The 72,089-nt window shown below is 38.2% G+C and overlaps 2 protein-coding genes and 1 pseudogene across 2 annotated transcripts; 2 read left to right on the top strand and 1 right to left on the bottom strand.

The window, feature by feature from the left end:
* The first annotated feature begins 22,657 nt into the window (after positions 1–22,657).
* On the top strand, positions 22,658–62,045 carry LOC141812583 ((S)-beta-bisabolene synthase-like; annotated as a pseudogene).
* LOC141812581 (protein PHOX1-like) lies at positions 32,276–36,277 on the bottom strand. Its single transcript, XM_074700591.1, has 2 exons — positions 34,429–36,277; positions 32,276–32,424 (listed from the first exon to the last, which is right to left on the bottom strand). Exons 1-2 carry the CDS (start codon positions 36,275–36,277, stop codon positions 32,276–32,278), a joined length of 1,998 nt encoding a protein of 665 aa, XP_074556692.1.
* A 7,785-nt stretch (positions 62,046–69,830) lies between the features above and the next one.
* LOC141812774 (ethylene-responsive transcription factor ERF003-like) lies at positions 69,831–70,417 on the top strand. Its single transcript, XM_074700764.1, has 2 exons — positions 69,831–69,913; positions 69,985–70,417. The coding sequence occupies exons 1-2, from the start codon at positions 69,831–69,833 to the stop codon at positions 70,415–70,417; spliced, it is 516 nt and encodes a 171-aa protein (XP_074556865.1).
* The last annotated feature ends 1,672 nt before the right edge of the window (positions 70,418–72,089 follow it).

The following is a 72,089-nucleotide window of genomic DNA, read 5'->3' as shown; positions in this document are numbered from 1 at the left end:
CAGATAAATCTCTAAAAAATAGACTCAGTTTTGTAAGTGCTTGCCAAACATTATTACGCAGAAGATCATGAAAAGCTATTGACATAAGTCTTTGCATGAACACATGACAGTCATGACTCTTTATTCCAAACATTTTTAACCTATTCATATCCTCGCATCATGCCATGTTGGAAGCATACCCATCAGGGAATTTTATCTGTTTCAACCAACTACATAAAGCTTGTTTACCTTCTCTGTCTAATGTATAACAAACCTTTGGATATTGATTTGTTGTTTCATTCTGATGTAATTCAGGTCTGTTAACCAATCCTTTCAATTCCTCTCGTGATTTTGCAGTATTTTTAGTTCTTCCAGGAACATTCATCACTGTATTAAATATATTATCAAAAAAAATTTTCTCGACATGCATCACATCTAAATTATGTTGATGAATTAGGGTTTTATTAATTTTAAATCGATTTATTTTTGGGCTTTTACATGAAAATATCATTTAAAATGAATCGATTTATTCATATTTGTCCCATATTGCATAATTTGAGGTTTGATATAATTTTTGTGATTTAATGGTGATTTTTTGGCATTAATTTGATTTTTATTGATTTTAGGGCTAAATCGGATCCGACTCGAGCTCAACCGCGGTCAAATCAAATCAAGTCAAATTTGTCAAATTGATCAAGCCAACATGAAGGACATGACTCGGATCGAGCCTGATCAAAATTTCAGAATTTTTTGGAAACCCTAAGACTGCCCTAGAGCTCAGATCAAGTTTGCACCGTTGGATTCAAAATCAACGGCTAGATTAATGGATTAATCAGCCGTATATAAGCCAAACTTTTAATCGATGAACAGTGGCTGCGCACTGTTCATCGTCCCGAAACGCGCCCGACGCCGACCCTGCTGTTCACCGACGTACGTCAACGGCGCCAGCCCCGTCGTCCTCCCAAACTTATCCCATTGCGATCCTTGATCAACTGAAGAGTCCAACGCCGGTTGATTGGGTATAATCCGGCGACTGGAGGAGGCGCGCGACGGCGAGGGTTTCTCCGGCGGCCGTTCCAACCTTGTTTTCTTCGTTTTCCGGCGATCCACTGCACAATCCGAGCCGCGATTCCTTGGAGGGGTTCTCCTAGGATCGTGGAGCACGCTCCTGTATCACCAGCAACACCATCGGAGCAAGAGAAGCAAGGAATTCCAGTTTTGCCAGCTCCAAACAGCTACTGCACAGCGCTGATTTTCACGGCCGGAGAGGGTTTTTCCGGGCGTTTTTCTGGTTTGGGCAGCTAGCAAACACACAAGAGACCGACGTGAAGATTCCAATTGGATCAGTAAGCTGGTTTGACACCCAGCTGAGGAGAATCAAAGGAGAAGGGAAGGAGGGATGTTTTCTGATTTTGTTTCTGAAATTCTGTTTCTGCATTTCTTTTTCTGAATTTGTTTTGTTTGAATTCCATTTGCTTTTTTTAGTTAAATTTTTGAATTCCATTGTTAATTTGATTTAGTTGTCTTTAATTTGATTTTGTTTATTTGGTTAGTTTTTGAATTTTGTTTGGATTGCTTTCAAAATTTGTTGTATTGTGCCAATTTTCGAAATTTTCATTTCCTTCAAATTCAACTGAAAACTGAAACTCTGTACTTTCCGTGCCAAATGCATTACTGTTCCGTGCCAATTTTAGAACTATTGCCAATTAGAAGTTCAATTGTTCGGTTTAATTAGGGTTAGTTATAGGTTATTGATTTTTTGTTGAGTGTTAGCTAATTTGGTTTTGCATTTGTTTTTAATTTTTTTAATTTCATTTTTTTGATGCTTGATTCATTAGGTTTAGTTTTTTCATAGTTTTAGTTTCATCTTTAGGTTAGTGATTGCATTTTTCATTTATTTGTTGATTTTCATTTACATTTCATTTTAAAACACCAAAACCCCCATTTTTATTAGAAAACCCAAAAAAAACGACACACCCAAGCTCAATTTAAACAATTTTCTACTAGTCCTTGGAAAAACACGACTCGAGGCCCCTATACTTCATTTATTTGTATTTATCGTGGGTTTTCGATAAAATCTATAAATTCTAATTTGAAGCCCTATCGTGACACCTAGTTTAGGGCTTTTCAAATTTTGGCGCCGTTGCCGGGGAATAACTAGTAGGAATTGTTTGTTTTGAGCTTATGAATAATTTGTTTTATTGTTACTTGGATAATTGTTGGTTTCTAAAATGTATGGAAATTCTTTTTATCAACAACCATCTTATCAACAGTCTGAACAACAAAATTTTTATTTGCAGGGCCAATATCAAGGTTTTCAGGAACAATTTCAAGGTGGACAACCTCAAAATCAAATCCAACAGCTTTATCATGGTTTTCAACAAGTTGATCCACAATTTCAGCCCCAATTTCAGAATTTTCAGCATCATGATCAAAATTTTCAGCCTCCGTATCAACATCAACAAAATTTTCAGCTACCCTACAACAATTTTCAGCCTCAAGAAACCAAGATTTTTCACAGCCCTATGGTGGTTTCCAACAGCCCCTAAATCAAGGTTTTCAAGGCACAAATTTTCAGCAACATTCATGGAATTGTCAAGGGAATTTTCAGCATCAAAATCCTTCATTTCAAGCCCAAAATCAATGTCAATCGTCATTTTCTCAAAGTGGACAGATTTCAAACAATTTTCAGCAGCCAACCTATTTTCAAGATCAACAAAACTCATACCCAATCCAAGAAGACTATGAAAATTCTATTGAGTTTATTCAACAACAACAAAGGCTAGAGGAGATGATGCAATCTCAACAAAAAACTTGAGAGGCAACCTTGAACAACTTGTAAATAGCATGAACCAAATACAAGCTCAAAGATCAAGCACTCAAGAATCAGAATTTCATGAAGAAATTTCAGCAACTCCTTCTCCCACACAAATCAGCCCCGAAATGGATTTTACAGTGTCACGGGTTGAGTTTAGTTTGGAGGATGCATTGGTTACTGAGGAAGATGACATAGAGCCTATTTCTGATGCAATTGCAGTGGAAGATGTTCAAATGGGTGTAGGGGATTGCACTGAGCCCCAGGGACCACCATTAGTGATTGAGGATTCAGAGGAGAGATATTTAAGTGTAGGGGATTGCATGGAGGCAATACCCCAAGAATCACTTCCAGTTAGGATACATTCACTTGAGTTAGAGCAGGAATCCTCATCTGAGGAGGATGAAGTTGTGGAGCCACATAATCAGGAATTAGGGCTTATTTGTGATCACTCCAGTATTTGCCATGCTTCAGGTACCTCCTATTCATCCATGGATATTATTCATGCCCATCATTCAGAAAATGTCATAGAGGTACCAATTTTTGATTTTGTTGGATGTGATTCATTTCTTTATGCATGCCCTAAACATTTTGATATTGTTATTCCTGCTCTTTCTTACTCCACATGCGTGTGGAAGATTGGTTCTATTTTTGGCCTTGCAGATTTATTTGAAAAATCAGATTGCACACTTCCACGGTTGATAGAGTCTCCATTAATGCTGAAAAAGGCAACAACAATTCAAGCAACAATCGAGCTTCCCAAGTGGATGCTCCATCTGAATCACCTTCGACCACCTGAGACATCATTCAAGGAGGTGAAGAATTTTAAGAAAGCAAATCAGGACACTCATGACCATATTCTGAAGATGCTTACCTCTCCCCGATCCATTCCATTACCGGCGTGGATTTTATTGCTAAATCTTCTACAACCGCCAGGATGAAGGGGAGTTTGTTCCAACTTTCACTTCTTTTTCATTGTTAATACCATATGTTGCTTTTACTTTGCATTTTCAGTTTAAATCAGTAATAAAATTCATTTTCATGAGCATTTTGGATTTTGCATGCATGGTTTAGGGTAGGGAATAAGAACCTTGAAAGTGTACCCCCTAGGACCTCTTTATATCATGTTAGAAGCTTTTGAAGGAAAATTACATTTGATTGATTATTCTAGGATTTAAATCCATGGATGAACACTTTGGAATGCTTGCATGACCCTTAGTAATGGAACCTAGATTGATGAACTTGAGAAAATGCGATTTTTATACCTAGTGAGGTTAGCCATTTTGTGTGATGCACTTAGGTGATTGCCATGCTAGAACTTGCTTGTTTTCTTTCAAGGCTACAATATCTATGATGGGTCCACATTTATTTAGGTTTAAAAAAAAAAAAAAAAATTCCCCCCATAAACCATCCACCTTCATGCTTTATCATTCCTGTTTAGCCATTTTCTCTTTGAAATTTTTCTTCCCCATTTTCGATTCACTTTTCATGCTTTCTTGGACATGGGTATTTTTAAATGTTATTGATGTTCCTTTGCCCGAGACGGTCAATGGTTTAAGTGTGGGGGAGGAGGTTTGAAATTTTGAAGTTTGAAGAAAAAAATTTTTTTTTTAGATCAAGTGCCAAGCAAGATGCAAAAATGAGTGTTTTTACTTCTCATGAGTTCCTTTGCCTTGAAATGCTGAATTGAGATGGAATGATATGATATCAGAATGAAATAAATATGTTTCACAAATTAGAGGAGTGGAAAAGTTATATGAATGCTTTTACTTGCAAGAAGATGATGCCTTATGCATTTGGATGAAGTAAAAAGGGATGAAGTGATTCATGGCCGGATTTGGGAACAAAAAGAATGTCACAAAATGTTCAGAAATGATAGTGAAAAAGGAGGATGCAAACTGTAAGAATTGAGCTTGTAAACCAAATGGAAGTCAAGTGCAAGTCATTTGTGCCAAAACAATGAAGTTGTGTGCCAATTGTTGATTTTTGAAGCTTCTTATGGATGGGTTTCAAGGGAAATTGATTGAGCCAAATTTGTAGAAATGCATTGAGTTGAGAAAGCAAAGAATGCAGCATACCAAGTGATCAGTTTGAAACCAAACAGAGCAAAGAAAAGAAAAGAAGGAAGGAAAAAGAAAGAAAAGAGGAAGAGATGTTGAAGTTGAATAAGTCTTGCCTAGATTGCTTTCAACAAATCAATGGAGATTCATTTGAAGAAGTGTATTGAAGTGTAGCAAACTAAGGTTCCAATTCAGATTCGAAATACATCAGAGAAAAAGAAAAAAAAAAAAAAGAGAAAACAGAAAAAAAAAAGAAATAAGAAGAATGAAGGAATGTATCAAAGAAAGTTTCAAGAATCTGATCGGTTGATGAACCACAGTAAAACCTACTCCATTTCAGTTGCTTTCTAAACAACAAATCTCAGATGTCAAGTTGCTCAAATAGTTGATGGCAGCAAGTAAGAAAAAAGAAAAAACAGAAAAAAAAAAAAAAACAGAAAAACAGAAAATGCAGTTTGGTTTTTCAGCTGACTTTGAGCAATTTTTACGGCACTGATCCGAATCGAATTTCATGGAAATTTGCATGGCTATTAGCCTCATCAATCAAGCTTCATTGTGCAAAAAGAATGGAGGCAAAAGAGCAAGAAACAAGATAGAAAAGCAAGTTTTCGTTTTGAGAAAATCAGTTTTTCAGCTCCATTTTTTCAGCCATGTTCCCTAATTTGCTGCTATTAATCCGAATCTGGATTTCATGAAAATTTTGCATGGATATTAGCCTCATCAATCAAGCTTCATGATGCAAAAAGAATGGAAGAAAAAGAGCAAGAAACAAGGGAGAACAAGCCAAATTTCAAATGCAATTTCAATAATTTTCAGAATTAAGCATGCATTGATACATTGAAATTGTGGTTTCATGTGAGGTGAATTTTGACTCCTGAGGATTGGATGCTATTTCTTATGTCTTTTGAAACCTAAATGTGAAAGAATGGGGCTAGATTCGAAGAAGAAATGAAAAATGGCACGTTTGGGTGATGAAAAGAAAAGAAGAAGAAGAAAAGAGGAGTTTTGTATCAAGAAATGGAACCTCAAGTGAATTTTGATGTTTGATGATTGGTTGTCATTTGTTAACTCTTGCAAAACCTAAATGTGAAAGGATTTGAGCTTGATTCGAAAGAAAAAATGAAAATGGCACATTTGGGTGAGTTTGAAGTTAAATGAAGAAAGAAGTGGAGTTTGTATCAAGGAGGAGGAACTTAGAGAGTTTTGATCAGAATTGCTCATGGATTTGAAGAACACACTTAAACAAATGGATACAAGAGAAAGCCATCAGAAAAGGGCAAGGGTTCATTGATTTAGCATTTAACTATACCCATGTCTACCACTTTCACTCACTCTTCTTTCTTGAATTTCTTTTCTCTTGAATTTTCATTTCTAAATTCCTATTTCATCCATTTCAGTTCATGATTCCTTTGTGTTTTCAATAAACCTTAATATTTGTGGATTCCAAATTATGAATGGTAGTGGAGAGTAGAAAACAAGCAAGCCTATGGAAATGCATGAAACCTAAGTTGCTTGAGTGAGCTCCACTCTACATTGATCATGACTTAGCATTTAGGATGAGAGCCACTGATTTATCTATTGAAAACAACCTCGTGAGATTCAGTGTGATGCATTTTTCTCAATTAGTCAAGAAGGGTGAAACTTACTATGCGGTTAACCAAATACAAGTCTAATCCATGGATTTAAGCTTTTGAGACTTTACAAGCTTAGATAATTTTCTTTTAATTGTTTCTAATCATGATTGAGGATGATCTAGGGGGGTACAATCCTAGTTTATTTTGTTGACTTGAGCGGGACGCTCAAGGGTAAGTGTGGGGGAATTTGATGAGTTAGGGTTTTATTAATTTTAAATCGATTCAATTTTGGGCTTTTACATGAAAATAAATTATTTAATGAATCGATTTGATCATAATTGTCCTATATTGCATAATCTGAGGTTTGATATAATTTTTGTGATTTAATGGTGATTTTTGGCATTAATTTGATTTTTATTGATTTTAGGGCTAAATCGGATCCGACTCGAGCTCAACCGCGGTCAAATCAAGTCAAATTTGTCAAATTGATCAAGCCAACATGGAGGACATGACTCGGATCGAGCCTGATCAAAATTTCAGAATTTTTTGGAAACCCTAAGAAGCCCTAGAGCTCAGATCAAGTTCACCGTTGGATTCAAAATCAACGGCTGAGATTAAATGATTAATCAGCCGGTATATAAGCCAAAACTTAATCGATGAACAGTGGCTGCGCCGACACTGTTCATCGTCGTCCCGAAACCGCGCCCGACGCCACCTCCCCTGCTCACCGACGTACGCAAACGGCCAGCCCCGTCCTCCCAAACTTATCCCATTGCGATCCTTGATCCTCTGAAGAGTCTAACGCCGGCCGATTGGGTATATTTCCGGCGGCTGGAAGGCGCGCGACGGCGAGGGTTTCTCCGGCGATTCCAACCTTTGTTTCCGGCGTTTTCCGGCGAGCCTGCTGCACATCCGCGCCCGCGGTCTGAGGAGGGGTTCTCCTAGGATCGTTGAGCACGCTTGTATCACCAGCAACACCATCGGAGCAAGAAGAAGCTGAGGAATTCCAGTTTTGCCATCCTCAAACAGCTACTGCACAAGCTGATTTTCACGGCGGAGAGGGTTTTTCCGGCGTTTTTCTTGGTTTGGGCAGCTAGCAAACACACAAGAGACCGACGTGAAGATTCCAAGGATCAGTAAGGCTGGATTGACACCCAGCTGAGGAGAACAAGGGAGAAGGGAAGGGATGTTTCTGATGTTTCTGAAATTTCTGTTTTGCATTTTTCTGCAGCTTTCTGAATTTTCGGTTTGTTAGGGTAGGGTAAGTTGAGTAGGGATTGTATTGCTAGCTAATTGTTTTGTTTGTGTTTCATGTTTTAAATTGCATGTGTCATGATCGTGATGATAGGTTGAGATTGCTTATTGATTTCATCTTTAAACTAGTGATTGCATTTTTCATTTATTTGTTGATTTTCATTTACATTGCATTTTAAAACACCAAAAACCCCATTTTATTCGAAAACCCCAAAAAAACGACACGATAAGCTCGAATTAAACGATTTTCTACTAGTCCTTGGAAAAACACGACTCGAGGCCCCTATACTTCATTTATTTGTATTTATCGTGGGTTTTCGATAAAATCTATAAATTCTAATTTGAAGCCCTATCGTGACACCTAGTTTAGGGCTTTTCAGTAGCGAAGGTGACCACAAATTTTACAATCAATCAGTTCACTGTCTTCATTCCAATATATCATGCAATTGTTTATACAACAATCGATCTTTTCTACTGGCAACCCTAAAACCCTTACCAATTTCTTTGTACTGTAGAAATTATCTGTCATTTAGTGATCAGTAGGAAGCAACTCTGACATCAATTGACAAATGTCATCGTAACATCGTTCTGAGAAATGATGTTCAGCTTTGATGTTCAATAATCTTGCAGTAGCTGATAGTTGGGAATGACCAGATGGAATAACTTCCCACACTTCTCTTTCACTAGCCTTTAACATGTCATATAGTTGCTGAACTGCAGGTGTTTGTACTTCATCTACATTAGATGGATCAACTGCATTAATTACGTTAAAAACCATTGATTACATCATCTGATCATTAGATGTTGATTCATCTAAAATAATTGTGCCAGATGAAGAAGCACCCGAAGTTCCAATTCGTTCCAAGACATAAGGCTCCCCGTGACAGTACCATTTTTTACAGATATGCACTTTCACGGTATCCTCATCACGGAAAGCTTTAATTCGACATTTGCAATGATTGCACGGACAACGTAACTTTGCACCATTCATGCATTCTGGATGACTCTTAGCAAAGTTTATAAACTCTTCAACTCCAGCATAAAATTCGGGTCGGATATATCCATCGTCTAATCTATTATACATCCACGCTTTATTCATATACATTGTAACCTTCTGTGCAGATAAATTTTAATTGAATATCAATGATATGTTAAACTAAATGCACACATAATTTAAAATATTTTTAATTACATAGACTTTATACTATCAATTACAAACTATTATATGTGATAACAAGATTTATACTTATTTTTTCACACATCACTGAGGATGAGGTGAGCATGCACAATTCAATTTGTATACATGTGGTCTCTATCCATCCTCTTGTTTGTATAATCATGTTCGAGACAAGCTATTTTGATTTTCATTTATTAAGTAATTATGCATAAAAATTTTATGTATTCCAATAAAGATTTACTTACGAGGTAAAATAATTAGCCAAGGTTAGTATACAATTGCTTATATCTCATTCAAAGTACTATTGGTATATTGTTGAATCGAAATAAGGAATGTCAAATTTAATCCCAATCCGTACAATAATCAATTTAAATCCCGATTCATGTAGACTTTCTAATAAGAAACCCTAAATTTTCTACACACTGCAAAGTACTTTCAAGTTACAAACGCTAAATTTTCTACATATTATTCCAAGTACTTTGCAATTGACTTAAATCAAGCCCTAAATTTGAACTAAACCACGTACAAGCCCTAAATTTGAACTAAATCAAGCTTAACTCAAATATGTAAACCATATTTATGCAAAAAAAGTAGACCAAATTTAAATAAACATATATGGCAATATACACTGATTCAGAGGTTTGAAATACAAAAATATTTAATCTATTTCACATAAGTTTAGCTAGACCGCATTACCATACATTCAAATAATAATAGAAGGTTCCATATTCTCATACTCTCATCTCTCTCGTCATCAGACCACCAATTGAGGCACACAACTCATGCTTCATCACATACATGTATGCGACTGACAATTACTACCAAGTTCCATTTGAAATTTGATGGCATGAAATACTAGTCATATGCATGAACTAAATCAAGCCCTAAATTTGAACTAAATCAAGCCCTAATATTTAACTAAACCACGTACAACCCCTAAATTTGAACTAAATCAAGCTTATTAATTCTAAAAGTTAATTACTATCTTCCGGAGGAGACTGTGCCGGCAGTCAATAATGGTCAGAGGGGTTACCTTTAGGGAGAAAGCCGGGAGTATCTGCCAGAGGAGACTATGCCGGAGCAAAAATGGCGCGAGGAGATTTCGCCGGAGGAGCCTTTGTCGCGAGGATCTGCCGGAGCGACGCTGAGGAGCGATCGAGCGTTCGAATGCCAGAGGGAGAGCGGGAGGGAGAGTCGGAGGCAGAGTGCCGGAGGGAGAGCGCCGGAGGGAGAGCCGGAGGGAGAGCGTCGGAGGGAGAGCTGGAGGGAGAGCGCCGGAGGGAGAGCCGGAGACCGCGATTTCGCCGAGATAAAGAACGCACGGAGAAGAAAAATCGAGATCGATCCAACCCTAAATCGCGATTATGGCGACGGAAATTTACTTCCGTCGCTAATTAGCGACGGATATTTTACTTCCGTCACTAGTCAAGTTAGATTAGCGACGGATAATTAATCTCGTCGTTAATTAGCGACGGAATTAAAATATCCGTCGCTAATTAGCGACGGAATTAAAATAATCGTCGCTAACTAGCGACGAAATTAAACTCTCCGTCGCTAATTCATAATGGAAATATTTATCCATCGCAGATTTAATTATTAGCGACGAAGTTTTATATTCCGTCGCTAATTATAGTGACGGAATAAAATTCCGTCATTAGTTCATGGTTTTTTTGTTGTGTCTACTAAAATAATCTTTTAATCATGTTGGTGCAATCGTGCCCCAAGTGATTGGATTTTAATGTTTGGCTAAAATGGGTTTAAGTTAGGCAATGTTGGTGATCTAACATGTGTGATTTGAGTATACAGGAAAGTCCAGGTTTGAAGACTTGGCAAGTGGTGAAGTCCCGGAGGCGCGGCCTCTTGGCACATGGAGAAGTCCCGCGGCAAAGGATGAAGTCCCGGAGGCGCGGCCTCTTGGCAAGGATGACTTAGCATGACGAAACCGAGGGAAACGTCTCAAGCTAGTGCAAGGATGAGCACGAGGCTTGTGGAAGGCGTTTGAAGGTTTGCGTCAAGGCTAAGGGTTGAAGAAAGAGCTGAAAGGGGGAGTTTTCAGCTGGAGCAGTCGACTGGCCCTGCCAGCAGTCGACTGGGGTTGATCCGAGACACACACAGAAAGATCAGTCGAGTGGAGTCGACTGATCAGTCGACTGGGAGCAGTCGACTGGCGATTCCAGCAGTCGACTGCTAGTCGACCGTTTGGCTGACAACTGCGCAAATCTGATTTAATTAATGAGCCATTAATGCTAATTAATGAGCCATTAATGTCATCAGTCGACTGGCCTTATGAGCAGTCGACTGATGTATGGAAAAATCATAAAAGTGGTGTTCGACGCGAAGAACAACAACAACTCTCATTCTCTTCTTCTTTGCTGAACATTCACACAGTGTTTTTGTGTTCTCTTCCTCTAAACTTCAATCTTCATTATTGTAAGGAAGAGATCAAGATTGTGAGGGTTTTCTCCACCTTCGAAGGGTTCTTCGAAAAGGAGGGTTTTCATAGTGGAATCGTCGGCTGTGTGTGTGGATCCTTGGATTAGTCACCTCGTAGAGGTGGATACCAAGTAAATCGAACGGGTTAGCGTTGTGATCTTTTCTTCTTTGTTTCTTTGCTTCCGCTAATATTTTGCAGGAGAAAAATCAAAAAATGCTATTCACCCCCCTCTAGCGAACGCACCGATCCCAACAAGTGGTATCAGAGCGGGTTCCTTTCGGAAGATCTAACGTTCAACCGAAATCATTCATGGCGTTTCAAGAGGGATACAGCATCGCACGACCACCCTACTTCGACGGCAACGACTTCGCGTATTGGAAAGGTAGGATGGAATATTTTTTAATGAACGATATTGATATTTGGTTTAGTGTTGTAGACGGATTCGAGAAGCCGAAGGACGCTCTTGGATTTCCTCTTCCTACAAAAGGTTGGTCCAAAGATATATGCAAGAAAGCGCAAGCAAATGCGAAAGCAACAACGACCTTGCAATGCGGACTATCAAAAGAGCAACTAAGCAAAGTCGGCCCATTTGACTCGGCCAAAGAGCTTTGGGAGAAGCTCATCGAATTAAACGAAGGATCTAGTGAATCGAGACGAGCCAAGAGAGATCTTTTGGTTGGACAACTCCAAATCTTCAAAATGAAGGCCAATGAGACGGTAAGTCAAATGCACGGGCGGTTCAAGGAGATCGTGAACGGTCTCCACGTCATAGGTGAGAAACTCGACAATCGGGATTTGGTAAGGTACGTGCTTCAAGCTTTTCCCCGAACCACTCTATGGGCATCAATGGTCGATGCTTATAAAGTGTCAAGGGACTTATCAATTGTTAAATTAGACGAATTATTTTGTGAATTCGAATTACATGAACAAGCTAACTTGTCTACAAAAGAGAAAGGTATAGCTCTATTTGTAGAAAAGAAGGAGAAGAAGAAAAAGAGGGACAAGGCAACCTCATCTGAGTCCGAATCCTCAGATAGCGATGAGGAAATGTCAGATAAAGAAATTGCTCACTACGTCAAGAGGATGATGGGAAAGTCAAGGAGGTTCACTAGGAGAAATGTCAAGAAGATGTTCACACCTCCACGAGGTAAATCTCAAAGTTCTAACTATAACTCTAATGTAACATGTTATGAATGCAACAAGAAGGGGCACATCAAGCCGAATTGTCCGGAGCTAAAGAAGAAAGAAGACTCAAAAGAAAGAAAGAAGAAGGACAAGAAGAAGAAGGAGGTGATGGTAGCTCAAGCCACTTGGGATACTTCAAGTAGTGACTCCTCGGACGATGAAGAGGAGTTGTGCCACATCACCCGGCACATGGCACTCATGGGACGAGAGAGTGACCATGACACCACAAGCGAAGAAGAAGAATCGAGCGGTGACGAATCTTCCTCAAGCGAAGATGAGGTAATGGATAAGGTAAAAGCAAATTTTCTTTATCGTACTATTGCATATCTTAAAAATGCTTTGGTTAAGTCAAAATCTAAGGTTAAGGCATTAAAGAAGGAATTAAGGAACAATGCATGTGAGTCTAGTGACTCAAGTACAATTAATGAGGAAAATGCTAAATTAAAAGATGAAATCATTGACCTTAGGAAATGCATAGAAAAATTTTCAAATGGATCTAAAACCCTTGACATGATCCTTAATAGTCAAAGAGCGGTTTACAATAAGGCCGGAATTGGATATAGACCTAAGGAAGTATCATATATTTCCCTAGTAGGAAGACAAGGGTCATTGAACAATTCAACTACTAAGGGCAAAATTAGACAAGCTTGGGTTCCTAAGAAGTATTTACAAAATGTTAGTGAATCTAGTTTTTGGGTGCCCAAAAGTGATGTATTCTATGTTGTATAGGTAAGAGAGAATACCAAACCAAATATGCTAAAGGAATTATCAAGAAATTTTGGTTTGGAAAATGCTAAGGTAGCTTCAAATACTATAGGACAAATGTGAACTTAGATAGTGATGTGGAGGAAATTTGGTATGTGCTTTGTTTAATGATGAACTTTAGTATTGCATGATCCTATTAAATATATTTTACATCTCACAAGACATTAGGAAGACTCTTGATGTGTATTGGTTTGATTGAATTATATGTGAGATGCTAGGATGATACTCATGTTTCACTTATGCTCTTTAGCATTTAGATGAGGCATGAAATGTATCAATTTATTAATTTTAGACCAACTATGGGACAAGCAAATGTTTAATTAATGGACATCCTGCTCATCGATCATAGTTGGATATTTTAAATGGTTTAAAATCATTTTAATAACTTATCAACAGTTAGTGGCACTATCAATTTCAATGAACTCACAATATAACTTGTAATTGATACTTAAGTGCAAGTTTATGCCAAAACCTTGGAGTTTGTGCCAAACTCACAAAATAAAATCAATTTTCATAAAATATTATTTTTCCCTAATGGAAAATGTCAAAACAAGTGTGCCTGCAAAATTTCAGAATTTTCTGAATTTTGTGGAATTTTTTATGAATTTCTGAAGTTCGTATCAGAAATTGGCACAAACTGATTTCAGCATGATCAGTCGACTGATACAGGTATCAGTCGACTGACCTCAGTCGACTGGCAGTCGACCCTGACTCGACCAAACTTTCTGTGAACTTTGAATTAAGCGAGCAGTCGACTGCTGATATAATCAGTCGACTGATAATATAAAACAAAAGAAAACTTGGACTGTTGGTAAGTAATAAGATGCTCAACTAAGAGGTCTCTAGTTCGAACCCTGATTCATGCATATTTATTTATATATATATATATTCATTTTAGTGAATATATATTGAATTAAGCTTAGATTTTATGCATTTTGATAACTCTTTGGATATGTTAAGATAAAGTAAGTATGAGTGTAACGTCTCCCTTATCAGTATACTTTTCCTTGAATCTTTTAATTCTAAAGCCCGTTTGAAGTACATATTTGCCCCTCTACGATTAATCTTCATGATTCATGTTTCAAAGCACCTCTAAAATTAAAAGTCATTGTTGGTGCAATGGTCTAGGGGGAGTAGGGTTTTAGGAGGGAGTGTGTCCCGGAAAGATCAACTTTTTAAATATTACAACGGGATGAGGCTTTTCCTTGTGATTAAATGAGTATGTACTGGATTTAGGGGGAGCATTGTGACCTATAAAAAATTTGAGGTTATCATGAATCTATTATTGATATTTTTAAAGTTATCCATATTGATTTAAGGGGGAGCCTATAAGAGCTAATCATGGATTTAGGGGGAGAATTAGCATATTTAAAGAAATTCATTTTAAATCCTTGATCTTGATAATTGATATCATTTCTTAACCCACTAGGACTAAGAATTTAAAGACAAACATTTTAATTCTTCCTAGTGCTACACAACCTCTAAAATTGATGACGTTTCTTTCTTTTTGATACATAGTATCAAAACATTATTTTATCATGCAAAATATTTTGTAATTATTTTTCATTGATCATGTATAACATAAGTAATTCGTGTGCAAAATTTCATGATTTTTGGTAACTCCCTGAATTACTTATGCTTTTTAGAAATTGGTACAGAAACCTATTTTATCAATCACCAGTCGACTGATGCAGTCATCAGTCGACTGATGACTCTGAACTTTGCTGTTTTGTGCCATTTTATCACTAGTTTGACTTCTTTTGGGCCTCATTGTTAAATGTATGTTCTAGTAGCATATAATTGATCATCAGGAGTATTTTTAACTATTTATTTCGATATAATTTTGAATTGTTGATGAAATGAAAAATAGACCTAATTGTTGGTGCAATTTTTGTACTTATTGTCTCATTCTAGCATTTATTTTTGATGCTTGACAAAAAAGGGGGAGAATGGAGATGGTTTAAGTTAATTGATTATAATGGAGATGGTTTAAGTTACATTATGGAAGTTAAAGGGGAGATTGGAGATGCTTAATGCATGATTATTGAGAATGGAAATGTTGATACATGTTATATTGATCATGTTTAATGATGAATTCATTGATGCAATGTTATTTGCTTTTGGTTATTTGAATTCATGTTATATATGTTGATTTAAAGACCTAACTTAAACGATTTTTGTCAAACATCAAAAAGGGGGAGATTGTTGGTGCAATCGTGCCCCAAGTGATTGGATTTTAATGTTTGGCTAAAATGGGTTTAAGTTAGGCAATGTTGGTGATCTAACATGTGTGATTTGAGTATACAGGAAAGTCCAGGTTTGAAGACTTGGCAAGTGGTGAAGTCCCGGAGGCGCTGCCTCTTGGCAAGTCCCGCGAAAGGATGAAGTCCCGCGCGGCCTCTTGGCAAGGATGACTTAGCATGACGAAACCGAGGGAAATGTCTCAAGCTAGTGCAAGGATGAGCACGAGGCTTGTGGAAGGCGTTTGAAGGTTTGCGTCAAGGCTAAGGGTTGAAGAAAGAGTTGAAAGGGGGAGTTTTCAGCTGGAGCAGTCGACTGGCCCTGCCAGCAGTCGACTGGGGTTGATCCGAGATACACACAGAAAGATCAGTCGAGTGGAGTCGACTGATCAGTCGACTGGGAGCAGTCGACTGGCGATTCCAGCAGTCGACTGCTAGTCGACCGTTTGGCTGACAACTGCGCAAATCTGATTTAATTAATGAGCCATTAATGCTAATTAATGAGCCATTAATGTCATCATCAGTCGACTGGCCCTTATGAGCAGTCGACTGATGCATGGAAAAATCATAAAAGTGGTGTTCGACGCGAAGAACAACAACAACTCTGATTCTCTTCTTCTTTGCTGAACATTCACACAGTGTTTTTGTGTTCTCTTCCTCTAAACTTCAATCTTCATTATTGTAAGGAAGAGATCAAGATTGTGAGGGTTTTCTCCACCTTCGAAGGGTTCTTCGAAAAGGAGGGTTTTCATAGTGGAATCGTCGGCTGTGTGTGTGGATCCTTGGATTAGTCACCTCGTAGAGGTGGATACCAAGTAAATCGAACGGGTTAGCGTTGTGATCTTTTCTTCTTTGTTTCTTTGCTTCCGCTGACGTTTTTGCAGGAGAAAAATCGAAAAACGCTATTCACCCCCCTCTAGCGAACGCACCGATCCTAACACTTTAGATATTATCATAGAAGATACAATATATGCACTCAACAATGTAAATACTTGCATTAATTTTTACAATTTTGCTTACAACAGTATTAATATTTGTTGTTCTTACACTTGCATTTCAAGAACTAGTAGATGGTGGAGCTGGTGGATCTAGTAGAGCTGGTGACATTCTACAAGACCTTTTATTATGACCAACTTGCTTTCACTTGTTGCATTTGTTTTTTACCTTCCCATTATGCTTGGACTCTATGTGTGCCTTCTTTCGCCTATCGGGTTGCGCAAGACTTTGAGGAGGTAGAACTGTAATGTTGTTTAAACTAATAGGTCAAAATTTCTTGCTTCAACATGGATAAATATGATCTATGTAAGTGTCCTTCTAATATTGTGATTTAAAATAATGCTTAGAATAACGTTTTGGATCCATGTTCTAGTGTTTGATGATGGAAATAACATGTGAGTAAGGAATTCATGAAATTTGAAACTCACCACAGTTGCAACAATGTCTTTCCAAAATAACAATGTATGAAGTAATCGATATTTGCACTTCCATTTCAGTTTTGGAGTATAGGTGAACTATATATTGAAAACTTCTTTGTCTTCTTGAATCAATTTCTTTCTTAGCATAAGTTGTCCAAACACCATAACATTTTGAAGCTTACTCCTATGGTTAAAGAACCATTGAACTACCTTTCTTCTAGTATTATCAATTAAACTGTTAATGGGGAGTTCACGTGTATCCTTGAACAAAACATTTAAACTCTCTGAACAATTAGTGGTTAGCATTGTGTACCTTCTCCCACTAAAGTGTGTGTTAGCCCATCTTTTAGGATCAATCTTCTGTAACCACTGACACAACTGGATGTCTTGTAAGCATGGACTACATTACTTGGTCATACTCGAATGTTGTATTAGCTCTTGTTGCTACCCAAAATAAGTCTAAAGCAGACCTATCCTGAGTATCTATTACCATGTTACAAGATAAGTGGTAGCAATAGAAAGCATGATGGGCAGTTGAGTAGACTTTTCTAACTGCTGATTTAATACCTCAATGTCTATCTGATACAATGCTCATTGACTGTGGATCAACACCAAGGAATTTCTTTACATGATCCAAAAATCATTTCTAGGCAGCTCACATTCAACTTCAACAATTCCAAAGCAAATTGGGAGGATGCCGCCATTACCATCAACTGTTGTTGCCATCAACAACACACTATGATACCTACCACTAAGATGTGCAACATCAATTCCAATTATTTTGCATAGATACAACTTGAATACTATCCCACCAGCACCAAAAGTTCAAAAACAACGCTGAAAATTATTATCATCATTTCTGTGTAGTGCCACATAAGTATCAAGGTCCTTAAATCTTAACTCACACAAATTATTTGAAGATCTTCATAAGCCTACCCATAATCACCAACCACTTTCTTCAATGTTTTCTCCCGAGCTAGATATGCTTTCTTATATGAAATGGAAACGTTAAACCTAGCATTCATATCTCTTTAATAAATCTTGGTTTGTACTATTCAGAAGCAACAAACTGTTCTTCAACTTGAGATGCTACAAATGTAAATGTGTAAGCTTTATGATCATGTGTTTCCCTAAGGCTACGACATTGGTGTTCTTGTACATATTTTGTAACCCTGAACTCCACATCTCCCCTAACAACTACTCTCTATGTACATGGTTGATTGAAGCAAATAGATTTAATTCTATTTAGCCAGATGTCAATTGGATTGTATTTGATGTTTTTAAACATAGCAAACCTTATAAGTTCATCCTTGAACTCTAATCGAGAGGGAAAAACCTATCTAATAAAAAATTCATATTTATCTGTTACCACTATAATTGGATTTGGTAATAATCATGAATTCATAACATATGGATCATCAATAATTGGAAATTAATCCTCTAAGTCATTGTACTTATCTAAGTTAAAATCAACTTGGTCAAATTGGATATCATCGGCTAAGAATACTTTTAAATTTGTATTGCATTCTAATTCCTATGCAATCTGAATATCTGAATCTACCTGCTGACTCTATGTTGCCTCAAAATATTCTCCAAATAATGTACTATTACTGGGTACCTCATCTTATAATGGATTTGTTTCTTCATTTATATCAAACGTCAAATTACTTGTATTTCTATTTTTGTTCACCACATGAGTATTTTCACAAGAAGAAGGAATATTACTTGGTGCTACATCTATGGATTATTGAGTAGCTTGTTGTCTCTCCACTAAATATGAATTAATGGAGGCCATACATGATTCAAGTTCATCAAAAATATAATCATCTCTGAAAACAAATATTGTAATCAAAACAATTACATAGACTAAGGTATGTATAGATGGTTTATAAATATAGTTCTGATTCTCATACTACAAGTTATGGCCCAAGGATGAATTTTTAAAAACATATTGTGCTTGGCTATGAAAGACTTAAATCTAAGACTTTAGAGCATGGTGAGACTGAGAAACACTGAAGAAGCCTAAGGAATTGGAATGGGTGGGTTAAATTTGAACTCGTTTAGTCCATTAATGAATTTTGATCGAGACTAATTGATGGACCTAGGAACTTGGATTTCTAAAAGGTTAACATATAATGAAGAGATGATTGTATAGAAGGTATTTTTAGTGTTTATGCCTCGTCTTGAGACTCGTAAGTGAAGATATGGTTGTATGCAACTGACCAAACACTATAGTGTTGGTTTTAGAATATCAGCACCACTGTGGTGCTGGTATTTCGAAACCAGCACCACAATGTTCTATTCTTCTCACATAGGGTGGTGCTAGTTTTCAAAGATTAGCACCACTATAGTGTTGTTCTTAGAAGAACATGACCATTGAGTTTTAAAAATTTTCAAAACCTTTTGATCAGTAAAAGAGGTTCTAATAAGCTCACAAAAGTTGGAATAGGTCCAATCTAAACTGGCTAAGTCCATCAATGAGTTTTGACCAAGACTCATTAATGGACCTAGGAGACTTGGATTTCCGAAAGGTATTTATGGTGGCCATGCTTGGTCCTGAGACCTGAAGCAAAGTTATGGTTGTGTGCAACTAACACAGATACTGTAGTGTTGGTTTCAAAATATCAACACCATTGTGGTGTTGGTATTTCAAAACTAGCACCACAGTCTTCTCACATAAGGTGGTGCTAGTTTTCGAAGATCAGCATACTATGGTGATGTTCTTAGAAGAATAGAACCACTGAGTTCTGAAAGTTTCAAAATATTTTGATTCAGTGCTGAGAATGCCTTAAACCAATAAAGGAGTGCACATTTGGGCTTTGATGCATCTAATAAACCTGCAGGAGTTTGAATGAGTTCAATCAGCATTGGCTAAGTCCATCAATGGATCTTGACTAAAATTCATTAATACACCTAGGGGATTTAGATTTCAAAAAAGTTGACATGTAATGGAAGAGATGAGTGTATAGAAGGTATTTATGGTGTTCATCATTGATTCTGACACCAAACTGGTGCTGGTCTTGGAACACCAACATAGATTGTGGTGCTGGTTTGGGAGCACCATCACCAATGTGGTGTTGATCTTCCTAAACCAGCACCACAATGTTAAGATTAAAGGCAGGGTGGTCTTGGTTTGGAAGAAGATCAACACCGCCTTGATGTTGGTGTCAAAAGATCAGTATCACACAGTATGATGAAAGATTAGCAAACCTTTGAGCAGTACTAAAGATTCATTTAAACATGTAAAGGAGGTTAGAATAGGACTCAAGTGCACTCAAGAACCCACAGGAGTTGGAATATGTTCAATCTGATGAGTTTTGATTAAAATTCATTGATAGAGCTAGAGGATTTGGATTTCTCAAAATTTGACATGTAATGGAAGAGATGAATTGGAGAAGATAAATATGGTGTACTGAGCCTTGTAAATGAAGTTATGGTTTCATGCAAATTGACATAAAACCACTCTGGTGCTGAATTTAAGTCATCAGCATCACAATAGAAAGTTCAGCATCAGAGTGGTGCTGGAGTTTAGAAAGTTCAGCACCGCAGTGGTGTTGGAATATAATGTTTAGCACAATATGTTGCGATTTGGAACTATTGTACATCTTTCAAGTTTTGAAAATTTAGTACCAAGTTGTAAAAAATACTACTAATAAGTTGGAAAAATATAAACCTCTAAATATATATTTTTCCATTTGCTCATCATATAATATCTCATATAAGAAAATTAATCATTTACAATCGGATGATTGTATTTATAGCGTCAACTTTACAAAAATCTCAACTACATAGAATGGACGAGAAAAAAAAATCTAAACAAATAAATTAAAAATATACATGAGAAAATCTTGAAGAGAATCGATGAGAAAATGTTGAATGAGCTGCTATGCTGAAACCTTGATCAGTCTTCTTTAGAGAACATCAAGTCTAAATTTTTAGATAACCTTTTAGGATTTACTCTTCCCATTGGTATTTTTACACTGTTAAAATTTCATCGGAATGTGTGTTTTGTGATGGTACAACTTGCATGTAAAATTAAGAGGAGGTAAGGTAAGCACAGAGCTCAATATTACTTTATGCTCAATATAATATTACTTTATGCATCCAAACCAATGAAACATATTTTTTTATAAACTGTTACTCGGATGCTTAGAAAAACATGAATGAAGTCAGCTATGGATGAGAGGGGTAAATTAGGAATTGGGTGCGCCCTTTGAAAAAAAAAAACAATGAAAGTTTAGCATACCTTTTGAGTATTCTCAAAATTTAGATGGGCCTTTTAAGAATTTCTCATTTATCCGTGACAGTCAAATCATAATCTACTATGTATAAAAATGAACCATTTATAATCTATACAGTTTAACCTATAATTTCTAGGTCTCAATAATAATCTTAAGGTTTAGAATATTAATCATATATAAAATATTAAAAATATTAGTCATATATAAAATATTAAAGACGACAACAACAAACGATCTTTATCCTTCCAGGAGCCTTTCACGGAAAATGATTCATGTATAACAAATTATATTTATTATTTTAATGAATTTTTTATTAAAATAAAATTAACAAATTATACTTATTAATTTAATAAATTATATTAAAATATAATTGAATGAAGGGTAATATAGTAAGTATAAAACTGGTTATGTTTTATTCCCTCTAAATAAATAAAGTAAATCAAACAACATTAAGTTATGTTTTATGCCCCATAACCTTGGTTATGTGATTACCTGGTAATCACATAACCAAGGTTATATATCATAACTTGAACCAAACGCACCCTAAGTGTACGATCAAATGACCACAATCATTGTCCACACAGCTACTAGCCGTAAGGCACACACCCAATCCACCATCAAACAAGATACACCATCAACCACAATCACAATACCAGTCCCTAGACATGGGACCTTTCACGTTAGCATCCAGGATGGAGGTGATTTTTCAACGCTATTAATGAACATTCACACCATGCTAAAGGAGGTGATTTTTCAACTTTAATAATGAACGTTTACGCTATGCTAAAAAATTATTATTCTCAATTATACTCGTGTGTTTTCTTCTCTAGATCTCTATTTTTTTCCCATGTGTCTAATTCACCTCTATTTTTCTCTTTTTTTTGTCTGTTCTAGATGACAGTGATGCAAATATGGTTTCAAAGCACACCCTATAGATAATTTCTAATAATACTTTTCCTTACAATTAGATTGCTTCTATATATCTATCAAGTCAGAATACATAAAATCGTCATTTTCTAGCCGTCAGTATATCAACGAATATTCTAGCCGCCGGCAAATTTTGAAGAAAATTCAAAATTAAGACACTAAATATTTTTTAAAATCAATAACACTTTTATTTATTGTATGATCTTATCATCATTGTGTCCCTTTTTACCATAACTCTTAAATAAATAATAAATAAATTCGTTTAATTTTTCTTACATTAATAGTAGATGCACTAAAATAATCATTGAATCAATAAGAATACTATATTTTATATCTTATAGGTACGGTAAACTGAAAAATAAAATCTGAATATATAATTCACATTTTCATAATCCAGATGAAAAAGATGTAATGGATACATTAAAGTTGATAGAGCTCGTGTCCCTTCCTAAAAATTAAAATAAGAGTACATTTATTTTATAATTTTAAAATAAAGAATTTCCTTTCCTTCCAACCACCCTCATTAGAAAATGACTACTTAATTTATTGAAATTTAAGGCCAGAAGTCATCTATAAAACTTGATAACACAGATGGCTCTTCAGGCTTTAAAGAATCATATACAACCCCATGGAGCATGACGAGACTCCGTCAGTCGAGGTTTTGGAAGACATGGTTGTTGATCGCCAGTTGGCAAGTTTCGATCCCAGCTTTTGGGATGACTACTTTATTACAAATCAGAAATCACAGGTATGAATATACTTCACTTGTTTTGTATCGTTTCAAAGCTTTGGATGCATATATCATTCATAAAACATATATAGCATATTAATTAGTATTGCAGTAATCACTGTATAATTCACTATATAGTTAACATATTAATTTTTCCCATGCATCCTGATGTAGTCTGAGGCATGGATGAACAAAAGAGCTGAAGAGCTCAAGAATGAAGTAAGGAGCATGTTCCAAAATGTTACTGGCGTTCTACAAACTGGCGTTCTACAAACTATGAATCTAATTGATACAATTCAACTTCTTGGACTTGATTACCATTTTATGGAGGAAATAGACAGAGGTTTAGACCATCTCAAGGATGTTGACATGAGCAAATATGGGCTCATGAGGTTGCTCTTCATTTTTGACTGCTTAGACAAAAAGGATTCAATATTTCTTCAGGTATGTATGATTGATTTTCTATTTTGTAGAGATAATGGACCTAATTATAGAGGAAAAGTCATCATCCTTTTCGGCGTCCACAAATTGGGAATCCTACGGAGAAGAGAAGCGACAAGGGGGTTAGTCTTGGCGCCGTAATCTCTTCGCCGATGGAAAACAAAGAGATCTATCATAATACCTAATAATCAATGGAGAACCATACTATATATATATATATATATATATATATATATATATATATATATATATATATATATATATATATATATATATATATATATATACCGGCGTATATATATATATATATATATATATATATATATATATATATATATCGAGTTGCGGTTCCAGTCATTCGGACGGCGGTATTATCATCGCCATTAATAATAATGGTGTAGATTAATGAGTTCTCATTATCATATTAATAATAAAGGTGCAGCCACACATCAAAACCTCATCAATAAATATAAGTTAGATCATATCACAAATTAAATAACATGCAAGCCCACTAAATTGAGATAAAATCTAATAATCTTCCACTTAGGTTATATGTTATTTATATACGTTATACGATTATATCTTAATTGACATTAACAACAATGTCAAAATTTATATAATAAGATACCACTAAAAAAAAATCTAGTCTATTAACTCCATTAGTATAGGACTAAAACGAGGTCATAGTTACTAAAATATTTTTAGTGCAATCAACTTCTAGTAAAGGTTGGCCAAGTTGACCAAGCTCAAATTGACTTGAGTTGGATTTCAATGTTTCATCAATATGTTAGTTGAAGTGAAACATCAAGTAGGTTAAGGTTAATCGGATACTTGATAGTCGATCAATAGGTTAGTTTGATTGAGTAAGAATTAAGTAGGTTAAGGTTGATCAGATACTTAACCAAGATGTGGAAAGTCTAAGTAGGTCACAATTGATCAATACTTGGTGATTGAAAGTCCAACATGGAGTTGGCACGAGACGAAAAATCCAAATGGATCACGGTTGAGCGAACACTTGGTGATCAAAGTCCAACAGAGAGTTGACAAGTGAAAAGTCCAAGTGGGTCATGGGTGATCGGACACTTGGTGATCAAAAGTCCAACACGGAGTTGGCACAAGAAGAAAGTCCAAGTGGATCACGGTTGACCGGACACTTAGCAGTCGAAAGTCCAACAGGGAAGTTGACATGAGGCGTGAAGTGTTGACAGATCAAGGTTGATCGGATGTCAGGCAACGATGAAGTCCCAACAGGTCAAGATTGACTAGATGTCAGGTAATGAGAAAATCCCGACAGGTCAAGGTTGACCAGATGCTAGGCAACGAGAAGTATTGATAGAGCAAACTTTCAAGGTCATAACCTTTAGCTCAGATATCAGTCAACTTTAGTGTGAGATAGAGCTTGTTCAGAGATATATCTTGTTACTCGATATCAGTCAACTGATGTAGATCAAAAGTGAATAGAAGTGAATTGATTTGATTAATCAGTCTACTGCATTATTTTAGAAGCGAACAGAAGAGAATCAATTCGATTGATCAGGACCATCAGTTGATTGGTGCTATTTTAGACGCAAACAAAAAAAAATTGATTCCACTGGTCACTCAATCAGCCAAATTAATCGATTGATTCACAAGTCGATTCGATTAATATTTGAAAAATCGATAAAATAAGATAGAATTTCAAAAGTTTCGAAAGTCATTATTTGGTTGTTGACCAAATCAGTTGACTGGTAAAGAAGATAAGTCAATTGATACGTTGAAATCAATCCCGACCTAAAGACTTTAAAAGAAGGATTTCGAAAAGTTTTTTGCTACTGGTTAACTTCTTGGGGGGGGGGGGGGGGGGGTTTGAGGACGAAGTACTACTACATTTCCAAACCAACAAGAGGTACTTTGAAGCTGCTAACAATGCTCAGAGCAAAGTTCTCATTTTGTAAAGTTATTTTGCTTTCATTAGTTGTATGAATTTTCGTTGTTATATTATCGTGAACTTGTTGTAAGATACTTCTCTGCCTCCGGAAGGTATCCAAAAAAGAGAAGTTCATAGTGAGGGGGATCATTAGGAGTAGGCTTTGGATTAGTCTTCTTAAGGAGGCTGATACCAAGTAAATCCTGGAGTGGTGCATGTGACATCAATTTTGGATTCAAGTTTCCACTGTGCATTCAAACAACGAGCCCGCAATCAAGACGAGAAGCGATCAGAGCTATTCACCCCCCTCTAGCTCGCAAGGTTCTAACAAAAGGAAGTCTCTCATCATGTATATGTTCACAACATCAATGCATGTGAAACATTATAAATCAACCATATTGCCTTGAAACTCCCAATGTGGGATTAAAGTCTGATTCAAAATGGTGTCTCCTCCTTTCATCCACCTCCTTCTTCCATTCACATTTCCAACAATCCCATACATAAATGAAATAAGGTATGTGATAGCATTCAGTAGTCGAGTCCAATATAGGGCAAGTAGATTTTACCCATTGAACATTCCCTTGTAAAGACATATTTGTTTATTGATTGACAATAGATATGATGTCTTTGACTTGATCTACCATCTGTATAATTAAGCATTGACATATCTCATTCAAAACTCTTCCTAATACAACTCAATTCTCATGGGTGTGTTCGTTCTTAATCATGAACATGCCTGATTCTATGAGAAGTTTTAAGAATTGTATCTTCGTTCTCTTCGAAGCGGCCCCACTTCTTTTTCACATAAGTGTCTCTTAAGAGTATTCCATATAACTCCACTAGATTATTAAAAGTCTTAACCCCCATCTTTCTATTGAGTAGTCCCCCCACTTAGTTGGTATAGTTAGGTTGTCCCATTAAACCTAGCTCTTGAGATCTCCCAGTCTGCATAGGTTCGATTTCTTTTGTATTAACATTAACCATCAGCACCAAGCTCACCCCTCAAGATGAACTTGCAACTAACTCTCTATTTAACCCTTTGATTAGTAGATCCGTTAGGTTTTTTTAACTTTACATAATCAACAATGATAACACCCATTGAGAATAGTTGCCTAATTGTATTATGTCTATGGTGTATATATCTAGACTTACCATTATATATATTGTTGTGTGCTCGGTTAATTACTGATTGACTATTATAATGTATGTAAATGATCGACATAGGTTTTGATCATCTAGGAATATCTTCTAATAATCATTGTAGTCATTCAACATTTTCACCACATTTATCAAGAGCTTCAAATTTAAATTCCATCGTAGATTTGGTTATTATGATTTGCTTAGAAGATTTCTATGAAATAGTTGCATCTTTCAAAGTGAATACATATCCACTCATAGACTTTGAGTCTTTCATATCAAATATCCAATTTGCATCGTTGTATCCTTCGATCACAGTTGATATCTCATATAGTAGTCTATAATCACGAGTATACCTCAAGTACCTTAGTACTTATGTTTTTCCTTTATAATGTTCAACATCAGGATTACTCGTGTATCTATTCAGTTTATTTACTGTTGGGAGCATCCCGGTGCAATGTGCGTGTTTACACGTTTCGTAAACGTGCGCAGCAGAAATATATAGATAATTAAACTAATTATTATCACAACACACGCATGGCAAAATAGAAAATAATATGTACAAGGCATGGCAGGAAATTAAAATTTTCTGAATAATAAATTATTCTACACGCGTACCTCGCGGACGACGACGTTAAGCCGTGTTGATATCAATCGAGCGGTCCTCGTCGGAGTCTCGCCTCTACTGGTGATCCACGCCAAGCTCCCGTCTGGACGGCTTCGGAAGCCACGATTCGCGTCATCGTCTTCGGTACTAGCCGATGATCGAGTCGAGAGAAGTCTTATTCTGAGAACTACGCAACAACATTTATCACGATCATTCCGGGGCTTTCTAACTATCATCGAGAATCGTATTCTCGATGTAGCTTTCGGTAGTCAACTATTGACCACTAATTTAGGACAAACAACCTAAAAACTTTTTCGGTAATGATGGAACAATTCTTCAGAACTTCACAAGTTTCCGTAGACATGGTTGTTAGTCGTTAGACGATCAAGATTGATTGGCTATACCCGAATAACCTATCCAATGACCGAAAATAATTTTTGGTGACTGCACAAGGTTTCCACGATAAAAACCTAATACAATTCGATACAATCTGACAACGACTCCAGTCGGCAACTACAATAGCTCTGGAGATCGACGATATATACGCTCTGGCAGCTTCACGACCTCTCGGACTGTCCCTCTCCGAAAGCAACTCTGGAATCGATCCGGCAGTAGCTTCGGCAACAACACGGCCAGCATCAATTCCTCTTCCACGTGGCTAAGCAAAGGGCATCGATGGCCACCGGTGAACAGAGGGAGAGCAGAGGGGTCGTCGGTCTTCTCCTCACACAAGCCAGCACGCTCTGTTCTTAGAGTAGAACAGAGCAACACTGTTGGTAGCACACGATGGCTGACGGTCGGCCACAGCTGCTCTAGCTTCTCCTCCTCACAGTCGGCGATGCTCGCGCGGAGGAGGAGCTTGGGTCGGCGACGTTCGCGCAAAGATGAAACCCGAGATGGGCGGCGGCAGCGAATAACAGAGGAGGGGAGGAGAAGGTTGAATCGCGACTTGGGTTTGCTGCTCCTTGTGCTCCCGAAGAAGACGCAGTGGCTAGGGTTCTTCGCTCCTCCGGCGACCTACCAGTAGCATCTCACCAGCGTTGGTCGCGACAGGGAAGAAGAACCACATGCCGACCCATGTGCTAGTTCTGTTTTATCGCGATGGAAGGTTTTTCTAGGGAAGCTACAGTGCGTAGCTTGGGGAAAAATAGGGCTGAACCGGATGATGAAGAAGAGAAAATCGGAAAGCCAACAAAAACCCTAAATCAGATTTAATACTGTAGCGAACTGAATCGAACCGGGTTTAAAACTAACTGGCTTGGTTCACTAACAAAACGAACTCCGATTTGACCCAAATCAGTTTTGTTTGTTTCGTCTTCACAAGACGAAGCTTCTCATTGCATCCGTTTTATCAAAACCTCTTCCATCACAAATCAAACCAAGTTGATTCAATTTGGTTCAAAATTAAATCATTTAGTTCACTAACCAAATAACCTCTAATTTAAACGAAATCAATTTCGTTCATTTCATCTTTATAAGACAAATTCCATCATATTGTTCTTTGTCTGGTCCAACCAGACTTTATATCTCTCATTCTGAGAATCCAATTCTCAAACTCATTTTAAGTCCTTTACAGAACTTGTAGTATGTGTGACTCAATAGGTTCCCGATTATGTTGGCCATCTGTAATTAACTATTAATTACGGAATGATCATGAGTGATACCTAGTAGTATATCATGACCCCCAATTGATCAAAAAATCAACAATTGATTCCAGAACATCTTATAAAGCTTTCAGCAACTAAACTGAATCGTGTCTCATTCCTTTCACCGTCTTATACCCGCTTGGTTCAGGACATGGTCTATGTGTCGGTCCCTACTAGGCTGACTATGTCACATCTAGCCCAAGCTGCTTTCTTGTCATGTGGATTTAAGTTACTTGTACACGTATCTAAGAGTATTGTACTCTTAACATGTAATACTTTGGTCAAAGACTTTTAGTAACAATCCTTACAAGCGGCCGTAGGGTATACGTCTCCTTTTCAAGAAGCGGTGAATCCTTTGTGTGCTATTCAAACACCTTTGAGCACTTCGACTTATACCCAATCATATTGGATCCACACCTTCTCAGAGATGCTTGCTTAAGATGTCAAAGTATAAGCCTCCATGATCAAGATGACTTGAATACCGCAAGTCAAAGAAAACTCGCACTTAAGTTGCACTGAGATCTTTATTGACATACGAATAGAACCATATGAAGTCTCAAGGCAAGTCACTCCAATGAACTAGTTACCTTTAACTAGCATCCACGTTTAACTCTCAACATCCAATGTCTCCAGCAATGAGATCAGCTGCTTGGTTAACCAAGGAGTCTAAATGTGCTAGTCTCAACAGAATTAATGACGTCCGTGCTCATCAATTCTTTGACTAGGGATAATTTTAATACATTCATAATTGTACATGTAGAGATGCTCACGAATTGTGATCCAATCACAAATTCTCTCATGCTATGAATCATATTGCGGGCATTTAGTATTTGAGTTTAAGATCTAATCAAACACATATGGAATGTGCACTCAAACAGTGAATTGCTATTTATCCAATAAATAGTATGACCGTAAAGCGATTGCCTTAGGACACCTCTCAAATCTAAACAATTGCGCATGATCCCCGACAACGGTGTCAAAAACTTGATGGGCGCTTTGCAAGTATACGGAATGTCGTCAAGTAATAAAAGATATCGAATCCACAGGGACCATGGAATTGATCAATAAACTAGTACAATAAGAGTGGAGAGATCACTTATGTTGAGTTGGTGTGGGGAAGAGAGAGTGTAGTCGAGCTCCTAAAACCTCAAATAGAGAGAAATCAACTATGACAGATTGGTGGAAACGATCCTAGGACTTCGAATTCCTCGAGATTATGTTGATTGACTATGGATCCTTTACCATTTCTCAATATATGCACATTTGCAGGGATTCTAACCAATGTATTCAATTAGACCTCGTCAGGTTTCCTCGGAATAAAATCAATGGTGTTCTAGCGTTATGATTGTCAGTTTGAGATGACACCAGTTAGCCTGGTTATGTCTCTCCCGCTGTCACCCGGGCACCCCAGCATACTACCAGTGTCCTACCCTCTGTCATAGGGTATCCATTTAAGGACCTCTCACTAACAATCAATAACTATTAGATATCCCTCATAAAGATTCATTATAGCCTAAAGATTTCCTCGGAAGGTCCGGTTAAAGGTTAACGTTCTGTCACAAGGCACCCCGGTCATACGATCCTAAGAATCCTCAAAACCACAATACATCCTTATCCTCATAGATTCAATACCATTCATAGACATATTATCAATCAATCACAAGGCACAAATCCATAAAGCAACATATACACATATATCACTAAACATGGTAAATAACAAATCCACAAGTTTAATCATCCATAACACCTCGATTCCTCCTAATCCTAGAATCTAGAGGACTACTCCATAACGGAAAGATTACAACTCGAAGAAGATGCAAAATAATACATTCTAAATCCAAGAAAGGAAGTAAAACTTATCAATGAAGGTCTTCTTCTCAGCGTTGCTTTCACCTCGTTGACGGTGGACGGAGATGATGGAGTAATCCGGACGGATAGATGGATCGTCGATTCCTGATCCAGAAGATGGCTTCGGTGGCTCCAAATCACTCCTAGGGTCTCTCCCAAGGTCTCCCCCATTTCTTAGGGGTCTTAAGGAGGCTATTTATATGTCCTCCTCTAAGTGCCCTATTCACACGACAGGCACGCCCCCGTCACACGGCCGTGTCTGGGAGGCACGGTCGTGTGCTGCTGCTCCTCTGGAGGATAGGCACGGCCGTGCCTAGGGGGCACGGCCATGGCCCGTCGATGCTCTGGAAGTTTGGCACGGTCGTGCCTATAGGGCACGGCCTGGAGCAGCCACGGCTCTGGAAAGATGGCACGGGTGTGCCTGTGAGGCACGGCCATGCACTGGCTGGATGCTGGAGCGAAGGCACGGCTGTGCCTGTTTGGCACGGCCCCTGGCAGCTGTTCCTCTGGTGCGAAGACACGGCCGTGCCTGGTGGGCATGGCCAGGGATTGGTTCTGCCTTTGAAGAAGCACGGTCGTGCCCTATGAGGCACAGTCCCTGGAGGAATGAGACACGGTCGTGCCTGGGAGGCACGGCCCTGTCTAGCCTTGTCTTCAATTGCTTCTCCGTTTAGCCTTTTTCGCTCCATTTCCATCCTGCAAATACATAAATACACGAGCAGACCTCCGAACTATGAAAAAGAGAAAATCTTGCCTAATGCACAGATAAAGGATGCAATGAACGTAGGAAATAGCATGAAATACAGAAAGATGTATGATTAAAGCATAAGAAATATATGTATACCCTGCGCACATCACAAACATTGTTGCGTATTTTTCAAAATAAAGTTTTCTCTCGAATCGATTGTTATCGATCATTGGCTAGTACCGAAGACGATGACGTGACTCGTGACTTCGGAAGCCGTCCGAACGAGAGCTTGACATGGATCACTAATAGAGGCAGAACTTCGACAAGGACCGCTCGATTAATGTCAACTTTGCTCAACGTCATCAATAAGGTATACATTGAATAATTTATTATTCTAAAATTTTAATTTTTATTCATGCCTTATACACTGTTATTTCCTATCTATGCATGCGTGTGTTGTAATAATTTTTATAAATTATTAGTATTTTTCGCTGCACACATTTGCGAAACGTGTAAATACGCGTATTACACTAGAACAATCCTAACAAAGATAACTTCTAAAAAGCAACAAAAAGTGTGCACTCAATGTTGTGGCAAAAAGTGATACCCTCACTCCGAGGGCCCCTCCAGTACTACTGCCCCAAGTGATCTGGAAGAAAGGTAAATCACAAGGGGCTTCGTCTCGGTCCAGTGGCCTACTATATAAGAGGGTGAGACAACCAACAGGGCATTTCACACCCATTAGGAATCGACTCCTATACCAGATTGCAACAGCTCCCATGCAGGAACCATTTGAACCCGTGGAGACAAGTGTGCATTCAAAATGCTTCTAGTAATGATAGTTCTAGACAATTGTTAAGTAAACTATCATCAATGCTTTAGTTCTTCTTTGATTTGTTTTTAGAGATATTTTGAAAACTCCTTAATCTACAATATCTACTTGAAGCAACAATGTTTGGTAGAAAAAAAAGGTAAAGAAAAGAGTTGATTCAAACTGTTATAAGTTTTTTATCCTAATGTATTATTGATTTGTTTTGATATTACATTTTGTGTTTAAAAGTTACTTCTTTTTGAACCAACAAGAAAAGCTACTTCTTTAAGTTCCAATATAGTAGTTTATATAAGAAAGTAGATGTACTCAAGAACTTTAGTAGAGAAGATTGATAACACACAATCAGTAGCAAAACATTCTCACAAACATAAACATCATATGTTCTCCAATGTATTGTGCAACTTAGAAACCCGCCGGCGAAGTAAAGGCTCAAGTCTGAAAGATGAAATACCACTTAGCCACCTTTTTGCATCATACATCTCATTCCATGCTTGAACTATTTCATCAATCTTGAAACATAAATCTGCATAACAGGATAATCATACTTCAGTAACAACTACCATATAACAACATACTCAAGATTTTATAGGCTTCAGTGGTAAAATTTACATCAAGCTAGTTGAATAAAAATGTTAAATCACACAAGCCAAACAAGAGTTCATGTCTAAGGAAATGTTTGCTAATGAGAAGACAGTTTAATAGAACTTGTACATGTAAATACATAACTAAATGAATACTAATATTCATTGTTGGTTGTTGTCTGTCGTTTCTTACTATGTTCTTTTATAAATCATTTGATCTCGAAAAGTTTAGGTATTCTATTAACATTTATATGAATATCAATAATAACCAAATCATACAAATCTTAAAACTTTTCATAAATTCTAGTAAAATATTAATCAATTAAGATTGATTTACAAATTTCATTGAAAACAACTTGGTTTTAGGTCTAGAAGAATAAATAAATATTTTATTTTTTTGATAACATAGCTGATGGACAAATAGAGAAAAAGAGTAAGAATATGCATATGATTTATTGACTAAAAAATTTGATATAGTGCTTAGAAATTTATTGTGGTTGATTGAAAGAAGAAATATATGATACTGTAAATAATAAATAGAAATTTTCAATATTCATGAGACTTGTATTTTTTACATGAATACAAGATGAGTTTCAAAATAAATAAAAGGTAGCCCGGTGCACTAAACTCACATCAATATAGAGTCCTAAACAAGGATCTATTAATGCGCACAGTCTTATCCTACTTTGCAAGAAATCATTTTTAAGACTCAAACTCATGATCTATAAGTCACACAGTAGTAAGTATGAGCGTATTAAACTATAGCAAGAATTGTGGAGAGCAACTTAAGAACTAAAATTTTAAGAAAAACAAAAAAATGAATAAATAAAAATAATTTCAATATATGAAAAGAATCGAGAGAATAGTTATGAATAATGGAGATAGACCATTTCTATTAAATTTTTATATTTGGACATATTATTCAACAAATGTTGATGAAGATATATCATTGATATGATAAAGAGAGGATGGTTAAAACAAGGAGCTTTTGGAGTTTTACATGATAGTCTAGTTCTCATTAGTCAATATCTATGAGTACATAGGATGACATGCCAAACTTTGAAGTTCAAATTGTTGATAGTTAAAAAATAACACATCAAAACCCTAATGTAAGGAAGATAAAAATGCAAAGATAAACATATGAAGTTACTATCGGAGAGCAATTAAGTGTTGTCCAAGGGATAAAAAATGGCTGGATAGTTTAAGAAAATAGACATGTTCAATTTAAATTCAGTAAAGATGAAGATGCACAGGATAGAGGGAGACCAAAAAATCTAGATGAGATACTAAAAGTGATTTAAGAGCTAAAAAATTTTAAGTTTTAATTTCTGTTTTGGTAGAAGTCAAAGGAAGCCTCAAAACATATTAGAAGCATAGCCCTCATAACCGAAATAAATGAAAAAAAAATCCAAAAGACTTTGGCAATGTAAAGTTATCTTTCCTACTTTTTATTCTTTATTTACAACAAATTACTAAATATAAAGAATTAATTATGGGTTAACAACAGTGATGGGCACATAAACTTAGCATATGTAATAGGAAGAGATACTATTATTCACTTAATTTCATGAAAACAATTCTTTCATTTTTTAAATATAAAAAAATAAAATGATAAAATAATACCATTTTTTTCTCTAAAAATATTTAATACTGTTATATCTAAAATAAAAAATAAAAATAGTAATCCTTATAATGAAAATAAAATCATACCATGCTTTCTCTTTTTCCATGAAGAATATGAAATTTAAATATACCATTCTACTATCTAAACAAAAAAACATAATTTCCAACTTGTGAAATTGATACTAAGATCTAACAAACAAGTTTTTTAGATTTTTAAGACAAAATTTGAAATCCACTTTCATTTTTTAAACTTTTCTTTTCACTGAACACAATTTTTTTCTTAAAAAAAAGAAATGCTTTCAAACAGGATCTAGACCTTTTACCTTCTTGAGTAGTTTCATTGGCACAATGATTTTTAACCATAACAGCAATATCTGCTGGAGAAGCCCCCGCCACAGTAAATTTTTCCATTGCTGCCATCAGACACTCTTCCCAAAGTGGTATGCCCAATTTAAATTCCACAACAGATCTCTCATAAAGCACAGTTCCCCAAAATACATTCATTTGAGTCTTCATATTAAAACCTTGTTCTGTTGTTTCATCACTTGATAGATCTTTGAAGTAATCTTGCAAACCCATCTTTTGCAACATTAACTTTTCCACATTGGGTTTAGACCCTTGCTTTAATCTTTCTTCTTCAATCTCTTCCCAAATTTGTGTCCCCCTCTCAATGTTCTCTTCGGCAAGGTTGAATAGTGTTAGAACCTCCGTGGAAGGCCCATTCTCTACATCTGCCATGTTTCCTTTTGCGAAACACCAAGAAAGCTTTGCTAGCTCAAACTGTTGCAATCCAAGCGCGAGAAGAGCCTCATAGAAGTCAGGCTTAAGTTTCAAAGCTTCTTCATATTTCTTTCCTGCTTTAACATACTCAGCCTGAGCCCACTCATAAGAAGTTTTCACAATGACTAGCATTGACTCCTTTGAAGCTTCTTCTGATAAGCATAACCTCTTCTTTGCCCGAAATATATGCACATTGCCCCAATTGAATAAAGCTAGAGCTGACATCTCCTGGAATTTCTTCTCAGCAAGTGTAAAAACTTCCTGTGCCTCTTCACTTGTAGTGGTGTCTTCCATTGCCTCTGTGTAAACCTTAATTCCTAACTCATGAAGGTTCAGATACTCATCAGAATCACAACCAACATGGTTCTTGAATAGTAGAGCAAATTGCACGATCCAGTCATCAATGCAAACTGAGGAGGGCTTGTCATCAGAAAAGCTATTCTTCTTAGGTGATCCCTTTTTTATAACTTCCTCAAACAAAGGATCATCCTCGGGTTTTACTTTTATGATGAACAACTTAATACATCCTTGTGGGTTTGCAGATTCTTCTATGCACCTCAACTCTTGGGATGTAGTGATTGTGACCAAGTCACCATCTTGATCTTTGAATTTGATAAGGAAAGCCTTCAATATTGGGAATTTGTTGGCAATGACCTCCCTCAACTGCAATATGTTGCAATTTTCTGGTACATGTGCATATCTGATGTCTTCCCCAAAGACTAACTTCACACTTTTCGTGGGCTCTTCTTTAGTCTCAACATGCTTCTCCTCCACAACCACTATCTTCTCCACAGACTTGTGGCTCTTCTTCTTCTTTAGCTTCCGTTTCTCTATAGGAGTTTCTGGAAGTGGAGAAACTTCCCTATCATCCAACCTTATGCCATGTTCCTCAATCTCCATTTTGACTCGCTCGGAAATCTCCAATGCTGCAATATTGTTCGGTTCCAAACTCAAAACTAAATCCACATCCTTGCTGGCTAAATCCAACCTGTTCAGGGCTTCAAAACACTTGGCCCTCTTCACTAGAGCTTTACTGTAATTGGGACAGACCTCAAGGGCAAGGTTGCACTCATTGATTGCTTGGCGGTAATCCTCAGGGTTCATCTGCATATAGCAAGATGCCATGTTGCAGCGAAGGTTTGCAACATCAATATGGTTCTTTGGAAGCAGCTTAATGGCTTTCTCATATTTCATGAGTGCCTCCTCATACTCCCGCCTCTGGAACAACCTGTTGCCTTCTTCTTTCTTGTGCTGAGCCATCTCCATGAAGACCGTTGTGTCTTCCTTGACGAACGTGGCGCAGCGGTCGAAAGTTCGGATGTTTTTCGAGCTTGGCAATCTCAGTCTAGCTGAGGCACTCCTATTCCTAAGAGCTGGCCTATTCATCTCCATATTTCCTCTGGTATCTTCGACGTAACAATCTTTTCCCAATTCAGAAACAAATTATTATCCAGGAAGTAGGGATTCAGATGTTCAAAATTTAAGCAAAATGAACGCAGCAGCGACAAGAACAATTGGCATTCAACAGGCGTTCACACAATCCCTCGAAACCTGAAGCAACTAAAATCCCAAACTCGTATCGAAGACCCAATCATTTCGCTAGAATCATCATGAAACCATTGGGGAAAGGGAGTCGGAAACTTATCTGAACCATCACTTCGAATCAAAATCTCGTCTCCCGCCTCTGGAACACGAAAAAGTCAAAAACTTTGGGGTTCGACGAGGTTGGTCTTCCCGTTCCTCGACGGAAAGGACGCCATGGTCCACAAGAATCCATAGGCCATCGCCCCAAAAATCTCCGCCAACCACCCCAAATTGGACGGCAAGGCAGCAGCACCACCGCTAAAGTTGCGGGCTTTTTCATTTTTGGCATTGCCACCGCATGAATCTATATTTGGACATGGGAGCTGCCACGTAATACAGCCGCTTTCTGCCACAATCGACTATTTGGACATGGGTGATAAATATTTATTTTGCTTAATTAATTATTTTATTTTAATCAGATATATTTGTTGATAGCTAGTAGGTGCGTGAATCGTTGGTGCATCAAAGCTAGTCGATTCCGTTGAGATGAACCTTCTCCTGCACGAAAATATATGAACGATAGGCGGAGATTTCAGTATAAAGATCAGAGAAGTAACCTTTAGAAAAAATGATAATCCCAGTAGCCACATCTCTCGGGATGGTCGGTCCGGTCCCACTTTCCCACCGACTACCAGGGTAAATATCCAGATGCCCAGCATCCTTTAATTGCGTTCCCCATTTAGGAAAAATTCCTACAAATACGTCGTATTTCAAACCGCGAGTCCCTGAATTACAACCCGGAGATTGCACCATTGCCCCGGGGACGAGAAGCAACCTTTAGACCTTCATGAAAGGTGATAATACCAGATCTATTGTGGTAGAACTGCTCCAAAATGGTAACCGAATGATGGTCGAACTTGTCTACTCGTCTGGTCCTGAAGTAGTGTTTTCCATGATCGGTGGCAAAAAAGATTATGTTCAAACGGTTCAAAATAAATCAGATCCTGAGTAAATCCACAAGTGGGAGGATATTTTGTAATTACCGCGATTCAACCCTTGTTGAATGGTGACAATTCTAATATCTGCAACCGACTCGGATACTCCATAGGGGCATGATTCTCTAAGAGATTATCATGGTTCACAAATTAGATATCAAGGTGTTGTGGGAACACCTTATGGACGTGTCTTTCCTTGGGAGGCTTTAATGATATCAAAAGCATAGAAGATCATAGAGTGTTAGTACACTCAGGTTCGATCTAAAATTTTAATATTTGTACAAAAGGTTCAAGTTTGACCTTGTCACTCCTCCCTTAGTTCACTACATTTCTTATTCATTAGAGAGTAATTAGAGGTGTTCTCTATGATTTGATCATGTTTTCTTTCTCCTTTTCATGCTTATTTTCATATTCCTTCTAGAGGTTTCATCCTCTAAGGTTGGCCAAATGATTGAGAGAAAGAAACTTAAGGAGTTAAAAGCATTAGAGACCCAAATCAGCACTATCATCATCTTATCACTTTGTGATGAATCGCATATGCATGATTTATTTTGACTTAAAGAACTTGAGATTGAAAATGGAGAATATAAAATCACAGCTCATAAGTCATCCTAATTAGTATTATTGATAACCAAAGATTAAAATGTAGTGAAGTCAACTTGCAGTAAGTCGACTTATCTTCAATCATAACTAGAGGTCATACTGAGAAAATCTCTAGAAAATCTATAGACAAGAAATACCTAATTAACCGAGTTGGATCCAACTTGTATTCAATTACAAAATATGCAATTTCAAAATCAAGTGAAAAAATTTTGTTTGAGTAACAATAATCTAAATTGATTTTAGTTGATTGGAAGCTTGAACAGTCGACTAAAAAGAATTTTCAATCGAATACCCTTTGTAATTATTTGGATGCTCAACGACTATATTTTCCTAACTAATCAATTGGTAGCCTTTTCTAAATGACTAAAGGCAGGCAAGATGTCTTTTTGAGTACTTCAATTATAAAAGCGTCTAGAGAGCTTTGAGTTGGGAAAAGTGAAAGAATTTATCAAACAAGAATTGTTCTACGTGCATGAATTATTAATGTCACAAATAATTCTACGTCGGATCTAATCATTGAGTGTACAACATATTAATGAAATCTAAAATTATGAAAATTAACAAATAGAGACTAAATCCAGAGTTATTGCCATTCTTTATTATTGTTGGAACAATCTAATGATTGAAAATGGTTTGATGATCTTCCATAGGAGCTAGAGCGATGGCTCCTTCAGGACGGAATGAAAGAAGAATTGATAGCCCCCGGGGTATAACTGAGTTGGTTACGACGCAGCAGAGTTGCAAAAGAGGACAAGAGTTTGAATCCTAGTGAAGCCAGACAATACCCTCCTGCGTCATGACTAACTGCAGTTTCCCGATTTACCTCCTCACAAATGGTCGTGGGGGCGATCGTGTGGGGCCGCTAAGATGACGGATTCCACCTTTTGCAAAAGAAAGAAGAATTGACATCTTTACCCTACATGGACCATACCCCTATATATAGCTTTGAATTCATTCCCATTATACGCCCATCAAGAATATCGAAAGCAAATTAATGTATTTCTACCTACAAAATTCATATCCATTAATTAAGTCCACAATTAAACATCAATTACATCATTTTATTGGACTTAAATATTTAATGGCAATATTATGTGTTATAACCTTAATGTATAAACCGACCAAATAGAGAAATAAATACTAATGATCTCCCACTTAGGCTACTGTGTGTTACGTGCGAAATCACAGTAGCCTAAAGGGGTCTTTGTTATCGTACTCATAACAAGGCCTGATAGTAATGACAACATCAATGTCATCAATAACATAAATATGATATGGATGTATAATATGAAAATTATATGAAATATAATTTGTACATGTCAATTTTCAATTGATTCTTTTAATAATCTAAAAGGGTCCAAATCATATCTATAAATACCAAATATTAAACTGCAATAATAAACTATGATAACTTTATTTTAGAGTTGTCAAATTAAAATACACATGTATCTTTAAACTTAGGTATGAGCAATAAATCAAAATATATATGTGTCAATAAATATGAAGCATAAAATATTAAATGCAAACTTCCACTGTATATGTACTTTATTCAAAAGAAGAACTCCCATATCACTATAAGAAAATCAACAATTGACGACTAAAATTTTCATCATTAATTAGTCGCTAAAAGAATTTAGTAATCTATTTGGTTAGTCGTTATGAATTCAATCGCTAAAGGTTAGTAACTAAAATTTTTAATTCGGTTGCTAATTTAGCCACCCAAATAAATGATATCGTTAGATTTTAGTGATCAGATTTATATTTTGGTATCTAAAATTAGTGATTAAATTTAAATTTTATTGTTAATATAGCGATCGAATTTAAATTTAATGACTAAATTTAGCAGCTTCTGTCGCTATATTTAAAGATGAAATTTAATTTTTATCTCTAATTTAAAGATCGAATTTAGATTCCATTGTGAAATTTAGTGAATGAATTTAAATTTTATCAATAATTTAGTAATCAAATTTATATTTTGGTCATTAAATTACCACACAGACAGGATATAAGACCTACACGGTCGTATCAACTAACTAAATGCAAACGAAATACTAAAACCATTAACCACAAAAGTTTCACATGCCATGTCCAAAAATATCGAAACAGAAAACTCCAAGAGACCACCATAAAGTCCACAAGTACGAATCCAAGTCCACAAATCACAAGTCCACATCCAAGTACATAAACCATACCATAAACACTAGACCAACGATAAACCAAAACGGAAAACCTCCTGCTGTGAGATGGGACCAGCCGACTGAACCTCCAAGCTCCAGTAAACCTATCTGCTACCTGGGGAGGAAACAAAGAAACCCCAGGGTCTGGGTAGTAAGCATGTGATGCTCAGTGGATACAAAATAATAGATGTGCATGAACAGATAAACGGAAAGATAGACAAAATCAACAGGTATAGGTATCAACAGATAACAGAGATCATGGTAATCAAGCATGGTATCTCAACAAGAATAATAAGGAAAGAATAGTGATACGCAACAGAGATAGGTATCAGTACATGGGAGCATATATGTAATGTCATACAAATGCAACAAACATAGCAAATAAGTGCAACAGTCGAAATCAGATGCATAAATTAAACTATGCAATAATCCTACCAACAATGCATGTAAAACACATGGCAACCATCGCAAACAAATGCAAGTCTCTGCCCGCACTCTGCATTCCCCAGTCACCCTCCCAGAGCACAGTGAACTGAGGGGCCAGACAAGACATACTGCACAGACTCCAACACACAAACCACCATAATCTGGTGGGGAGCGGCAGTGTAACAGGAGGGCTATATAGCCAGTCCTGGTTGCACCCAACAATAGTGCAAGTAGGCTCTTTCCACTGATCACACCACTACACGGTGCAGGGCCAGAGCCTACAAGAACAGCCAACAATGCTGTCCGCAACATCTACAACTATCATGAATGCATGATGATCATTCCTACATGTAATAGCTACAAATGATTAGCATGTTCAACAGATATCAAGGGAAGTCAATTTGAGTCAATGGTACGACAGTTTAAACTGTTCTAACAACGAGAAGTTCAACAGGAGGTCATTCAACAGGTATCAAGCAACGAAAGGTGTAAAGTATCATTTAATTACTAGCATGGATAGCAGGAGTAGCAACAAAATAGCAACAGATCACAATAAAGGTCAACAGTAAGTCTCAAGAAATGAGCAAGTAACGAAGTAGACAACAATGCAATAAGGATAGCAAAAAGATAATCATGCACTACGAAAAGGAGAGCCTGTGTTGACCAAGCACAGGAGTACCCACCTGAATCCGACGAACGTAAAATAAAACCCCTCAGAAAAATATCCAGACTCCGTGTATAATAGGACCAATCAAGTCACGGTCCTGAAATCAAGTAGCATAACAATACTAAGTATATCACCACATTGAATTTACAATAAAGTAAATCCTAATCCAACATTTAAATTAGTCCAACCCATCCAACTTTTCCCTTTATCGACATTCATTCTAAATTAACCGAATCAATTCGCCTTTAACACCCCATTAGACTAGTCAATCCAATCTAGAATTCATACTTAACCCATGTTCGATTTCCCATCAGATCAAATCAAGAACCCAAACCAAGAGCCATACTATGGAACAAATCCTACAAGCCTCGGTTACAAGGATTTTACCATTGATTACAATCTAACAAAATTCATAATATGATCCCACCTATTTTCCATGAACAGATTTATAAAACAGTACCCCTCTAATCAAAACTTAACTGGATGACATCACATCGATTCCTAAATCTCATTCTTACCAAACCAACAGAGATTTCCACGAATAGAACAACGAGATGCTACAAGAATTGGTTTCAAAGACTTACCTCAGATCTATGCCCAGTCAAACCCTAAAACCAAGCTTCGTTTTCCCTTCTTCTTCAGTAATCGCCGAAACAAGGAACTCCTTGCTGCCAATCTAGAGAAACCTAATGAATCAAAGCAAAATTCCTCACCAATCGGATTACAAATATTCACCATCAAAACCAATCGATTTCGAGTGAAAAACCTCACCTAAAAATCCAGCCGTGCCCTAGCTGTCCCCCTTTCTTCTTCTTGGCCGAAAGCAAAGGACTCCACACCGAGAACCAAGCAAGAAAACCTAGCTCCAATCCCCTTTTCTCCGGTCCGGCGACGCAGGGTGCGACTGCAAGCAACAGACGGCGGCGTCGACGTCCCGCAGCAACAACCAACGGTGTGGCGACGAGGCAGTGGGGAAAAGGAAACACGAGGAAGGGAGAGAGGGGAGCGGCAGTGTCGGCGGTGGCTTCGGCCGGTGCGGAAGACGACGCGAGGAGAAAAGAGAAGCGGCGTCGATGAAGATAAGGAAGAAAACAGAGGAGAAGCGGCGGAAGCAGAGGATTTGGTCGCAGTTTGGGGGAGAACAGCATTGCGATGAGTTTATAAGTTTCTTAACGGGTTGTAGATTTAGGATCCATCAGCTAATAACCCATTAAGCCAATAACATATAACCCAAATCCCTTTTTATTTATTAGGTTTAATTTATTTACGATTTAACCCCTAGATTTTTGATATTTTACAAACCTAATCTAGGTCGATGACCTGACCCTCTCTACCCAAGTTGGAGAGAGGGACATTACCATTACACCCTCCATCATTAGCACATTTTTAGGACTCTGCCCATCTGAGTGCGCATTTTTGTGCTATCCACCTAGGAATTTACCTTTTGGAGATCCCTACTCCCACATCACCCTAGATATCATGCATACATATTTTTGTTTAGGAGGATCGGGCTCCTGGTGTAGTCCAGTTCCCCTCCGACAGACTTAGGATATAAGACTATGTCCTATATAGAGTTATAGTTAACTGCATTCTGCCACTGACTACCAGGGACATCGCTATTATGCGACCCTTCCACTCTTTTCTCCTTTATGCATTCATACATAGACTTGACATAGATATAGGTTTACATATATTCCATACCATTATTTTTGCATCTTCTGTGAGCACCAGCAGAAGGGTTCATATGCCCTACTGTCATATCCTCACTGGCCTATTAGCTACCCTAAGGGTTGATATCACTGATGGTGATATCATACCACCTAGTGATTTTGACATGATAGGGACTAGGAACCTTGCATTAGGTGGGGTTAAGGTCAATAATGATGGGGTTCTTTCCTGGAGGCGACAGCCTCAAGCCCTAGCCCCAATCCCAGCCACCACCAGCAGCTGACATAGATGATGAGATAGATTTAGAGGAGCTGCTTGGACTTCCTGCACCTCCACCTCCACTTACTAACGACCAGCGCCTGACCTGCCTCGAGGAAAACCTTCCAGGATTTCTAGCAGACAGTGATTAGTCGCTTCGATGGTCAGGATGCTAGGATGATAGAGTTGATGGAGATGATTAGAGCTTGGGGTCATCCACCACCACCACCTCAGTAGTTGTATTTTTTTAGACTATCTAGACATATTGACACTAGTATTATACAGTTTTTTTTTTGCATAATTCACATATTTCAGTTTAGTCCTTGCATATTTATTAAGTTTGTGAATATCTTTTAACTATGCTTGGTAGAATAGGAAAAATGCAAATTTTTTAAAATTCATATGTTTTTCAAATCTATTATAAAATAGTTTTTCAAAGATTTTAAAAAGTTTATCTTTTATTTTAAAAAACTTATTTTCAAAATTTTCTTTTTGATTTCAAAAGTAAGAAAGGAATGATTTAGCCTTAGACTAGAATCAACCCCTAGAAAGCATGTTCCTATAGATCTAGGTGGAGCATCTCACAAAGCACACTAGATACCTTGCTTGTGTTTGTGAAACATAGAATGGTGTGAGATGCATAGGATTCTAGCCTAAGTATCAGATGCTTATGTCAGTGCATCGAACCTTACTTGGGCTTTAAAATACATTGAATCAAGTTAAGTGTTCCTAAGCTTAAAGCTCAATGGAATGATACACTTACACTTGACTAACTAGGTCAAGCTACTACTTCTTAGTAGTTAGCTAAAACCTAAGTTGGACACTCGCCCCTCGGATAAAATTTTTTTGTCTAAGTATTTTATCTATTATTACAATGCTTGGACTCAAACCCTTTAGGTATTATTTTTTAATTATGTCAAAGGGGGAGAGAATTATGAGTTTCAAGTATTCAAAAAAAAATCAAGCTAAAATTATTTTTCAAGTATTCAAAAAAATTTTCAAGGTTAAATTTTTTTTTCAAGCTTTAAAAATTTTTTTAAAAATCTTTTGAAACTTCAATTTTAAGTTAAAATTTTCAAAAGTTTAAAAATTAAATATGTTTGAACTTAAGTTCTAAAATTTAAAATGTTTTGAAAAAGTTCAAAGATTTTTCAAAGTTCTCAAAAACTCAATGTTTTTACTTTTAAAGGACTTGAATAATTTTGCTTCAAGTTTAATCAAAACTAAGCAATATCAAGTTCAGGGGGAGAGAACTAAAAATACTGGTTTTCAAAATACTGCTTGTTTTTAAACTAAGTACAAGTTCAAGGGGAGCCCTGGAAGCAGGGGGAGTTAAGGTTAACACTTTTTGCACATCATGCATGACATTTCATAAACTCTATTTCTTTAAAGTTAGTTTTTTTTCTTAACTTGAAACTCGAGTTGCCATAATCAAAAAGGGGAAGATTGTTGGTGCGGGAAGCACTAGATGATCGAACCTTGATTTTGATAATGACACGAGGTTCAAGTTAAGTGTGTTGTTGGACTAACAAGCTGATCTAGTGTGCAGGGAGCACAGGTAAAGTCCTAGTTGAGGCTAGGCAAAAAGCAAAAGTCCTAGTTGTAGGCTAGGCAAGGACAAGTCCTGGTCTGGAGGATCAGGCAGAAGACTTGGCAGGTCAAGTGCACCAGGTGCAAGTCCATGCAGTGTCGGAGGACCGGGAAGCATGGCCAAAGTCCAAGCGGGTACGGTCAGGAGGACCAGAGGTTTGGTGAAGTCTAGGCGGTCAGGGACCGGAGTTCTAGCAGAAAATTCCTGGGGGCCAAGGACCACAGCTGAGCAGAAAGTCCAACAAGTCTGGAGGACTTGGTTGGCAAGTAAGGTAATTTCTCCTGAGAGGAGTGGGTCAGGACGCGTTCCCGAAAGTGGAACTATAGGCGTCGGTCTAACCTAAGGTTTCACTGGAAACCTAAAGTTAAGACCAAGAAATAGTTCATAGAACTGATTCTTCAATCTGTTTATCTATGTTTTTGGAACTAACTTGTAATGCAGATTGGAGAGGTGAAGTCTTTGACTCCGGGTGACCTTATCCGAGGTTCAAGTCGACCGGAAGTTTCAGTCGATCGGAATGTGGATTCCAGGCGACTCAAGATCGGATAAACGCAGCGGAAGTCAAAGTCTATCAAGACCCTCCACGTCAGCACGGAGTCGACCAGAATGGAGATTCCAGTCGATCGGAAGGCCGAGTCAACTGCGAGGATAGTGGATCGGCGGTCTACGTGGAGTCGACCAAAATGAGGTTCTAGTCGACCGGAATGTCTAATAAAAGCACTTCGAACAGAGGCTTCTCGACAGCAATTAAGAAGCAATTCAAGTCAAGTCACGTCGAGCCGACGACACCCTGAGCGAGCAGCAACATCCATCCAGCCGTCGTAATGCCGGAATCGCGCCAGAAAGAAGATCTTCAAACTCCGGTTGTGGGTAACGATTTCATTCTGTTGTATTTGTTAATACGATAAAGTTTTGATTTATCGTTGGCTTTTGTAATCGTTACAACTTATTTCCGTAAGGAAACAAGTTTATTAGTGGATTGCTCGTACGTAAACGATCACAGATCGTGGGCCTTGGAGTAGCAGCCTTTGGCTGTGAACCAAGTAAAAATAAACGTGTCACTTGTGTTGTTCTTGTGTTGTTTTACTTTACTTTATTTTCTGCTACAATCTGATTTACAAGTTATTATGATCGAGATTTCAAAACTGGGGAAAACCACTATAAGCGCTATTCAACCCGCCTCTAGCGCTTATCCGATCCTACACTTGTATCCAGCCTCTTGGTTTCCAAGATTTATGTCAAGATACTTAGATCCAGAGGTGAATTTCTCAAGCGATCGCCTTAGATCATCAACTTGAAGCTTCAATTGAGAATTTTCTTTCTCAAGTTGAACTTGAGTCGAATCCTTAATTAAAGTAACTTCGGTTGACAACCTAGAGTTGACTTTCTCCTTGAGAAGAGCTATCTCCTCTTGGAGCGATTCAACTAAGGCATCAGACTTAGTTAATTTCTTTGATAAACTAAGAATTATAGAATAAAGCTTTTCAGTACTTATAGCGGTGTGGGAACCTTCAGAAACAGATGCGGATCCGTGGCTTGTACTCGAGTTGGTGTCCAATTCGCTATCGACGTCCGTTGGTTCGTCCCTTGCTGGAAGTGTGAGGAAGCTTGTCGTAGGCTCTTCGTCCGAGTCCTCTGACGATGATTCATCCCAAGTGGCCTTCAACGCCTTCCTCTTGGATCTCCTTTCTTTCTTCTGTTTTGGGCACTCAACCTTGAAGTGACTTTTCTTGTTGCACCCGTAACATTTGTGTTCCACTTTGTCGATTGAAGATAGATTGGTGTTTGTCTTTTGTACTAGCTTCTTCACTTCTGACTTCTTGATTCCACGCTTCTTCCTGATCATTTTGCAGACCAAATTCACTAGCTCCATTGTGACCTTGTTGTTACTTTCGGAGTCTAATGAATCAGATTCTTCGACCACCTTTTTGTACTTCTTTTCCTTGGTTGTACTTGCAAGAAGACCTACACCTTTCTCTTCCACTTTGGCATTAATCTATTCATGCAACTCAAATTCAGAAAATATTTCATCCAATTTAACTTTTGAAAGGTCCCTAGAGACCATGTAAGCATCCACCATAGATGCCCATAAAGTGTTCCTCGGGAATGCTTTCAATGCGTACCTTATCGTATCTCGGTTCTCCACTTGTTGGTCGATTGCATGAAGACCGTTTAGGATGTCCTGAATTCTGGCGTGAAGTGCGCTCGTCGACTCTCCATCCATCATCCGGATGATATAGAGTTTGTTCATCAACAGGTCTCTTTTGCTAACCTTCGTGCCCGAGGTGCCTTCGTGCAGTTTGATTAGCTTGTTACATAAATCTTTTTCACTTATGAAGGGTCCGACTCAGTTCAGTTCCTCCTTGGTCAACCCACATTGTAGGGTTTGGGTTACCTTTACGTCTGCCTCAATTTTCTTTCTCATAGTCACATCCCATTTGTTGCAAGATTGTCATTGTTAGTCGGGATTGTAAATTCCGTCTAGATGACTATCCACATTTCCACTTGTGTCTTAAGGTTGTACTCCATTCTAACTTTCCAGTAGATGAAGTCCTCTCCTGAGAACAGAGGTGGCCTTGCAGTGCTAAAGCCTTCCTGGTGGGTCATTTGTCTAGCACACAGAAAGACAAAGAATTTTGTTCCAAGACTTGGTCTTGGATTAGTAGTGCGGGAGAAAAAAATATATAATTAAAAATTAAAAATTTTAAAAAATTTAAAAAAATTTTAAAAAATATTTTTGAAAAACTTACTCGACCAATGGTTGCACTGAATTCAAGCACCCCGCTCTGATACCAATTGTAGGATCATAGATGCGCTAGAGGGGTGAATAGCGCTATCTTTTTAGCATTTTTCCAATTTTTTAAACACATCGATTATGCTCGTAAATCAAAGTCGTTGCCATGGAAATAATAAAAGCAATAAAACAACAAGCACAATGGACACACTTTATTTTTACTTGGTTCACAGCCACTGGTTGCTTCTCCAAGGCCCACGATCTTTAATCGTTTACGTACGGACAATCCACTATATTACTCTTTCCTTAGAGAAGAGTTGTAATGATTTGTAAAAAAGTATTACGATAAAACTTTATCGTAGAAATCAAGTACAATAACTAAATCGTTACCAAAACCACTAGAGAAGAGGTTGAAGCTTGTGGTGTGATCTCCGACGTTACGACGGCTGCTAGGGTGTTCCTTCTCGCTCAGAGTGTCATCGACTTGCTATGGAAAGCTCTGAATTGATGCCATGAAGCCTCTATTCGATGTCCTTTTATAAGGCCTTCCAGTCGCCTGGATTCCCCTTCCAGGCGACTCCACGCAATCTGTCGATCCGCCATCTACGTAGCTGACTCGGCGCTTCCAACCCCTAGATTCCCCTTCCAGTCGACTCCGTGCTGACGTGGAGGATCTGGATGAACTTTGACTTCCGTTGCAATTATCCGAACTTGAGTCGCCTGGATTCACCTTTCAGGCACCTAGACCGTCCGGTCGACTGGATTCTAGATAGAGTCACCCAAAGTCAAAAATCCTCACCTCTCCAATCTACATTACAAGTTAGTCTAAAATCTAAAGTAACATAGTTGGATTAATAGTTTTTGAACTGTTAATTGGTCTTAACTTCAAGTTTTCAGTGAAACCTTGAGTTAGATCGATGCCTACTATTTCACTTTGGGAACACACCCTTACCCACTCCATTCGAGAAAATTTACCTGACTTGCCAACAAGTCCTCCAAACTTGTTAGACTTCCCACGTAGCCATGGTCCTCGACCCCTAGGATTTGATGCTAAGCTACCGGCTCTCCTAACTACCTAGACTTTCACCAAGCCTTGGTACTCCTAACCTGCCTGGATTTCTACCATGCTTCTTGGTCCTCCTGACCTGCCTGGACTTGCACCTGGTGCACTTGACCTTGCCAATACTTTTGCCTGATCCTCCAAATCAGAACTTATTTTTGCCTAGTCGCAACTAAGACTTACTTTGTCTAGCCTCAACTAGGACTTTCCTGTGCTCCCTGCACACTAGATCAACTTGTCAGTACACAAGACACACTTAACTTGAACCTCATGCCATCATCAAAACCAAGGTTCTATCATCTGGTGCTCCCCGCACCAATATTTTTAACAATAATTATTTTATATTTCTTTAAATTCTTCCTTGTGTAATGCCTCCCAAGTATATTTTTTGTAATAATATTAAGAAAATTAGTATCACAACATATTATACAGTACCAATAATATTCAAATTTACTTACCAAAAATTCATGATAATAAAAATCTTTAAGATCTTAGTCTACATGCCTTCATATAGACTTAGTGCATTGACATTCTTTAAATATTTTTGTGATATATGCAGATATGTTATAACCATTGGGAATAAAACTACATGAAATTTTTTTCATTATTCAAATTAATAAATAAATGAATAGATAAATTTGAATTACTAATAACATTAATACATATCAATCCCCAGTAAGCCTCAACACAATTTGACTAACGTGTACTAGTGCACTAGTTGACATGATATCTACAAAATAATATTATAACACATACACAATCCAACTAATAATAATTAAAATAAGAATAATAATATCTTATATGGTAAAATTAGCAAGATTTACATGTAAAAAACAAGCATATACTTAACCAATTACTATCTGAACCATTAACAAATTAATTGTTTCTAAGTCCTCATCGCTAGACAGTACATTAAGCTCCTCACTGTTGGAGATCTCTCTATCATTTATTTCCTCGTAAGTCACATTTACATCTACAAGTAATTGAGATGTGGATTGAATATGTAAATCTACTGAATGTATCTCCACTTCCTCATTTTAAAATGCATTATAGTTTTGGGTCGTAATGGAGTTTAACATTTCTATGGTAGAGCGAGACTTGATTTGATAAACTGCTAATCATTCACTAGATCTTCTTCTCTTTATCGGGTATTCAATATAGAAAATTTGATCTATACTGTGAAAATGAAAGGTTCAAATTTGTTGAATCTTTTATTTGTATTAACTTCAATTGAATTATAGTTTGAATGCATTCTAGTACCTATTTTTAGAGTCGGATCATACCATGAAAATTTGAATAACACACACCTTTTTATTGATAAAATAAGATATTCAACCTCAATGATTTTATCAAGTCTGCCATAGTAATCAGATTCAATATTAGTGTTGTTGGTAGATCCTTTTACATAAACACCTGAATTATAGGTTAGTATATATGAATCACTTTGTGCCATGTGAAATTTGAAGTTATTAATATGGTAACTAGAGAAGACTCTTATGTTACGGAGAGGTCCTAATGTAAGATTTTTTATCCTTTCATCTTGCACATTTGATATTTTATGATCTTTAACCTAGAAAAGTAGTTATGATATAAATTATCAATTATATAATACACTTGAAGAAAATAACTTAATCTCTAACTTACATAGATTTCAAATCAAAATGCAAATTCCATCTCTAACTTTTTCTCTACCTCACTTGCACCTATTGATGGATTTTATAGTTGTAGTTGTTGTTCATATAAGCTATTATGGAAGGTAATTTTAAGACATATGGTATAACAAACAAACATAAAGGGATAAATGTTTGAATGTAGAAGTTAACTCACTTTATGTAGAATTTGACCTCCTCACAATTTAGGAGTATATATGTTCTTGCTGCATAATATTCCTTTTGATTTAACCATCTAGAAACAAATGCACCAATTGGCCTATCATGAAACTTGAAAATAAAAAGCATCTCTTGGTCTATCTATTGAATATCATCATAATTTGAAGGACACTTACGATATCTAATTTTTATATTATCAGTAAAATAATATGAGTAAAAGGTAGATGCATCTTCAACCAAATAAACATTGCATATTGACCCCTCAACTCTTGCTTTGTTATAAACATTATTCTTTAATCTCATCAAAAGTCATTCAAATGGATACATCTATCTATACTGCATAAGACTAGTTATTTCGTGCCTCGTAAGGTAAATGACCTGGTAAATGTTCCATTTAATCAAAAAAAATTAGGTGGGAATATGCGCTCAAGTTTACAGAGTATAAGAGGTATTTTAGTTTCAAGCCGAAGCATTTCCACTGTCATAATAACCCTCGATGTCAAATTTTTTTTAAAAAAAGATTTGATTCTATAAGTGTTTATCAAACATTATTAGGAAGTAGATCATGGAAGGCGATTGGAATAAGTCTTTGTATAAACATGTGATAGTCATGATTCTTCATTCCAAATATTTTTGTTCATATCCATGCATCGAGCTATATTCGAGGTATACTCATTTGAAAATTTGATTTCTTTTAACCAACTATACAATATCTATTTACTTTCTTTGTCTAATGTATAACAAGTCTTTTACCAATTGTTTCATTCTAATGCAACTCAGGTTTGTTAGCTAATTCTTTTAATTCCTCACTTAAATTTACTGTGTCTTTAGTTTTTTTTAAACATTCATCACAGTATTGAAAATATTATCGAAAATTTTTTTCTCAACATACATCACATCTAAATTATGTCAAATGAACAGATACTTCCAATATGGCAAATATCAAAATATGTTCTACTTCTTCCAACCACATTTGCACACTCTAGCAATATATTTATTTAAATCATCAGAATTCATTTGAGTTACTAGTATAAATCTATAGTTGTCTATTTCCTCAAATATTCCTTTCCTTAATTATGGATGGAAGTTTTCTAACCACTTTATTCTTTATGAACTCTTTCTTATTTCGCCTAAAAGGGTGCTGCAAAGGTAAAAATTTATGATAATTATTAACCTAAGATATCTTTCCACTTCAAGATAATGAAAATGCATCAGACTCGATCATTCAATATGGACATGCTAACTTACCAGTTGTGCTTCATCCTAACAATAGTGAGTATGCCGAAAAATCACTAATTATTCATAATAAAGTAGCATGTAAGGTAAAATTACTTTTACTTGTAATATCATAAGTCGGAGACCTTAAATTCCATAATTCTTTTAGCTCGACAATTAGAGATTATAAAAAAATATCTATTTTCTCTTTCGGATTCTTTGGACCTGGAATAAGCACAATAAGAAACATATACTCATCTTTCATACACATCCATAACAGTAAGTTATATGGTGTTACTATGACTGGCCAAGATGAATATTGCTGTCCAGATTGATCAAATGGCTGAAATCCATCTATTGAAAGTCTCAGTTTTACATTATGTGGTTCCATTGCAAAGGAGAAAAATTTTGTATCAGGATATTTCTATGCAGGGGAATCAATAGGATGACACATTATATCTCCTTTGTGTACATGCTCATGATGCCATCTCATGTGGTTTGCTGTAGCGGCAGATGCATACAAACGTTGAAGTCTAGCTGTTAATGAGAAGTAATACATGACTTTCCAAGCTAAATTTTTTTTTCTTCCCTAATATGCGACTTCACTACCTATAACAAGTGTGATTACACATTCTGCATTCAGTAAGTTCACTATTTTCATTCTAAAAGATCATGTAATTATTTATACAACAATCAATCTTTTCTATAAGCAAACTCAAACACCTAATCAACTTCTTTATACTGTAGAAGTTATCAGTCATTATGTTATCAAAAGGGAGCAACTTTGGCATTAATTAACAAATGTCATTGTAACATCGTTCTGAGAAATGATATTCTGCCTTGATGTTTAATAACCTTACAATAACTAATAGTTGGGAATGACCAGAACGAATGTCTTTCCACACTTGTCTTTCACTAGCCTTTAACATGTCATATAGTTTCTGAACTTCAAGAGTTGGTATATTTCTATGATCAAATGCATTCATCACATCATAAACCATTGATTATATTGCATTGTCATTAAATGATAATTCTCTCGTCAGATGACGAAGCAGTAGAATATTTAATTTGCTCAAACACATAAGGTTCTCCATGACTATATCAGCTACAATAATTTAGAATAAATCCATTTTTACCTAGATGTATTCTCATCACAAAAAGTTATAATTCTATATTTGCAATGATTACACGGATCATATAATTTTTTACGATCCATACAGTTTGGATGACACTTAGCGAAGTTCACAAACTCTTCAACTCATCAAAATATTCATTAGTGATAATTTTATTTTCTAACCTATGGTATATCCAAACTTTATTCATAAATATTATAACTTAAATAAAATTATATTTGTAATATTATTAAAATGGTAAAAGTAAACATGTATATAGTTAAAACATAATAGTTAAATTAAATGATTAAAACACAATGCTAACAATAAATAACAATTGTTGTAGATATACTTATAGATGGTGAACAAAGACGAGTATCTCCAAAGACTTTAAGAACATGCCAAAATAAATATGAAAAATCAATATTATTAAGTCAACAATCAAATATAATGGTGCACAAATAAATATTTTTGCTAAACTATATGAATATCATAACAAATTATGTCTAAAAGTGTGTCCAACCACCGGGCCAAGACTGCACATGTGTCCAAACAAGGATGCACGAGGCCCAACCACTAGAACAAGACTGAGTTAGCAGCCGACTCGTGGTAGGGCTAAGCTCATAGTTGCCCGAGCTCGTGGTCGGGGCTAGCTGAGCTCACGGCTGGACGAGCTCGTGGTCGGGGCTAGCTGAGCTCGCAGCTAGCCTCCCACTTGGCCAAGCTTGTGGTCAGAGCTGAGTTCGCATCCTAGTTGAGCTCGTGGCCAGCCTACCACTCAATCGACTTTGCGGCTAGATCTATGTTCGCATCTCGGGCTAGCTGAGCTCGCGACCAATCAAGCTGCAACCGACCAAGCTTGCAGCTGACCGAGCTCGTAGCCGATCGAGCTCACGGCCAACCTCCCTAGTAGGCTCGAGGCCGCCATCCCGTCCAACCTCGCGACGGTGAGGTGACGACTGAAGTCAGAGAGGAGAGGAGAGAGGAGAAGAGAAAAGCTTACTAGGTGACAGAGATCAGAGATAGAGATCGCAGGTGTAGGAGAAGAGATCGGAGCAGGTCAGAGTAGAGATCGGAGAGGAAAATTGGGATTTTAGGGATTGCTTGGGGAAGAAAAAAGAGGGATCAGGTGATTTTAGAGGTTTTTAGCAATCAAAATTAAATTTGATTACTAAATAGCGGCCAGATTTAATTTCGATCACTAAAATAATAATTAATTTTAAATTTGATTATTATTTTAATGATGGATGTTCCGGCTCCTTACCGACGACAGCTGAATCACCAGACAAGGGGGAGGCCGCGTCACCCGAGGTTTCCACAGCGGAAGAGAAAGGACCTGCGAAGGGGGCACTGAACGCACGGATTAGCTGGGCGCCGGGGGATCCCGGCGTGGCCACTCCGACGCTCAAGTCAGACCCAGAAAAATGCAAGTGTACCCTCCGGATTCAAGATGGGTTGAATGTCGTACCTGTGAGGTTTATATAGAGCGAGGGGGAGCGATACCTTCGGATCCAGCGGCCTGGGATTGGAGGAGATGGCGAGATCTCTGGATATGATGTGTGACAGGTTCTACAAATCAGACGGCTCTTCTATATATCTTATCTTCTTTGGAGGGTTGTGATTGTCTGGGACTCGGTAATGAGATTGGATTATCTAAATCGCCTTGGTAAGGGAGCCTTGATCGTTATCTAAATCGCCTCCTGCGGATAAGTTTAGTGAAGGAGCCTTGATCGTTATCCGTTGGTATCATCTCCGCGTCAGGCGTGACCAATATGTAGGGTTGAGATGCGCTGATGTGGAATATTCCTAGCCGGGTAGGTAGGCGGGTCTTCTTCCGATCTCCTTATGTGTTTTGTGGTGGAAGAGATTAATAGGAAGTCCTTCCTTCGAGGTGGGGCCAGGCTGCTACACCCAGGTGCTAGCCCCTGCTGTGACCGTCGAGCCTTGAGGTCGGCGTACGAGGTGACAGTCTGGTCTAGAGGTTGGGTTGTGATGTAGGTTGGGTTGGCTTATGCTGCGGCGACCTGATCGTGAGGTCGGCTTATGCTGCGGCGACCTGATGATCGGGAGGTCGGCTTATGATGCAGCGACCTGCTCATGAGGTTGGCCTATGAGTGTAGTTCTACTTCCTTGATAGTTGCAGGGCATCAGGTGCCGAGGTCTGAAGGAGCTCGGCTGGTGTAATGGCCCTACTTTTGGCCCTAGCTGGTTGGTGGGCTAGGGAGTTTTGGCTCGTACAATTGTTGGGAGTGCAAGTAGACGGCCCGTTAGTGAGGTTGGGTGATGCGACCCAGCTTGTGAGGAGATCGGCTAGGTCTGTGGGGTTCAGTTACGGGCTTAGGTCCTGTATATGTCCTTTGATGGTGTGGTAGGCTTATCGTTGTACCGAACCTGGGCTCGTAGGTTGCGATGGGCCAATGCTGAGGTCGTAGACTGTTGATCCTAGCTGTGGGAGTGCTGGGGGTTATTTTCTGAGGTAGTTGGCAGGGCTTTCTGCTCGTGCTACTAGGGAGGTGGCACCTCTGCCTAGGGCCTGGGTTTAATCCCCCCTTCTTTCAGAGGAGTCGGGCTCTTCTGATTGGCCGCCACGTCCTTTCCACGTGTCCTTTGTGGGCCTCTTTTATCCTACGTGTTTGGCCCCTGTCATTCCATCCGGATCACAAGCCTCCCGACCTAGTTTAGTCGAAGGAGACGTAGTTCGACTGACTGAACTTACGTTTGGTTTGCTTTGTCCCTCTGTTATTTAAGCCTATTTGATTTATTTATTTTCCTCCGTTGATCTCCGCGCCCCAGGGCTTAAATCGGCCTTCTTTTCGCTTCACCCCCTGCTTTTGTTTATCGACGGTCAGGATTGCTCGACCGTTCAGTTAAAACCCCTCTTGTTTCGTCGTCTTTTTTACTCGTCACCTCGAACCCTAGCTCCCGCGTGTTCTTGCGCTCCGACTTCCTTCTGATCTCGTTCGCGTTCCTTTCACTTCCAGGATTTTTCCCCCTTCAGCCATGTCTGCTTCTCCTCGTAAGTCTATTCTTTGAGTTAGGCCGTGTTTTACTTTGTTCTGTTTCCCAGCCTCGGGGTCTCGTTCTTCTCTTTTATTTTTCTTTCGCGTCGGCCGATTTCCTTTTCGCTTTTCCCTCCTTTTGCTTGTGTTCCTTTATTTAGCCTACTGCCTTTATACTCTCATGGGAACCCTAATCCCTTGGTGTGAGTCTGTTACCTCTTTGCTACGTCCGGAGGATGCAGTGATGCTTCGGGATCGCTACGGTATTCCTAGCGATCATCTGATTAGGGTACCAACCTCCCTTCAGCGACCACACGAACCTCCTTCTGGCTACGTCACCTTCTTCCAAGGTCAGTTGGAAGCGGGTTTGCGTTTTCCTATTTCCCCACTCTTCCATGACCTAGCTCATTATTTCCATCTTTCCTTGTCCCAACTAGCTCCGAACTCCTACCGCTTGCTGTGCGGTACCTTTGTTGTTCTCCATGTCTACAACATCTCTTCCACTCCCCAACTCCTCCACCAATTTATCCACCCTAAGAGGGGTGAGCCCGGGGTCATATATTTCTCGGCTAGGTCAGGTGTTAAGTTCTTAGCTGGCTGTTCCGATTCTCAGAAGGGGTGGAGACATAGATTCTTCTATATTAAACCTCCGACTCCTTACACTTGGCCGACTGCCTGGGAACCCATTCTGCCTTCTCCCCCCCCCCCCTTTGGGTCCTTACCAGTCCACTTCGCCTTTTAGGCATGTCAAGGCGACGTTGTCTCCCCTCTTGTTTGATGCCAACAAGTTGGTGTCCAATGAGGCCCTCCTGTATCGAGTGGGCCTTAGTCCCACCAGCCTTCCCCTGGCTTCGTCCTTATGTAAGTCTTCTGTGTTTGCTGTAGTTCCTTTTTGGGCTAATTAATTCTCTTCCTTCGTTTTTGGTTGCAGATGAGATTCTGGTGGATGCTTCCGTGAAGAAGGCTTTGAAGTGGGACCTCTCTACTACTGATAGCTGGTGGGTTTCTACAGAGGTAGAGGGGGTTTCCGCAGCTATCCCTGACGCTGAGGTTTCCCTTACCTCTAGTGAGCCTATGACCTCTGGGGCTAAGATTGCGGAGTCAGGGAGCCCTGCAGCTACTGAGGAGCCTGGGAGCTCGGCTCCAGTTGCCATGAGGGATGAGGTGTCTCCATCGATCCTTCCAGCGGACCTAGGACAGGGCTCTGCTTCTTTTGGTCTCGAAGAAGAGGGTTTTGGGTCTCCTTCTACGACGGATCTGGTATCTGAGCCTTCGTTGCTGAAGGATTCAGCCTTTGTGACCGTTCGAGAGACCCGGGCCCGACGACGGATCCGTGAGGAGAAGGGTAAGTATCTTGCAATTCCTGGGAAGTCAGAGACCATTGTGATTGATGTCCCGGAGGTTGAGGTATCAGGGCAGGTTGCCCCTCCTGGGGTGGAACCTTTAACAACTTCTTCCTTGAAGCCTCTGTCCCCGGAGTCACACATTAAGCGGCGTCCTGATAAGAGAAAGGCCTCATCCTCCTCGGCTGCTGCCTCGAAGAAGAAAAAATCCAAGGTCGTCCGTCCTCCCCGCTCTCCTTCGGCTATCCATGTGGAAGGGACTTCTGGGGATGATTTCCAGCAGTACACCCGGGAGGTGCTACCCACCCTGGATACCGAGACCATCTTTACTCATATCCACGGCTCCCTGGGCAAGGTATGAAGTTTTTATCCCTGGGTGTTGTTTTATCGTAGCTTGCTGATACGTTTTTCTCTGTTTATATCCAGGTGGTGAGGCAGTGCCAAGAACTGCATCGTAGGGTTCCCTCCCTTAGCTCGGATAATCAGCGCCTAGAGGCCCAAGTAGTTGAGTTGCGAAAGCAACTGGAGGGGCTAGCTGGATCAGCGGAGCTACGAGCTGGAGCTGAGGTCTTGGAGCTAAGGCAAGAGGTCGGCCGGCTCAAGGTAGATGCTGAGCTTAGGACTTCCCGGCTTCGGGAGTTAGAGCAAGAATTGGAAGAAAGCCGAGCCTCCACCCACAAAGCCCAGTTGATGCTAGGGAAAACCCGGCAAGAGGTCGGACTTCTGGAGAAGGCTCGCTTCAAGCTTGAAGCCGACCTTGCCTTGGCTTATCACCAGAAAGGAGTGCTCCATGATGACTTGGAGCAGGCTCAGGCTAGGGTGCATGCCTTGGAATCTCAACTGACCGAGGAGAAGGGGCATCGAGAGTTGGCGCTTGATGATAGAGATAAGGCTCTCTCTGAGGTGGAGGCTCTCCGGAGGCAGGTAGCCGATCTCCAGAAGCAAGGAGAAGAGCAGAAGGCGACCTTTTTGAATTCTCCTGAGTTCCAGGAAATGTTAGGAAAAAAGACTGGCACCATGCTTTTGCGTGGGTTTCAAGGGGCTGTGAAGCAGTTCATCCAGTCGGGTGTGCTAACCAAGGGTGTCGACCTGAGCTTCTTGAACCCCGAGAAGGTGTGGGGGGAGCTGCCTGCTTCTGAGAGGCCGGGTTTCTGATCTAATTTTTCATCTTTCTTCTTGTAACAGATATTTTAACTGTTTTTGTGTCTTCCTGTGTAGGAAGCTGACCTTGATGTACTATTGTTCTTTTGGGTAGCCATTTTATTTTTAAGCTTTGGATTGCCTTTGATTATTGAGGTGGAGCAGCTCAGTTGGTAAGGTGTGTTGGGGTGAGACTCAATATTCTAGGAGTGTAGGAATCTTTATCGATGATGCCGACCCATTTTCCTTAAGTCAGGGCCGTGTTTCTTGAAGTCCGACCTATTTGCCGAGCTGCTTATGTTTTTGAAGGGGCCTGAGGCAGGCTCGAATTTTACCTTGCCTGCTAATTTCCTTTTCCTTCCCGATTTGTTAGTGAGGGGTTTCGCTCTGTGATTTATTGTTTTATTTTCTTTGCTAGTTCCTCTCGTAAGGTATCGAGCCTCTCCATCCGTCGATTCTGCGTTTTAAGGGTTCAAGGGCTGTGATGCTTTGGCTGTGCGGTTGCTTAACCGCCTTTGTCGATTGGTCGAAGTTTAAGCGTTCCGACGGTCGGGATCCGCTGACCGTTTTGCCTTAAACTTCTCTTCTTCTCTTCCTTCGCCACTTACGAACCCTAACTACCCCATCTTTGCTGCTAACACTTTCTATGGTCATCTCAATAGAAACAAAATCTATTTTAAGATTGTTGGACAATCTTGTTGCCAGAGATATAATGAATGTAATCTAAATTGAAATTACAAATCAAACTAGACTTATATGTGAGATGGTTTGAGCTAATAATCTCAAGCTGCTAGGTAAGCTCCTAGTTCTGTCGAGATGCTTCCCGAGTCCATTCAAGTGGAAGTCACTGAGCTGCTCTCGCGTTTCCTGAGTGTCACTAGGTTCGAGAGGCCTGAACTTCCTGAGCTCGAGTGGGATGCGGAGTATGAGTTAGGGTGCATAGTAATGCTAGAGTGGTTACAGCAAATAGAAAGTCGAATGCTTCCCAAGTACTCCTGAGTGAGACCGAATGCTACCGAATGGACCCTTCTCTGACTATTGAGTCAGCCAAGTCAGAGTGGGATACCGCTACTTGTGCGCCTAGTTGGGAGAGTGTTGTTGAATCAGGGAAGCTATGTGCATGACTACTAATGTTGTCGGACCTGAGTGGATTGTCGTACCTAGTTGGAAAGCAATGTCAAGACCTATGTTTGACGAATTTTTCTTAAACAGATTCGCCCAAAGTAACCTTCGATGATGCTTCGAGGTTGTCATGGGTTGTTGTTTCCTAAGATGCAACGACAAGCCACAATCACCAAATACTAGTGGTTGTAGAGAACTGAATTCACACTCAAATGCTAACATGGAAAATCTGCCGAGTGAAAAATTACACGACAGAGAAAAGATTCGAGGGGAACACAAGTGGATGGAGTTGTCTTTTGCTATTACTTTCGTACACCGTTTCTGCTCAAGATCTCACTTCCTTAGATAGGAGCACCTCCCCTTTGGTTACGTTACATGGCCTTTACTTTATTGTCTTTATCACCCAGATCAAAACGATGCCGCCAGCCATCAATAGCGGTCGTCTCACCCTGGCGGTTACGAATTCACGATTAATCATTTGAGTAATTCTATCATTACACTTTTGAGCACGTAACAAAAAAAAATAGTTGGTAAAACATTGGTTGATTTGCTTGAGCAAATTTTATCCCGACCAGTCTGGCATTCGACATACGCAAGTCATCCTCGCAAGTCAAGTTGGTTCAGTGCAATCCGAACTCTAGATTTGTACTCCTTGTGGACCCACACATGAAAGAAAGTTTCTTCCCATGCATATGTTCACAATATCAATATTTATAAAATATTATAAACCAACCATATTATCTTAAAACTCTCAATGTGGTATTATCTCATTTAAGATGTCTCCTCCTTTCATCCATCTCCTTCTATATATTCACATTTCCAACAGGTCATTTATATATTTATTGCATAATGTGTGTTTAATTTGCAGATGTATTTAAAAAGTACAAGGATAAAGAGGGAAAATTTTTTGAAGAACTAAAAGATGATGCTAAGGGGCTCCTAAGTTTATATAACGCAGCTTACCTTGGAACTAAAAAAGAGACTATACTCGATGAAGCCATTTCTTTCACTAAAGATAATCTTACATCTTTATTAAAAGATCTAAATCCTACATTTGCAAAACTAGTGTCTCTCACTCTCAAGACGCCTATTCAACGAAGCATGAAACGACTTTTCACCAGATACTACATCTCTATCTACCAAGATGAACAGACCCGAAATGAATCAATACTTGAGCTTGCAAAATTGGACTTCAACATATTACAATGTCTCCACCAGGAGGAGCTCAAGAAAGTATGCACGTAAGTTTTAGGCATAAAATAAGTCAAATATTTTGATGTACGTATGTGTTTAGTTTGGCCATTTTATATAAGGCACCTTATATATGACATTGACATGCAGGTGGTGGAAGAATTTGAATTTAGACATTATGCATCTAAATTTTGTTCGAGAACGAGTGGTGGAATCTTATTGTTGGTTGATGGTGATACGTCATGAACCCAGTTGTTCTCGTGCTCGAATGTTCGCAACTAAGCTACTTATGTTAATTACTGTCTTGGATGACACCTATGATAGCTACAGCACACTAGAAGAGAGTCGACTACTTACAGATGCAATCCAAAGGCATGATTGACATCTATTGTGAATCGTAACTACAATAAAATCATGTTTTAAATTTTGTAAGATTACCAACCAAATTTTTATTCATGCAGGTGGAGCCCTAATGTAGTAGATCAACTACCAGAATACTTAAGGGATTTCTTTCTCAAAATGTTGAGCACTTTTCAGGAATTTGAAAATGAACTTGCACCGGAGAAGTTTCGAATATTGTACCTCAAGGAAGAAGTATGTCTATGCTTCTTGGCTACACTTTTTCACTTCATATATATATATATATATATACACGTCTATATATATAACTGTCGGGCCGGGTCTTATTATCTGTTAATTAACTATGTGCAGTGGAAAATTCAAGCTGAAGCTTATTTTAAGGAATGCAAATGGAGGGATGATGAGTATGTGCCCAAGTTAGAAGAGCACATGCGTGTTTCAATTATAAGTGTTGGATTTATCGTGGTTTCTTGCGTATTTTTGAGTGGCATGGAGGAGGCAGTGGCCACAAATGATGCATTTGAATGGTTCAAAAGCTCTCCAAAGATCGCAGAAGCTTGTGGAACAATTGGTCGTATCACAAATGACATAACTTCAAGGGAGGTATATATAAAGTAACCATAACCTAAGAATTTTTTGTGTATGTGAATTTATAATCCCAATAGGAACCCTAGAACATATGCAAATTTATATATGCTTGATAGACTTTGTTTTTTTTTTCTTTTTTTTGAAGCGAGAACAAAAGAGGGTACATGTTGCCTCAACAGTAGATTGCTATATGAAGGAACATGGAACATCAGAAGATGTTGCACGTGAGAAGCTCCTAGGCTTTGTTGAAGATGCATGGAAGACTATCAACGAGGAGCTCCTTATTCCAACTGGATTGTCTAGGGAAGTAGTTGAACTATTTCTCCACATTACACGAACTACAGAATTTATATACAAGCATGGTGATGCATTCACAGAACCTAACACCTCGATGAAGGAAATCATCTTTTTTCTACTTGTTCATCCTGTTCGTGTTTGATGACAGTATCGCTACAATCATGTTCTATTTGATATCTTATATTGTTGTGTGCCCAAGTTAATATTGTTGAAATAAAAGGGGAGAAAGAGAGAAATAATTTGTTCTTGTTGAAGCCAAATAAGCCCATATATACAAGTTGTTTACGAGTAGTAGACAATTGTAAAAGTGACAAAGTTGTAAAAAATTAATTACATATACAAACTCTGACGTTAATTCCATTTATTAAATTTGAAAATTTTAAGTACACCACAAATAAATCCAAATCCGCATCCGATCTGATTGCAGAAAAAAAAAGCAGAAGATCGTGTGGTTGTGGTCGTTCTTAAAGTACAGCGCTGATCCAAGGGCCAGAAAGTTTCGTTAAAGGTACTCCTTCACAAATGGACGGTTGTAATCCATCACCGGGCAGCAAGCGGAAAAAGGTTGATGCCTATTTATTTCCGCCTCGGCCTTGTCGATGGGCGCTCTCTTCTCCAAAGGTTTTGGCGGTTGGGTTTGGAAGTCATCTTCGTCGCGCAAGATCTCCTCCCTAATCTTTGAACCGATCCACGCAGCCTCTCTTCCTCGATTTATATCGCCGGTAGGTGTTGATCTACTCTTCCTTCTCCGTGATCTTTTATTTCGGGGGTTTCCGTTCTCTTCGCCGAACCCTAATTCGTGCTCTTCGTCTTTGAGCCGTCAAAAAATGCGATTATTTTGGTCTCTAATATCCTTCTTCGCTTGAGCAAGTATGTCTATTTGTAGATGCATATAGAGATTTGAGCGGATTCGGGGGTTTGTGCTGCTATGACGGATTTGGCTTTCGAGAGAGTAAAATAATTTTATGTTTTTGATGCTGTATTATGGTCGGAGTATCCTCCGGAGGCTATAAAGGAATATGGGTTTGATGATCGCATGTGATTACTGGAGGATTGGCATATCATTGAAATTGTAACTACCTGAGACTAATTTTCGTTGTGGTACAGGTACACTTGTTTCGGATGGCTCGTATTTATGTTGGCAATCTTGACCCCAGAACGACTGCTAGCGAACTTGAAGACAAGTTTGGGGTATTCGGGGTTCTAAGAAGGTAAAATTTGGAATCTTGCAGTGGTGTCGTTTATCAGTACATAAAAACTTGGAGAGTTCATATGATATATCCAGGAATCTTGCAGTCCGCGATTTATAAGTGATTCATATGCTATAGGAACACATGTGGCTTGGCCACAAGATTTGATAGTGATGAAATATGAGGTATGTGTGATCTTATAGGCCATATTTGAATGTATCAAATATATTTTATTATTCAACCTATATAACTTGTTAACATCTTCAATTATTAGAAGCCTCAAAGGAAGATTGGCCACCAACAAAAAAAGAAACTGACTTTGTCAGCAAGTGCCCCTAGATCATTACGTATGTTGTATTGTTATAGTATGCGTGCCTTACAGGACGACAAATTTATATTAGTAGTTTTAGAACATGATGTGTTTGATGATGATTATGAACTTATTTCTGCATCAGTAGATCAATTAGTTTTGGTCCCATGTAATGTCGGATCAGTTGTAAATAATACATCACTTGCAATTTCTCCCTGTTGATAACTTATTTAATTGATGAGCTAATTATTTGTTTATATGCAGTTGTCATTGGATTCTCACTGTCATTGAATCCTACACGTAGATTGTTTATGTGCTGGATTCTCTAAGTCATCGAATGCGTTATGAAGATTGGAAATATATTGTGGAAATGTGAGGTCAAACTGAGTAATTTGATTGGGCATTTCATTCACATGTTAAAACACTAATATATCATATTTTATTAACGTATGTAGGGCCTTGAGATTGTTTAATTCAAACAAGGGAAGGAAAGGTCGGAAAAAATCAGTGTGGGAAATACTACAGGTATGTGTAATTATGTTTGATATGGTCTTGATGTGTGTATTTGTCTTTTAACTGATAGTGGAGTCCAATTACCACAGGCTCCTCGACAACCAGATGGGAAACAATATGGTTATTATGTGATGAGATTTATGAGACAGATTATTGTAGAAATTGAAACTATTGAAAGAGATGGACTACGATCAATAGTACTTGTTCAAATCACTTCAAATAAACCATTTATCATTTTGCAAAGTCAGTGTTCATTGTTTTTCCAATTAACTTAATCTATATGTGTGTTCATAGTTTAAGGCAGCTGAGTACACTCGGGCAGAAATTATTGAGGTGCGTTCTGAGGTGGCAGACTGTATACAAGATCATATTTATGAGTAGGTATGGAATGCTGATCTCCATAATTTCATTTATTTGTAATAAATATATTTGTTTGTGATTAATTCTGCTGCTGTTGTTGTGTATGGAATGTTGATCTCCATAGTTCATTGTGTATAATTTTGTTGTTTGTGATTAATTCTGCTGCTGTTGTTTATGAGTAGGTATGGAATGCTGATCTCTATAGTTCATTGTGTATAAATCTGCTGCTGTTGTGCCCATATTTTGGATAAATTAGTATTATCTTTTGGCAGACTGGTATTTGGCAGATGGACCTGTTCTATTTCTGCTGCTGTTACTTGGTGATGCTAATGTTGTGCCCATACTTGGTGATGCACTTGCTGTTACTTGGTGCTGCTAAAGTTGTAGTCAATGGTTTTGTATTTACAAAATATATTATTTCTTATTTACTGCTAAAAAAAATCAAAAGACAACGCTTTTAAAAATGTTGCAAAACCCAAGCAATTTGTAACAAAATTACAACGCTTTTTAACCGTTGTAAAATGTGTTGTTATATCTATTAAAAACAACGTTTTTAAAGCGTTGCAAAAAACGTTGTAATATTTACAACGCTTTTTCTGCGTTGCGAAGGTGTTGTCGATGTTAACAAAGACAACGCTTAAAAAGCGTTGTCGTTGAGGGACCCCTTTTACAACAGGGCCTCTTACAACGCTTTTTAACCCACAAAGACAACGCGTTTTTCGCGTTGTCTATTAACATTTTTCTAGTAGTGCAATGTCATAAATTATGATAATATTAATGATGGTATGCAATCTTAGAATTATGGTGACAATATGAATTATGATAATTACACAGCTAATATGAATTGTATGTTAAACTCTTGATGATTGGAATCAATTGTGAATTTTATCGATGTAAATTTTATCATTACTATTACTTTTGCTATCATTACCATGCAAACTTAATGGCATTAGAGGTGATGAATATTGAGTTTGGATGCTAATAAGAAATCATTGTCTTATTAATGGTGTTGTGAAGGTATCCAAAATCTCATCATACATATAGAGATATATATAGAAAGTAGTTGCTGTCAATTCACCACGTGGTTCTAAAAAAAAAATTAATTTTCACATATTTTTCATGAGCATGAAAGACCATATTTGTAACAAGATAGGTAATGCTAATATTGTCACATAAAATTTAAAATATATTAATGGCATCCAAATGTAACTCGGAGAAAAATTAAAGCCAAATGACCTCAAACATTGCGGCTTCCAAAGATCTCTTCCAAAATGCCATGTTTATTTTGAAGTGTGGATGAAGGATGGAAAGGAATTCATGATGAAAAGTTTCCCCAAGGGAAAGGAAGAGAAAGGCTAAGAAAAGAAGGGGGAAAAGGAAACAACTATAGCTCGTAGTACCAGCTACAATAGTGATGCCACAAACTATAGCTCGCGGATGCTAAGAACTCACGACCTATCCACAGCCATTACGACGTTGCGAGGTCACAATGTAGTCACAAGCTTTCCATAAGGTCATAGCATTGTTGCATGGCTGCCACAGCTTCTCTAGGTGAAAACTTGCTCAAAGAAAGAGAGAATAGATCTTAGGCCACCCCAACTAGGAGGAAGATGAGGATGGTTGCTCTGTCAAGGGATTTTATTTTAAAGTTGGGTGGATTTTATCGATGCAGAGAGTATCAGATGATAGAATCATGTTTTTGATAATAGTAAAGAGTTCAAGTTGAACTTGTTAGATTTACTAATGAGCTGAACTAAATGTGTAAATAGTATAGGAAAGTCCTAGCTATAGTCCTAAGGTTGAATTAGCAGTGCCAATCTAATTAGACCGTTTGTGATTCAACCTGACTTAACGCGAGACAATGTTATGTGATCTAATGCAACAAAATCTAGGTTGTGTTTGGTATCTTGAGCAAGGTGTAAAGTCTATGAGTCTGGTCAACCGTTGTCGAGTCAGTTATAACCCAATTGTGGATAGCGCTAAATCTAATATGGACCAAGTTTAGGCACGACCCATGTGTAACCTGAATATTTAAAAATAAAAAATATTAAAAAGTCTGTAAAAAAAATATAAAAATATTTTTATTTTGAAGAATATATTGCTAATTACATACAGCTTCATGTATGCATCTTGCATATTCTTCATTAATCAACATATGTAGGATTTTTTTCCCCTCTGAGAACATGTCAACAGGACTGAACTTCTGAAATCGTGTTCCTAAATATTTGTAGGATCTAATGGAATGTATTTGTCAAATGGCAAGGTCAAAGAATACTCGTGCAAGTTTACAGCCAACTGATTGTAAATGACAACTAGATTTCAAATTAACAAGTGCTTGACAATAGATCCAGCTAGAAGCCATAGTGAACGCAGACTTATCACCTACCATAGAGAAACACATGCGTGCTTTGAGATGTTTAATGGTGCGAATAAAATCCAATCCGTATCCAAAATGACACGGGTCCAACTAATTCTCAACTAATCATTGAAATTGTTATATGGATCTAGTGGATTCACTAGGACAGTAATTCTATTATTCGTCTGCTCTTCAGTTGTAAAAACTGTACATTTTAGGGATGAGACCCAGTGTAACGCCCGTATTATTTTCCCTATTTTTAGACTTTGATTAGATTTAGCATAGGAGGAATTTCATTTGGTAATTATGTTATATATGTGGCGAAAAGATTCGTCTCGCGAACACAAATCCAACAAAACTAGTTTGGATCAAATCGGAGGTCGTTTGGTTAGTGAACCAAGCGAACCAAAATTGAACCCGGTTCGCTACAGTAATAGATTCAATTGGTTAATAAACCGAGGTTTTAATTGGGTTAATTGGGTTTAGCCGGTAATTTAGATTTAATCGGGAGGTTACTGTACACTCCTCATTAATTAAGCCCGCGCCGCTCGCTCCTTCCGCGCCCGCGAGACTCCGTCCGTGCGACTGCGCCCGGCCCGCCGCCGCCCGATTCCGCCGGCGAAAAACTCGGAACGGAGAGGGCTATAAGAGGAGGCCGAGATCCCAAACCCTAGCCAAACCCCCGCCGCGCCCTTCGCCGCCGGCCGCGTGGAGAAGCAGAGCAGGGGGAGCAGCCGACGCCGATCCCCTGTTCTGCCCTGCTCGTGTGAGAAGACCCGCATCATCCCCGGCGCTGCGTGAAGAGAAGCGGAGCCGCCGCCGTCGCCGCCTCCTCTCCGTTTTCCCCTCTACACAGTCCGGTCGCGTCCCTCCCTCCGCCGACGCCACTGCCGCTGCTTTCCTTAGCCGGAGAAGAAGGAAGCAACGCCCGATCACCCTGCTGCTTTGCCCTCTCCTCTGTCGAAGCCACCGCCCGCGCCGTTGTCCACCGCCGACGACCTCCGCCGGTGCCCAGCCGCGCCCCCGCCCGTGACCTGGTGCCCTGTCCGCGCGGAGAAGACGAAGCAGAGTTTTTAATTAACTAGGTTAATTAAATACGGTAAGTGATTAATTAAAGGGTTTTAATTAGAGTAATTAATTAAAATCAAGTTGATTAATTAAGAGTATTAGTGGATTAACTTAAATGGTAATTAGATTTGATTAATTATGATTAGGTTGACTAATTAAGGGCTTACTTAATGATTTATCTAGTTTAATTAAGTTAATTGCATACTAATTAGTACTTCATTAGGTTAATCAGCTTAATACTTAGTATCTGATTAATCAAGTTTACGAATTAGCAATTAGTAAATAATTATGATTTAATCAGTAATTAATAGTTTGATTAGTAATTTGTTTGTAATAACTAATAGTTCATTGCCTTAATAAGTTTAGTAATTAATTAGTATATATTTAAGGGTTAAGCTAAATAATTGATTAATAATTAATTAAAGTATTGAGATTTAAATAATTAATGGGCAATTAATTGAAGGATTAGCTTAGGTTAATAATTTGGATTAAGCTGTAGTTATGATTTCTTTTGTTAAGGTCGCGCGAAGAAGGTGCTAGAGCACCTCGGAGAAGGTCTTCGATTTCACAAACCTTAGCGTTAAAACCCTACTGAGCAGACAAGGTAAGTACCTCTCACCTGCAGTATAAGTAGCTCCGTTCGTATGCATAAATCCATAGTTTTAGTTATTCGAAAATTTATGTATGTATGTGGAGATTAGTTTCTTTTACAGAATGTTTATGAAAATAATTTACCTTGCCTCAGTAATTATGGACTCTAGTTCGTCCATGGGTGGGCTCCTAGATCGCCCCTAGGCCCTAGATCGCCTAGTATATGCAAGGTTAAAGAGAAAAGAATTATTAAAGAAAGTATTTTACTTTTTATATGACATGTGTTTGGACTCAGATCGTCCATGGGTGGTGGGCTCCTAGATCGCCTCTAGGCTCAGATCGCCTAATAGTACCCTAATGGGTTCGGGATTAGCTACCTCGGATCTATTTAGGGATGCGCGCACAGTTAGCACAATGCCGGGCCCACAGCAGGATGATTACTATTTTCACTTACTATATGTATAAGTTTTCAAAAGTTCATTACTAACTTGAAGTGAAAGTAGTTTTTTAATATCATGTTTAGTTCAGTTATGATTTTAGTCCATGTGTTTGTTATGATGCGTATACCATGATATTTATCTAGCTTATATGTTTCAGTAGCAATAAATTATAAGCATGAAAATATTTCCTTTCATATTTTTCAAAAGTATGATTTTAAAATATGCATCGTTTTGTGAGTAGGATGGTACTTACTAAGCTGTGTGCTTATAATTTTATTTTCCTCATACTGCAGATAAAAGAAAGGAAAAGTTTTAGGAAAGAGGAGGCAGCTGGAAAAGTGTTTGATGTGTGGTGTCGACGGAACCGCGGAATAAGATCAAGAAATTGAATAAATGTTTATTTTATGTCCAAGAATTTATATTTATTTCTTTTGTTTCCGTATGCTGAACAGAAAAGGAAAAGTTTATTTGAGTTATTTCTTTTAATAAGTAAGAGAAAAGTTTAAGTAGTAATGAGAAAAGTTTCAGAGCTGTGAATATCCTCCCATCAGGCAAGCATGGGAGAAGACTAATGTCTGCCGTTACAGTGCTTCGGCAACGTTTGGATTGGAGGACGGGTCAAATGTTGCAGCGCAGTGACGACATGCCACACACATCCATGTCTGTGTTTGTGAGATCGAGGGCCAACAGTTTGCGGTTCGCTCGCCTTCTTTCTGGACCATCTAACTGATATTCAATTCCTCTGGGCGGTTCGCTCGCCTTCTTTCTGGACCATCTAACTGATATTCAATTCCTCCTCCCAGACTCTGAGGCTTGCGCACAAGTTTTCTCCTACCAGGGAACCAATGATATGGGCATGCACTCTCAGTTCGCAAGGTTCCATGCTACAAGACAACCAGCAAAACGGAACGTTTGGGGAGGGTGCGACGAATTCTGTGCGGATCAGGAATTTTATTGGGAGATCTAAAAAAATAGCATATCCTTGGTACTGGAGTATGGATTTTTTACAGGTGAAGTATGGGAATTGGCGAATCAAGTAGTGAACAGAGACTAGTAATTCGAGATCTGTAGTCCAACCCTTGCGCTAAACAAGGAAGACCAGATTTTATATAGAGCTTGAGGCGTGACCAAACCTTGTTGTGGAACCCAGCTAACTATATAATCCACCCCTCCCCTGCTTCCCCTATTCTCCGAACGAAGCTCTATGCTTTGTCTAACATGGCCAGGCCTCAGAAGCGGTTTCGCGGCGTTCGGCAGAGGCACTGGGGCTCCTGGGTCTCTGAAATCCGTCATCCTCTCCTGTAACTACTTTTCTATTCTTGAGGATCATGATCTTCGATGGGTCTAAACAATGTTGTGTTCTATATTTTAGGAAGACGAGGATATGGCTGGGCACATTTGAAACGGCCTACGATGCGGCGAGAGCCTACGACGAAGCAGCGAGACTCATGTGCGGGGCGATGGCGAAGACCAACTTCTCTCACGGCCCAAACGGCTCCTCGCCGGCCAAGTGCAAGTACCTGTCAGAAACCCTCACGGCGAAGCTGCATCGCTTCAACTTGCTGTCGTCTGTCCAAGCTGCGCGGCCTACTGACTCCGGTACGCCGCTGCGGCAGCCCTCTTCCCCGTCGGTCTCCGTTGCAAACAGCAGCTCGGCATCGGAGGGCAGTTTCGTGGAAGTGAGGCCGGCGTTGATGGGGGAGAACGTGGAGGTTAGTTGCCTAGAGGAGCGTCACGTAGAACAGATGATTGAGGAGCTGCTGGATTCCAACCTTTCCATGGAACTCTGCTTCACTGCTCTGTAGTCACTGCTGTTATTCCAACCTTTCCAGCATATGATTCATGGATCTAAAATGTATATGTAGCATATATATTCGAATAACAAATGATCTTGTTTCGTAATGCTCTGATAAAAGATTGAGAACGATGCACAATAAAACTATAAATTGTTCAGTCATGTGGAATCAACCAACTCAAACATTCAACTTTCTTGATTGATCTAGTTATTGGAAGAACCAAACTAGAGAGATAAAAGAGAAGAATTAATAGTTATCACTCGATTGTTTGATTGTGAATTAACAAAGAGAGAAAATTTGGGTACAGAGATGAAGTTGGTGTCGTCTGTAACGCTCATTTTTTAAAAGAAGACGCGTATCGTAATACAGAGTGCATTAGATGATTAGAACAGATTGGCGTCATGGTATCAGATATGTTGATGCACCATGTGCCTGAACATGCATTCCTGTTCTAGTTTACTGTCAGAAAATGAAACATTGGATGCCCATGATTCTACACGCCTTAAATTAATTCTTAGGAACAATGGTGAGGCCACAAGAACTCTTTTTCATGGAAGTGCAATGGCAAGGCCACAAGGACGCTGTTTTGTGTATTTAGTAATATTGATAGATCTAGATGCTTTGATCTTTCGCATGCTACAGAAAGGTTGCAGTGTCACTCAAGTCTTTGAATTCACAGTATAGACTATAGAGAAAGACCACATATTCTCCATATTGTTAAGGAAATCGAATTAACTAAATGTGCTGATTCAATCAATCTCGCTGAAGTCTTTGAATATATATATAGTTAGTGGCGGAAACACGATTTTCTTGCAGATAGGACACTAAACAAATACAATATTTTTTTAACTTAAAATTACTCATTTCAAAATGTTATTAGAACACTTATGAAGTATACATATTCCAAGGAGTCAATTAATAATAATAATTGATGAAACCTGATTCTTTTAAAAATAAATCATTAGTATATTATTGCATTATTTTAATAGTTAAAATTATTTGTATGTTAGGGTAGACCTTAGGTTAATTCATTGCTTGATGCAAAATTTGATAACGCTTACACTGAGCTTCTTTTATCGTCGGTCTCACGATTAGATAAATTAAAGGGAGGTAAATCAGATAATGAGCAACTCGAATCCTTACTTATTATGCAACTCTACCATTCGAGCACCAACTCGGTTATACCCTGGGAGCAATCTTGGATTAATTCATGGTAGTAGAGATGAAGAGCAGGCTTAAATTCGAAGTGTATGATATCCTCATCCACCACAACGATGACATCCCAAGCCTCCTAACAATCAAAGTGAAATGCAAATTGCATATAATATTGTCAACCAACAAAACATATAGAAATCAATTTTCATTTCACAAGATAACATCTAGAGGCAAGAAATATTCAACTACTTTCATCTTCACCTCTAATAAATTAATTTGCATCTTTACCAAAGCACTATAGTCTCCTCGTCTACACATGCTAAGCTCCGAGGTCAATATGATCCAATACAATCTATAGTTTGAAGGGGCATGATGAAGAAGACTCGATCCAAGAATATAAATGAAATGGGACTAATTAATGATGAAACAATATAAATGTAGTGCAACTATCTTATAAACTCAGGTTATTTGTCCTTGATTACATAATCTCGTAACAAAATCAATTTATTCTTATTTGTAAAGTCTT

Source organism: Curcuma longa, chromosome 19 (assembly GCF_044706935.1).
Source record: "Curcuma longa cultivar G26 ecotype Majalengka, Jawa Barat chromosome 19, ITB_CL_G26_1.1, whole genome shotgun sequence".
Classification (NCBI taxonomy): domain Eukaryota; kingdom Viridiplantae; phylum Streptophyta; class Magnoliopsida; order Zingiberales; family Zingiberaceae; genus Curcuma; species Curcuma longa.
The sequence above is the reverse complement of the archived record's forward strand: the minus strand, read 5'-3'. Positions and strand labels throughout refer to the sequence as shown.

Bases quoted from the DNA above. Each gene is read 5' to 3' on its own strand.
- LOC141812774 (XM_074700764.1), top strand. From the start codon at position 69,831: ATGGCCAGGCCTCAGAAGCGGTTTCGCGGCGTTCGGCAGAGGCACTGG. The intron at 69,914-69,984 runs GTAACTACTTTT...TCTATATTTTAG, and splicing joins GAAATCCGTCATCCTCTCCT to GAAGACGAGGATATGGCTGG.
- LOC141812581 (XM_074700591.1), bottom strand. From the start codon at position 36,277: ATGGAGATGAATAGGCCAGCTCTTAGGAATAGGAGTGCCTCAGCTAGA. The intron at 32,425-34,428 runs GTAAAAGGTCTA...CCTGTTATGCAG, and splicing joins CAATGAAACTACTCAAGAAG to ATTTATGTTTCAAGATTGAT.